The sequence below is a fragment of the Pygocentrus nattereri genome, chromosome 9 (genome assembly GCF_015220715.1).
Source record: "Pygocentrus nattereri isolate fPygNat1 chromosome 9, fPygNat1.pri, whole genome shotgun sequence".
Classification (NCBI taxonomy): Eukaryota; Metazoa; Chordata; class Actinopteri; order Characiformes; family Serrasalmidae; genus Pygocentrus; species Pygocentrus nattereri.
In genome coordinates this window covers 5,800,573-5,872,661 of record NC_051219.1, presented here as the reverse complement: position 1 = coordinate 5,872,661, position 72,089 = coordinate 5,800,573, and the positions used below count along the sequence as shown (strand labels likewise).

General features: G+C 41.7%; 2 protein-coding genes across 3 annotated transcripts; both read left to right on the top strand.

The window, feature by feature from the left end:
* Positions 1-1,926: 1,926 nt before the first annotated feature.
* On the top strand, positions 1,927-21,766 carry scp2b (sterol carrier protein 2b). The gene is made up of 5 exons (XM_017718719.2): positions 1,927-2,063; positions 8,845-8,944; positions 11,271-11,400; positions 12,518-12,597; positions 20,955-21,766. The coding sequence occupies exons 1-5, from the start codon at positions 2,041-2,043 to the stop codon at positions 21,048-21,050; spliced, it is 429 nt and encodes a 142-aa protein (XP_017574208.1). The 5' UTR covers positions 1,927-2,040; the 3' UTR covers positions 21,051-21,766.
* A 17,687-nt stretch (positions 21,767-39,453) lies between these two features.
* Positions 39,454-68,397, top strand: podn (podocan). Of its 2 annotated transcripts, none has more exons than XM_017718726.2 (10): positions 39,454-39,586; positions 46,857-47,297; positions 48,476-48,569; positions 50,817-50,881; positions 57,479-57,588; positions 57,848-58,004; positions 59,100-59,215; positions 60,566-61,223; positions 62,176-62,324; positions 67,788-68,397. In XM_017718726.2, the coding sequence occupies exons 2-10, from the start codon at positions 46,977-46,979 to the stop codon at positions 67,936-67,938; spliced, it is 1,821 nt and encodes a 606-aa protein (XP_017574215.1). In that variant the 5' UTR covers positions 39,454-39,586; positions 46,857-46,976; the 3' UTR covers positions 67,939-68,397. The 2 variants fall into 2 exon arrangements, with proteins under 2 accessions (XP_017574215.1, XP_017574216.1); XM_017718727.2 differs by lacking the exon at positions 67,788-68,397 and adding an exon at positions 62,015-62,082 and having other exon boundaries at positions 62,176-62,265.
* Positions 68,398-72,089: the final 3,692 nt, after the last annotated feature.

The window sequence follows — 72,089 nt, the reverse complement described above, 5'->3', positions numbered from 1 at the left end:
TATCATTATTGTTACTAGTTTATTTATTTTATTTTTATTTAATCTCCTTTTCTAATGTTATTGATATTTGTACATATTGTAATTTACAATTTATATTTAGTATTACTTACACTCTGATTTTGACCACTCCTGTTCTGGTAGATATTCTGTTTATCTCTGTAAAGCTGATCCCCAGGTGCAGCTTTAGTGGAAGTAGGTGTTCTAAGGGGGTGGGTGGGTTAAGGTTTAAGGGTAAAGGGTTGATGCCGAAATTCACTTTTTGTTGTTTTTCTTGAAAAGTGCAATATGTCTGTGATTCTACAAAAGGCAATAAGAAGATTTGGGGGGGGGGGGGGGGGGGGGGGCAGATCCAGGGTTTTTGGTGTGAAACTCTGTTTTAGATCAAAGATTCATTTACACCCATCTGCCGTCGACTACACGGGCTGACACGTCACTTCATGCAGTAAAGGGTTTGTGTCGTTCCCGCTCTCTGCAGCGTCTCCGGGGTTTCTCCGACGCTAGGGGGCGCTCCCGAGCGAGTCCAAAATGAATGGGTTGATATGGAGCGTCTGAGCAAAATAGTCGTTTATAAACGCTTAAACATTTTTAATGTGAAATAATTCAGCCGTTTCCTGAACAGAGAGCAGCATAAAACATTTAACCCCGCTTTTATGTTTTTAAGCGCTTTTAAACTCGAGCTTAAAACGGCGCCTTATAAATGTCCATGACGTCGGTGAGCGCGAACAGCCAATGAGCTGCTCCGCTCGCCCGTCAATCATCCCGCTCTGGCGGTAAGTCCCGCCCCCTGCTGCCCGAAACCCGTTTACTGTAGAATAAAGGAAACAAACCCGTGAGATTTCTTTGTTTTTTCAGTGAAACGCTTTCTTCTACTGTCTCAGATGAAAGGAAAGTTCTGGGCGAGAGATTAAAACTATTTTAACTGTTCGTTTTTAGCCGTTGAGCTCCGTTCACTCCCATTCACCGAGGACTCGCTCGCGGGCGCCCTCTGCTGTTCAGCAGGCCTGATTCTGATATAACGAGGGAAATAGGAAGTGGCCAGACTCAGTACCCGGCTCTGGATCTGCTATCGACTACAAATAAAAGTCACTCATCATGCAGAGAAGGGGCTGAGTGAGGCTACAGTTGTGTTTCGACATGTTTTAACCACCAAACTTCCAGTCTGACGGTTATAATACATTAATAAACTAACGAATGAGTACATTTGAATATCTCGATCACGGAAAACCCACATATAGACGGCTTCTAATTACATCTGATTATCTGAGGTAAAACGCTCATCCTTTAAAATATCTAAATATGGTTTAGGCACGTTTAGCGTTTGTTGCTCAGCTCAGGCCGGAATCCTTGTTTAATGAACTGGTGAACTTGGCTTGTGCAGTTCGGCGTGCAGCCGACAGATGGCAGCACTGCACTGTCTTTAATTCTCTCAGCGCCGCGACAAAATCTCGGAAAATATGAATTAATAAACAAAGGAGATGATTTTATTTAACTTCGGGAACGTTGTTTATTGGGTGCTGAGGAATGTTTTACATTCATTTTCCATCTTTGTAGCTGAAAAACTGACATCAGCCAATCCCAAATTCCCAATAGTGACACCATTATCTGTTTGACTGGAGCCCCAAATTCACACCGGTCAGCTTCAGAAACGGACTGGGCCGCTCAGTTAACCTCACATTTCATAACTGAGTCAAATGACCACGTTTGGTTGATTCTCTAAGTGCAAATGAGTCCACAGGGTCTGAAATATGACACCTTTAAAATGGAAAATCTGTTTATTTGATTAAAAAAAAAAGAGCAAATATGAACATGCCATAAGTGTGTTCTCTGCAGAGGGCATATTTACATGGGAAATCCGACTAATCAGCAATAAAAAAATGATGACTTATTTAAATGGATTCAGGCTCCGGACTCTTATTCTATGTGTCGATCCGTGATCGGTTAGCCAGGTCTGGGCCCCTCGGCGTGAAGGTGGTGTTGGATCATCGGGAAGTGCCGTCGGTTCCTCGTCGTTCCGCAGCGGGTTGACGGTAAACGGTGAAGATGCTTCTTCCAGAGCGGAGCAGGTGAGGCTGCAGCGCTGACAGGGGGCCTGAAGAAGAGCCTCGTCTGACGGCCGCCCCGTTTAAACCCCCCCTCCGCTGTTGAGTGTGACCCGGGGGCAGCGCTCGATTCACGCAGATCCAAAACACCGATCTACAAATCATGCGCGCGCCTCCTCCCTGCGTGTAGATGACGTGTAGATCAGCGTTTCTCCCAGACCGGGCGGTTTACACAGCGGGCAGGAGGGCGGTAGTCTGGTGGCGAGGATCGCCTGACAGGCTGTGGATTCACCTTCTGATGTTCTGTAGGACAGAGAGCTTCTAGTCCAAGCCTCCTCAGTTCTGTAGGACACATGCAGCTCTTTAGGACTAGGCCTGAGTTTTTAAAAAAAGGTGGTTCTTCAACGGTTCTTTAGTGAAGGCGGTGGTTCTATATAGAACCATGCGTTCTGTATGGAGCCGTTTTATGCTTAAATGGTTCTTTGCATGGTGGTACGGTTCTTCAGATTGGTTGAAGAATGTGTTGTATATGGTTCTGTATAGAAACATGAAGGAGGGCTCTTTAGTAAAAGAAATGGTTCTATAATGAATCATGAACACGTAAAGGGTTCTTTGCATCATAAAATGGTTCTTCAGATTGGCGCAGAGGGTGCTGTGGATAGATCTGTGTAGAACCCTTTTAAAAGGGTTTTATATAGCAATAAAAATGGTTCTTTTAAGAAGGCAGTGGTTCTATATGTCCTATATCTTAGGAAATGCTATGGTTCTATATATCCTATATTCTAGGAAAGGCAATGGTTCTATTTATCCTATATCCTAGGAAACGCTATGGTTCTATGTATCCTATATTCTAGGAAATGCATTGGTACAATATATCCTATATTCTAGGAAATGCTATGGTTCTATGTATCCTATATCCCTGGAAGGGCGGTGGTTCTGTATGTCCTATATTCTAGGAAGTGCTATGGTTCTATATATCCTATATTCTAGGAAAGGCAATGGTTCGATATATTCTAGATAATGCAACATATCTATAGATCCTATTTTCTAGGAAATTATATGGTTCTATATATTCTATGTCCTAGGAAACACTGTCTCTTAATGTCCTTTAATCTAGGAAAGGCAATGCTTCTATATATCCTAGGAAATGCTATGGTTCTATATATCCTATGTACTAGGAAAGGCAGTGGTTCTATATATCCTATATTCTAGGAAAGGCAATGCTTCTATATATCATATAATCCTAGGAGAAGCAACAGTTCCATAATATATTTCCAAAAGAACCCTTGAAGGACCATCTTCCCCAAGTTTTTAGGCATTTCATAGAAGAGGAAGGCTCATTATTCTAAGCTCTGTTTCAGTACTAAGGATGATGGTGGACAATTGCTTGAAAATGGTTTTGGGTTCTGTAGGGTTCTGTGCCGTTTCTACTCAGGTCAGCGTTTTTGAAGTTCTGTTGTCAGATCTTTTTTTAGGGATCGAGTCCTTTTGGGGGAAAAGCAGGCGAGTTGGAGCAGGATAACACCAAGCTGTACACCGCAGGGGGAACCGCAGGCCTGTAGATGGAATGTGTCCCAGTTGCTGCCTGCTTGGACCTGCACTGTATTACTGTTTTAACCTCCTGAAGGACTTTGAAGGAATAAACTTGGGCAGTAATGTAAATTTAGACTAACAGTTATTGTCTGTAGAATTATATGATTATATAATTTGGCCCACAAAAATATTGTCTATTACAGTGTTCCAGATTCAGTCGTGAACATTATCCTTTAGCTTGACTTTTCTGTAATGAAAATGTAATTACCATCTAATATTTCTTAGAGTATTGAGCACAGACAGCATCCAACACTGATGACATCCAGTGACTCTCTTCTTTTGTTTGATCAGACACCAAAACCCTGAAAACTGGCCACTCGAGAACCTTCTGGACAAGCTCGTCCATGTTCCTCTCATGTAACAGGGTTTCTTTGTTCTCCAGCGTTCATCCTGTGAAAATTGCTCTAATCTTTCCAAGAACATTCAAAGTATGTATATAAGTAGTTAATCGGTTGATGTTCTGTTTGTACACACTTGAAAATAATGGTTCTCCAAGGGCTCTTTAGTGAAGAACACTCTAAGAACCTTTTGCATGATTAAAAGTTTCTTCACATCGAAGGAGAAAGTGCTGTAGATGGTTCTGTATTGAACCTTTTTGAAAAAGGTCCTGTCTAGCACAATACAGGGTTCTTCTGTTGCTATACAAAACTCTTTTCAAAAAGGTTCTGTAATCCCATGCATGCCCTTTAACCACCACCTTTTTGTTTTTGAAGCACCATAAAGGGTCCTGCTATTGTTACAATGTAAAGCTTGTAACAGTAGAAGAACCTTTCTAGTGCTGTATAAAACCATTTTCAACATGTTCTCCATCAATCTGAAGAACTCTTTCATGATGCAAGGAAGTCTTTAATAATGTAAAAGGTTCTTTGGTGTTCATGGTTCTACATAGAACTATATTCTTCACTGAAGAACCATCATTATTAAGTGTGCAGGGCAGCAGTTTTTCTGTTTCTACTTTGGAACCAACCACAGATTAGAATGATTGTACTAGAGGAACCGTTCAATAATTAAGAAGCAACTGATTTAAGTTGTTGTCATATTCAGGATCATGAGTTATTGATCAAGAATGTTTGCAAAACAGTTGTTAGAGCAGGAAAATCCATAAAATGAGGAACTATATCAGCAGGACTGGGAAAAAATGAAACTACTTAGCTGGAAATCAAGCCTGTTCAATCGTAGGAGGTGCCTGATACATTCCTATTGGACAAAATCAGCGTCAATTCAATTAGTTGATCCAACAAGTTTTCCAAACTGGAAAGATATTTAAAACCACTCGAGTTCTTTACAGATTCCGTGATCTCTCTCTCGCTCTTAGGATGGTCAGTTCTTGGTGAATCTACTCTTAAGAGGGTGTTCACAAAACATCAGTTCCTGTAGACTCGGGCAGGCCTGTTCAAGATTAGCTCCAGGGACAAATTACTTCATGGAACCAGTTCATGCTTAAATGGTTCTTTGCATTCTTCAGATTGGTGGATTCTTCAGAAACTGGTGTGTGGTTCTGCATAGAACCAAAAAGGGTTCCCCTGTAGTTACAAGCTTGACATCATAAGAGTGAACGAAGACTTTGCTGACATGTTATCCATCAATGTGAAGAACGATTTCACCATGCTAAGAATAATTTATCTGTATAGAACCATAGCCTTTCCTGAAGAACCATCTCCACCAAGTTTACAAGCATTTCATGATAAGGGAGGTTCATTATTCAACGTCAGTGATAAGGATGATTTTGGTGTCGGTGGATAATTACTTGTTCTCAGGTTCTGCATTAGGGTTCTTTGCCAGTTTTATTCAGCTTAGAGTTTTTGAAGTGCTGTTGTCAGATCTTTCTTTGTAGCCAGTGATCAGGACCTTCTGGAGTCAAAGCAGGTGAGCTGGGGCAGGAAAACCCCAAAAATCAAGCCTGTTCAATAGGAGGTGGCAGTTATGTTCCTATTGGACAAAACCAGCCTCAACCAAATACATTGCTTAAATACTTTAACTAACAAGCTGACGAGAAAGATGCCTGAAATCAGTGGGGGGCTTTTATAAATGGCTCTTAAGAGCAAAGGAAGGTGTTCACATCAGTTCCTACAGACTCGGGCAGGCCCGTTCAAGGTTAGCTCCAGGGACAAATTACTGTGGGTTTGGTTGGGAGGAATTTAGCCCATGTTCCTCAGATGCTGGACGCTTTCCAGTAATGCAGATTTTTTACTTTATCCTCAAGTAATCAGGCTCTGCACTGAGCAGAGTAGGTGGGATTCAGGAGTGAAGGAGGAAAACTGTGGGGCACATTTTGGAGATGGTACATATAGTGAACACTTACATGTTAACACTTGTAAGTCGGCTCATTGTCTATTTTATCAGCTCTACTTACTGTATAGCTGCACTTTGTAGTTCTACAGTTACAGACTGTAGTCCATCTGTTTCTCTGCATACCATGCAGGAGCAGATGAGCCACCATCTAATAGAGTGGACAGTGAGTGGACAAAGTGTTTAAAAACTCCAGCAGCACTGCTGTGTCTGATCCACTCAGACCAGCGCAACACACGCTAACACACCACCGCCATGTCAGTGTTACTGCAGTGCTGAGAATGATCCACACCACCAAATAGTACCTGGTCTGTGAGGGTCCATGGGGGTCCTGACCACTGAAGAACAGGGTAACAGAGTATCAGAGAAACAGATGGACTACAGTCTGAAACTGTAGAACTACAAAGTGCAGCTATACAGTAAGTGGAGCTGATAAAATAGACAATGGACAATGAGTGTGGAAACAAGGAGGTGGTCAGGATGTTGTGCCTGATCTGTGAATGCTTAATTGTTTAAAAAGCTGCTTATGGTGATGCAGGTTTGTTGTGACAAATGACCAATCTAATTATATCATGTTGACACGCCACACGTGAACTAATTTGATCTGTTTGGACATCATAGATCTTAATGAGGTCTTTGTCATGGAAATTCATATCGAGATAATAGTAAAAATACAGTATGTAGTGCAGAGCATTTTAGAGATTGTTAATGGCGATTGGATACTTTGTTAATGACAGCACAGATTTTGTGTTCTGAGATGTGTTTTTGTGTGGTTTTGCTCCACCTATGAGGGCAGCCGTTGGCTTCCGAGCCGCTGAATAGTTTGTTTAATGGCTCCCTACTGAAACTTCTGATTGAATTAGGGCTCCCTTCATGTAAATGAGGTGACGGCGCTTGATTTCACGCACCGAAGTCGATTAATTGGCATGCAGTCAAATCTCTGCTTCTTTCCACGTCACATGGAAGGTTTGCCGATTTACATGCAGAGTAGTATATACTCCTACGTCCTTAAAGGTGGTGAATCTGCTCTCTTTGATAAATAATGGTCACTGTGATTGAGTCTTGTTTTGAACTGTTGTAAAAACTCCAGTCACCTCGCTTGAGCTGACAGAGATGATAGAGAGCAGCGGCTATTTTTGCCTGAAGAGTTCAGCATGAGAGAATAACACATTGCGATGCTAGACGGCTGTGAATCAGTCTGTGACTCATCCGCTCACCAGTTTACTTCCAGTTGTCTGGCACAGCGTGCCCAGCTGTTTGTTTACGTGCCTGGCTTATTCGCAGACTAAATTTATTCTGTCTGAGGTGCTTCTGAAGTATAAGCGCAACCAGGTCAGCAGAACGAGAAAGTGTTTTGAAAGCCGATTTGAATCGGCTGATTAAACCGTGGAGTTCTCTCTGAACTTTGACAGAAACGAGAGAAACACCGAACAACAGAGATGTGTGGGATGGGAGAACGCTCCATGGTCTGGTCTGTAGAAAATTATTCCTGGCTTACTGTTATGCATAGAGCTCCTGTTCTGAGTGGAGAACATTTACGGAGAGCTATAAAGAGAGAAAACAGGACCAAGATCTGTGCAAGGAAATTAGTATAAACTTAAAGTATTTAGACAACTTGGTGTTTATTTAAGTTAGCTCATCTGGTGGACATTGGTGAACTATTCCGTTAAGATGAATCGACTCATAAAAGCACTGAAGTATCAGTGGATTGTATGGCCAGAAGGTAATGTCACAGTATAAGGGAAATTCATAATGGTTTCCGAATATATCGCAGTATATACGCCCTGTGGCCAAAGGTTTGTGGACGCAGATATTTCTGCCCTGCTAGATCTGCCCTTGTCAACTGTAAGTGCTGCTGTTGTGGCATGGAGTCATTTAGGAGCAACAACATCTCACCCATGAAGCTATAGACCTCGCAAAGTCACAGAGCGATGCTGCCAAGTGCTGAACCACGTATCACATACGTCACCTATTCACTGTTGTGATGTATACATAATAGTGCCCTTGGTTTTCAAATGGGATGTTCAACCAGCTCATATAAGTGTCCGCATACTTTTGGCCATATCGTATATAGGCCCTATTTCCAAAAGAAAGCATTTTAGATGCCTTAGTAAACCTGTTTTTGTAGATTAACAGTGGTGTGTTGTTCTTTAATGCTCCTCTACTTTTTAATAAGGATCGTTTTTAACAGCTAAACAGTATTTGAAATATTTTATTGTCAAAAAAAAAAAACAATACACAGTTAAACTTACGTCAATATAACTTTCTGACTCCCAAAAATGTGCTATATGTTGAAGTTGAAGCTTTGTACTCTGCAGCGTTTTGTCCAAATGTTTAATGTTTATGAATAATGTCTTTGGAGGGAGGCAGTATATGAAAATGGATTAGTTGAGGTCAAGCTGTGTCTTGTTGGGAGCTACCGAGGACGTTAGATCGCTCATCAGCCAATTTGGCCACTTAAGCTTTATAGTTGTGTACAGTAAACAAAAAAAAACTCACATTATTTCTACAGCAATTCATTTTCAACTTAAATGTGTTGATCATGACAGACCTCATTATTCTTATTGACTGAACCATCTGCTGCAGTCAGAGTCTGTAGAAGCATCCTAATGTACCCAGGTTACTAATTGCCACTGAAAGTGTTTTCCCATCCATTAAAGCCATGTTTTTCTAATATAAAGCTCTTGCTGGGTTGCCAAGACCACCTTGAGCAGGTACAGGATGACATGAAGATGCTTTTTGACCTCTTCTGATTGATTTAATAGTTTCAGGGAAAATGGAAGAGCCCTTCGTTTTGGACACTGTAGCTTCGCTCTAATTGTAGAAAGGTTTTTAATTAAAGATGTTGTTGACACGACGTCAAAGTCTGATGTTTTGTAGCTTGAGTCTTTTTTTTTGTTTTGTTTGTGTGTTTCTGTTCCAGTTCCCAGAGGATCCAGGCGGTGTTCACTAGCGCCCCCGCAGGCCTGGAGGGCTTTAAGGCTCATGCTGTGTTCCAGGAGATTGCTAAGAAGCTGCAGGAGGTATGTGCACCACAGATCTCGGGAGTCTGTCGAGGGTTTGGTGGACTTCACGCTGGCTTTTGTGCACTGGAGTGCTTGTTTCCAGGTCAAGTAGCCTATATCAGGGGCATTATCTGTGTTTCCGAACTGACCTATAGGGTCAAAGATAAGGCGGAGCTCCATGGAGGGTTGTAGTGGTGGAGTGGGTAGTGTCTGCAGTCCTTCATGCACTGAAGTCATGACGCAGCTTGTCGGAAAAATAAATATTAAAAAGTAATTATATTCCTTTATATATATATTATTGTAATTATGCACATAATATATGTGTAAATCATAACATATACCATCAACATTTTCCAGTTAAAATATGACAATGTTCTCCATTATCTGTCCATTCTTTTATTCCAGCGTCTTTTCAGCAGCCTCACTTTCAGCTCCTCAAAGAACCTGCAGACACACCTCCACAGCTCAGTCTTAGAAGCTGGTTGATGAATCACTTTCTGAAGTGATCAAACCCATTCAGTGGTGTCGAGGCCTGGACTCTGGCGCGGCCAGTCCAGTGTTCAGCTTCTTTGTTTGGGGGCGTCTCCTTTTCTTAGCGAGGTTCTTCTTGATCAGCTACACGTCCTTTCGGACCCACAGCGCTGAGTGGTCTTCTCACAGTGGAAGGATGGACAGAAACACCTGTGGATGTTTTCAGATCTGGAACTGCTTGATCTTCTCCTCTCTCTCAGAGATCAAAGCTTTCAGTGCTGTTTCTCTGATGGGGGCAGTTTTGGGGTCGACCAGCTCTTCCAGGTGGTTGTTAGGAGCCCCATTTTCTAGCATTTAATCATTTTTATCTGCAGTTTTAAAAGCATTTATAGTGCTTTGACCATCTCGTTCATTAGGCAGGTGGATTGTTTTGTATCTACGCTTCTCAGAAACATATGAAAAGTGAATAAGTTGAATTTCATGGCCATTTTGTCTGGGAATTAGGCAAATGAATGGTCGTCTCTTATATTTGTGCAGTGTTGTACCTACTGTATAAGCTACAGTGTTCTATCTGACCTGGAAAGCACCCTAAACGTCCTCTGAGTGTCAATGTCCTCCTCTTATTTCTCAGCTTCAGTGTCTGCTTTATGACCCAGTCCCTCACCCTCAGCTGAGCTTCTGTCCAGAGACCAGAGGCACGTCCAGAACTCATTCATTCGGACACTGCTGACAGCTCTACGTGCCGCAGTGTCCTGCCTTTTCACCAAACCAGCCTGGTTTCACTGCAGTCCAGAGCTGATCAGCAGACGTAGCTGTTTAGGAGATGATGCGTGTTTATTTGTTTGAACTCAGTGGTGAGGTTTTCATCTTCTGCCCCTCTGGTTCTGCTCTGTTTTGCCAGATAGTTTGCTAGTCTGGAGTGCAACGTGTCACTGTATGGAAAATCTCCCGCAGGTCCTGGAATATTTAGCAGATGCATAAAGGCAGTGAGGCTCACAGATCTGCTTCTTGTTAAGACTCTTGTGTAGTCCTGGAACATCTCAGCGTCTCAGAGTTCCACGCTGGTGCCTAGGTCTGATGTAACCGAGCCATCCGCGCTCAGACCGCAAATCCAGGCGCGGCATAACTTTGAGTTTCCAAGTTTGAGATGGTGCTCTTTTTAGCTGAACTGTGATATTTATTTATATTTATTTATATTATTATATTATAGTTATTTATATATTCTGCTTTTGCGTGCGAGTCTGATTGGTCTCCACTGGCCTTGTTATGTGTCCATATTTCAGCTTTTTAAGTTTTTTGAGTGTGTTTGGGATGGGGGGGATGGGGGGGGGTTAATGTGTTTTGCTTTATGTACTTTTAAAACCCATAAAACTTACACCGATCAGGCGTAACATCATGACCACCTCCTTGTTTCTACACTCACTGTCCAGTTTATCAGCTCCACTTACTGTATAGCTGCACTCTGTAGTTCTACAGTTACAGACTGTAGTCCATCTGTTTCTCTGATACTCTGTTACCCTGTTCTTCAGTGGTCAGGACCCCCATGGACCCTCACAGAGCAGGTACTATTTGGGTGGTGGATCATTCTCAGCACTGCAGTGACACTGACGTGGTGCTGGTGTGTTAGAGTGTGTTGTGCTGGCACGAGTGGATCAGACAGCAGAGCTGGCTATAACTGCAACTCACCCTACTTTCAAGAACTTGACTGTACAGTTTTTTATTTATTTATTTATTTATTTTAGATGTAATAGTTTTGAATCTTTGTCGTTTCCTTCGAGCTCAGGAATGAATAAAGATAATGTGTTACAAAGACTCCAGTTCCCAGAATGCACTGCCTGTCCCAGCTGTGTGATCTGTGTACGTGTCTGTGCAGGAAGGGGATCAGTTCGTGAAGAAGATCGGAGGCGTGTTTGCCTTTAAGGTGAAGGACGGGCCGGGTGGAAGTGAGGCCATGTGGATCGTAGACGTGAAGGAGGGAAAGGGCTGCGTTCACAACGACACGTGTGAGTAGCTTGGTTGATGTAAACTTGGCTCAATTTACATAAATACATTTTTCTATTTCCGTTATATTTTCATTTTACCGATTTTAAAACAGAGAGACTTTTACATAAACAAATGAATATGTATAAATAAACATCTGAGATGTCATTTCATAATGTTTTCCCCCTTTTTTCCGGCCATCTTAAGTGAAATAAAGCTTTTATTTCGTTTATTTTAAAGTTACAATATTAGTAACTATAATATCTAAAATGGACAATATAATAACAGGCATCTGTACATTAATCAGTGCTGTAATTTGAATTATTTACCATTTACTAAGTGACAAAGACAAATAAAACACAGTACATGTGATATTTATTAATATATAAATACATGAATATATATAAATGAACACTTTTGTCATTTAAGCACTGCCCCGTCATCAGGAGATCTCATGTTCAGTCCCTGGTGATGCTACAGCCTGTGTCTCTCTCTCTCTCTCTCTCTCTCTCTCTCTCTCTCTCTCTCTCTCTCCCCTGTGTGTGTCTCTCTCTCTCTCTCTCTCTCTCTCTCTCTCTCTCTCTCTCTCTCTCCCCTGTGTGTGTCTCTCTCTCTCTCTCTCTCTCTCTCTCTCTCTCTCTCTCTCTCTCTCCCCTGTGTGTGTCTCTCTCTCTCTCTCTCTCTCTCTCTCTCTCTCTCTCTCTATCTCTCTCTCTCTCTCTCTCTCTCTCTCTCTCTCTCTCTCTCTCTCTCTCTCTCTCTCTCTCTCTCTCTCTCTCTCTCTCTCTCTCTCTCTCTCTCTCTCTCTCTCTCTCCCCTGTGTGTGTGTGTCTCTCTCTCTCTCTCTCTCTCTCTCTCTCTCTCTCTCCCCTGTGTGTGTCTCTGTGTCTCTCTCTCTCTCTCTCTCTCTCTCTCACACTGTCTCTCTCTTTCCCCTGTCTCTCTCTCTCTCTCCCCTGTGTCTCTCTCTCTCTCTCTCTCTCTCTCTCTCTCTCTCACACTGTCTGTCTCTCTGTCTCTCTCTCTCTCTCTCTCTCTCTCTCTCTCCCTCTCCCTCCCTCCCCTGTGTGTCTCTCTCACTCTCTCCTGTGTCTCTCTCTCTCTCTCTCTCTCCTGTGTCTCTCTCTCTCTCTCTCTCAGCTAAGACAGCGGACTGTACCATCTCTATGACGGACTCTGACCTGCTGGCCCTGATGACGGGGAAGATGAACCCTCAGACGGTGAGTTATTGAGTCCCAACACAGTCTGCTCTGCTGCTCAGGCCTTCATTGAAGCAGCACAAGGAGGTGGATGTTTGTCTGTAAGAGAAGAGAACATGGATGAATGTAAAAGACTAGAAACAAAAACAAAAAAAAAATGGAAAGTGTTTTATGCATCCCCACTTTTTTACAGCTCTACATATTAAAGCTTTATTTATGTTTTATTTCAGTATTATGACTCCATAATTCCATTTTTCTCTAAGCAAATCTGGTAACCTGGTACGAGGTACTACTTATCACCCGCATCGAGGTCCTAAGCGAGCCCATACCAAAACTGACCCACAATTGACAGTCTAGAGCCACGCTATAGACTAATGTTACAGGAGAGAACCAGAGAGAGTGTAAGAGAGAAAATGTGTTTTTAAAAAAGGCCAAATCTGCCATATAATTCACTCCTTAGAAGGCAAACCCAACCAAAGCCTAACACTGTATTCAAAACTGTTTACTCGGCCTTCTCTCGGGTCAAGTGTCAGACACTAAGTGTTTAATAGGTATCAGCATCAATTCTAAAAATTTTGATTCTGAAAATTTGAAGGGGGACATTAACGCTCTTCCCACAGTAAAGATTCCATCCATATCATCCACGGCTTTCCTGTTCGCTCATTCACTTGGCTCACACAGGCTTCCATTACATAAGCAGAGGTTTTCTCACTTAGGATGCTGTGTGTTTTCATAAAATGGCAACGGAAGCCAGTTGAGGGCTTTGTGAGCAGTTCTGGTAGTTATGCAGATCAGCAGGAGGTTCTTTCTGGATTGACTTTAGCTTCATGGCTAGCTGACATGCAAGCGATGCTGCACAACAGTGTAAACTATTGGTGCGAGCCCATCCAGGCTGTCAACACCTCCTGAAAGACCGACACTCTGGCCTGTACCTGAGTTTCAAGAGGTTGGCAAAAGCCACACTAACCAGACGCAACTACAGAGCGTTCAGATAGTTGTGGCTGCCTCGTGTCACTATATCTGCACTGCTTGCGTGAACATGCATCAGTAGTCGTGCAAATTCCCAATTTAGTCGTATCCAGTTCCACCCAGTTGCCAGGACTCCTCCCGTCACACAGTACCACCGGCGCTAGAAGGGTGAAGGCCAGCACAGGCTTCATCTGAGACCTGTGAAGCTCCACCAGACTGGATCACACTGCCACTGACGCAATGTCATTTGAGCCAACTGTTGATCGGTCAGATTTGGCCACTTTTTAAAGTTTTTCAAAACCTCACAAAGTTATCTGAGAAAGCCCATTTAAACTTCGTTTTAATTTATAGACTGTGGTCAGACTTGGAGGGGGAGGCTGTTGTGCCTGGCAGCACGCAGTGCACATTGTAATTGTATTGTATGACTAAAGGCCTGGTCACACTGTTTGAGTCCAGTTTTTACAGACAGAAACAGATGTCAGATTTTCAAAACAAGCACATACACACCGATCAGCCGTGACATCATGACCACCTCCTTGTTTCTACGCTCACTGTCCACTTTCTCAGCTCCACTTACTGTATAGCTGCACTTTGTAGTTCTACAGTTACAGACTGTAGTCCATCTGTTTCTCTGAGACTTTGTTACCCTGTGGTCAGAATGTTATGGCTGATCGGTGTGCATGTGTTTTCAGGGCAGTGTGGACGCAAAAAATCTGATGAAAAGCTCGTGAGGGTCATTTTAGGCCGGTTCATCACATTAATGACAGATTTGAATCCCTGACCTAAACGAGTGTGAACCATCGAGTCAGAGAGATCAGATCTGATCTGAGCAAAAAACTCGGATTTGAGCGATTAGGCCTGTAATGTGAACGGAGCTAAAGTGGCTCAGGTTGGATTTGAAAAGATCAGATTTGTGTGTCCACACAGCCTTGAAACCGTCAGCCTCATAATGTGAGTGTAGCACTTTTTAGGTAATCTTAATCTGTTCACACCCTAAAAAACATAAACTATTAGCTTTCCTTGTTAAGAAACACTCGTTTTTAACTCGAGGAGCAACAAGCAGAAGCAGAGCCTCGAACCCCTGCACTGACTTACAAATACAAGGTGAATTAAATAATATAGCAATAAATTCAGTGACTTATACATACGGCTTAGTAATACACAGTTATAAAAAGCTACTTTTATTATTTTCAAGGTAAATCTGGAGAAACATCTTGAGAAAACTACTGTGAAAATTTCCCAGATGAGTTTGCTATGGATATACAAGAAGATTACCAAGAGCCCAATCGACTTGAACCTTTTTAACTACAAAAAAAATCTGTTTCTTTACATCCTGTGTTAGTTTGTGCTCCGCTTTCCCTTAAATGTATAGAACTCATGCTTTTCTCAGCAGTTTGCCAGGTTTTAACAGGCCTATGTTTGTCTTCCTTCACCGTTTTCTACTGAAGAAAGTTTGTTTTAGTGCAGCGTTGTCTATTGAGTACAAAATCATACCTCTGTCTGTCTGTTACAAGAAACAGGCAAGCTACAGGCCCTGTCCTCCAATGAGAGGCCAAGGTTGAGTGTGAGGACTGTGGAAAGTGGAATGCCACTTTCCTCCTTCACTTTGTCCCAGGCTCTTTGCATACACTCAGTGCTATGCTTTCATTGTGCTGGCCCACTGGATCAGTCTCTGCTGCTGACCCACTTTCAGACGGAGAGATTATCCTGTCACTTTAACCCTTTGAGCCAGGATGTTGATCTCAAATGTGGAGCAGGGAGAGAATTTCTATTCATTCAGAATTCAATGCAACCTTTCACCAGTGAAGAAAATGGGGGCGGGGGGGCGAGGGGCAGGGTCCACTGTGACACCAACTTAGCCTGTGGTCAGCCTCTCTTCACCCACTGTCTGGCAGTGCCAGCCTTTTCCCATTTGTTTTAGACAGTCGACAGTTGATGAATTGGTAGCATTGAGACCAGAGTGCTGTGTGCTGGAAATAAGCGCTCTGGTTGTACCTAGGTGATCACCTCACCAAACGGACCATAGTTTCTGCCCAGTAGCACCTGTTGTACCTAGATCATCACCTCATCAAATAGACTGGAGTTAGATCTAAGAGCTCTGGGTGCACCAAATGAATGGGAAGTACAACTGAGATCTGTAGTTGTACTTAAGTGATCACCTCACTAAATAGGTCAGAGTCTAAGCCAAAAGCACTTGTTGTACCCAGATCATCTCTTCACCAAATAGATTGGAGATAGGCCTGAGAGCTCTGGTTGTACCTACGTGATCAACTCAACAAATGAACTGGGCTGGAGCTGATGACTCTTGTTTTACTTTGATGATTACATTACTACAACAGTCTGGAGTTAGAGGACTCACTGTGCCTAGGTGATCACCTCTCTAATTGATTTGGATTCAGAGCTTTGGTTGTTGTGATAACCACAAAATTGCTGAGATTTAGAGCTTAGTACTTTCCTACCTAGATGGTCGCCTAACCAAATGGCTGGAGGTTATAGCTGAGAGATCTTGCTGTACCTAAGTGACCACCTCACCAAACAAGAGTTAGAGCACTTAATGTACCTAGGTGGTCATCTCGTCAGATAGATAGTTGTCACACTTGTACTTGGGAGATTACCTCACCAATGGATTGGTGCTAAAGCTGAGGGCTCTGGTTGTACCTAGGTGATCTCTTGACCAAATGAATGAGAGTTAGAGCTCAGTGCTCTGATTGGACCTGAGTGATCACAGTGCTGTGAGTTCAGAGCTGAGAGCTCTGGTTGGACCTGTGTGCTCACAGCACTGAGGGTTCAGAGCCAAGAGCTCTGGTTGGACCTGTGTGCTCACAGCACTGAGGGTTCAGAGCCAAGAGCTCTGGTTGGACCTGTGTGCTCACAGCGCTGTGAGTTCAGAGCTGAGAGCTCTGGTTGGACCTGTGTGCTCACAGCGCTGTGAGTTCAGAGCTGAGAGCTCTGGTTGGACCTGTGTGCTCACAGTGCTGTGAGTTCAGAGCTGAGAGCCCTGGTTGGACCTGTGTGCTCACAGCGCTGTGAGTTCAGAGCATTTATCTCTGACTGAACTTGCTGACATCCCTGATCTCCTTCTCACACTGACAGACAGCCAGACTGCCCCGGAGCCCAGCTGCTCTGCAGAGGTGACGGTGTCTGCTCCCTGTGTGAAAGCTCCTGCTTCCACTTATTAGAATTATTTCTTTGGTGAGGAGGAGAGTTCGTCATTGAGATGAGGTGAAGCTGTTAATGTATAGAATGGGTTCTTTCAGAAACGGCAGCTTGTGGTAGTTTTTTACAGCGCAAGAGCGACTCTAATCGTGCCGCTGGCTCTAGTCTGTGCCTGGTTTACTTTGATCTGCTTACTCTGAATTGTGGAGACACAAAAAAAGACACACAGTCCAGTTAAAGGCACTTTGTAAGACGTCTCTCTCTTTACTGCTGTGGGCAACGACAGCTCTGGTCACAGGCAAGTCGGCCCAGCGAGTACGGCAGGTTTAGTCTCCTGGGAAAGCCGAGAGAGAGAGAGGGAAAAAAAGAGGAGAAGAAACAAGAGGCGTTAGTTCAGCTGGAATGGAAGCCACTCACCCGACTGATCCTCTGTTGGCCCTTTTTTGTGACCGGCTCGGCTGAGGTGAGCCAGCACAGGTAAATCATTGGCCAGACAAGTGGTATTTGGGGCTCCGCCACAGCTGGTGGCCAGTGCTGGATTTTGACAGCTGTTTTCAGTACCTAGGAGAGTGGCCTTTGAACTTGATGGCTCAGAAAAACAGGACTGGCGCAAGCGCCGGAGCCTCCGTTGTCCTGTCTTCACTGCACCTTCTTCACCATGACCTCACAAAACACAGCGGTCAGTTCATTAGTAAAACACTCCAGGGCAAGCTTTTCTCTTTATATTTGCTTCACAGTACCGGCGCATCCTAGAGTACGTATTATTCAGGCACACTCAATGCGCAGAAAGGCTTGTATGCATATGGCGATAAATAAGCGTAGCATGGCGTGAGCTACTCCGGGCTCTAGGACACTGGAGGCAGAATTCTGAGCTGCAGCAGCCGGTACTTTTCATTTCTCACACAAAATAAACAACAAACAAAACCAACCAACACTCCCCACTTTTCAGTGGCATCTACTGAGACTTCAGTCCTTTCTCACAGGAGCTTTTCAGCTCTTTGTCCTCTTGTTGCTGCGGCTCATCCCTCCCTTGCTCTTTTCCCTCTCAGCTCATTTTTAAGGCGCTCACGCTGCCCTTCAGATGACAGTCAGTGAGCACCAGAGCCAGAGATCGCCGTGCTGCCTTCCCGTTACTGCCCCCAGCTGCTCAGCCACCTGGGTCAAACGTAGCGGCCTCACTGTGTAACAGGGGGTGGGGCCCGGGCGGCAGAGCTCCTTCTTCTAGTGCCTCTAGTGGTCGCCACCAGCGTCCTCGTCCTCCACTCTCGTGCCTTGCGTCCGTACAGGGAGCTCGGGCTTTGCGCTCTGCCCTGTCCACACTCGCGGCTCTCTCCCCAGCGTCCCCACCAAGGTTCGTCGCTGCTGAGTGTTCAGGCCCCACCTTTCTGCCAGATCTCTTGGCAGTCATCGTCAGGCCCCGGGGGGACGGGCGCATGCCACAATAAGCTTTAAGAAAATTCTCCCTACTGCAAATGTTTAGTAAATCTGGCACTGTGTTCTCTAATGCTGCTGTTTGCAACATGTTGTTGCCACAAACCTCGTTATGAATGACCTGCCACTGAACTGACAGAGGAGAACAGAGATGGCAGTTACTGCTGTGCAGGAGCGAAGCAGTCCGAATATGTCATCACTAACATCCTCGGAAAAGACGACGTATGAAACCTCACCAGCTGCAGCGAAACAGCCGCCACACATGAGCATCGCACCCCTGACAAAAAGACAGCGTTTTGTTTATGCTTTTATTTTAGCATGGCTAGCCTGTCAGCTCACTGAGGCCAACCGGACCGTGCCTGAGTGCGTGCCAATCGGATAATCTTCCCCTCGGTGTCCAACCTTCCCTTCTTCCGCAAGCGGCCGCTCGGTAGGTGTGATGCCCATCTGAGTGGAGAGTCAAAGTGGACAATCGCAGGTTCAGAAAAAGCCACTGGAACTGGGCCGTACACTAGAATCTGTGTTGAATCCAAAATACTTCTAGCAAACCTCAGCAGGCTGTCCCCTCCAGTGGACGGAGATGGACACATGCGGTGTATGGAGTCCCAGGATGGGCATCGAGAAGCACTCCTCTTAAGTGGCTCTGCAGAAAACAGCCCCTGAGCTCAGGGTGATAGAAAGAGAGGAATAATCACAGACCGGGATGGAGCTACTCTGGTGGTTTGGAACCTGTCTGAAACTTTGAAGATGCTGTAAGTCGTCTCATTAAAAGAGAAGGTACTCCGAGAACTTTGAAGGCAGGTACAGAGTTTCTGGTGACAGGTTCTGCATTCACCACCTGCCTGTTTCATGTATTTAGGTTTAATGGGCTGCTCAGGCTGCTAATGATGGTTCGCTGGGAGGAATACTAATGTGCTCAAATTGGGCCTTTTGGAGGTCTGATTCTCAGTGTCGGAGAGGGACAATTTGGACAGGTGTTAGATACATATAAAAAAATTAGGTTTGACTGCTTGTCTAAACACAGCCAGGGTGGCTTAGATCAAAAGCTCCTGCAGGAATCGTGTGCAGTCTACGCTGGTGTCAGAACCTCAGTGTGTGAAAATATGAATTACAAATTCTGCTCTTCAGAAAGAAGTTTGATCCCTGAGCCTTAAACTTTTTCTGAAAATAAAAACATTCTGTTTACTGTAACTTCATGCCTAGTTTAGAATTACCAATGGTCAAACAAATCTCTGCTGTTTTAGTTTAGGCTTAGACTTGCCCAGAAGTATTCGCTCATCTGGCTTCACAGGCTTATGAACTTGAGTGACATCCCATTCTTAATCCATAGGGTTTAGTATGATGTCAGCCCACCCTTTGCAGCTATAGCAGCTTCAACAATTCTGGGAAGGAGTGTGTTTATGGGAATTTCTAACCGTTCTTCCAGAAGGGCATTTGTGAGGTCAGACACTGATGTTGGATGAGAAGGCCTGGATCTCAGTCTCCATTCTAATTCATCCCAAAGGTGTTCTGTTGAGTTGGCACTAACAGTTGACTGTGGAATACTTGGTAGTGAGGAAATTTCATGACTGCACAGGTGGTGTCCGATCACGGTACCACGCTGGAATTCACTGAGCTCCTGAGAGCGACCCATTCTTTCACTAATGTCTGTAGAAGCAGTCTGCAGGCCTAGGGGCTCGGCTTTATACACCTGTGATTGGAACAGCTGAATTTAATGATTTGGATGGGTGAGGGAATACCTTTGGCAGTATAGTGTATCTAAGACTTCATAATTAACCAGTTGAACCATGTGAACGCCTTAAAATGTGGACATACTTTGACAGAGTGGAACCTTCATGACCTTTTAGAACTTCAGTGAAGGTCTACTGCTCATCATGCTTGCATTGTCGTAATACTCTTATCTCAGTGTTAAGTTCTGGCGTATGTTCTTAAAATCCCCAACAGAAAATGAACAGAAAATTATCCACTGAGGATTGTGACCCTGAGCCAACACACCTGGTCCAGGTAATGAAGACCTTCAGGAGCTTCTGAGTATCAGAGCCAGGTGTGTGGCTCTGCAGGGCTGCAACGATTAGTCGACGTAATCAACAACGTCAACAAATTGCCTCCACTGACTCACACGACTGCGTTCTGTACTAATGAAGAACATATTGAAAGATGGCACGATGGACAGTGTGTGAGGAAGGCAAGTCAAAAGAGCGAGACCCAAATTTTGAGCATTTCAGCGAAAATTAACCAGTAAAACACTATTAATACGTGCTGCAAACAGATTTCCTGGTTGGTCCACCAGGCTTGAAACTGTTGCCTAATCAGAAGTCAGAAAGCTGTCCAGGATAAACAGATATACCATTATGAATTATGTTTTTGGGGAGCAGAGTGATCGTTTATCCACGTGGAAACAGGAATGTCTGAATACCTTTGTCGCTGCTCCGCAGCTCAATCGCTGTATGAATGAAAGGCCACCTCGTTCTTCAGCCACTAATGTTAGTTTCCCCGTCGGAGAACAAGGTCTCGTGGTCTGTGCTTGCTAAGAGAATGCCCTTTCAGTTATGTTAGCTAACACACAGGAACATACATTTAATTAAGCTGGAAGCAGAGAAGGCAAATTAGTCGACTACTAACACAAAAGTGCAGCCCTACCTGACAGCCCTGCAGCACATATGGGACCCCTTGATTATTACACAGTGTATTTTTCACAGGATAATCTGGCAAGATAATGGTTTAAATGCAGGATATATATTTTCTTCTTTTTACAAAGAATCTGCCACAGAATTGGATATTCTGGACTTAGTCTTAGCCACTTTCCCTTCCTTTCTCCCCAGGCTTTCTTCCAGGGTAAGCTGAAGATCACCGGGAACATGGGCATGGCCATGAAGCTCCAGAACTTGCAGTTGAAGCCGGGCAAAGCCAAGCTGTGAGGGTCAAAACCACCACTGCCTCGCTTCACTGGGAGGCCGGCCTGGAGAGTAGAGTCCATTAGTGTGACTGAGCCAGAGGCAGAGAAACTCACTACGTAGATTTATACAAGTAAGAGGACAGAGACCACCCTTCGTTTATTTAACTGCCGGTCAGAAACTTCGTTTTAGAGCATCAGGGAGAAAACAGAAAACATCAGTTTTGCAGCAAATTACACAGAAGAACTAATTAAACAACTAAATATAGCAACAAAGTAAATAACTCAATAAAATATCGATTTTTTTTTTTTTTTTTAGTATTTTGTCTCTTCACTCTGGACCTTTATTAGAGCTTAAAGAGGCTTGTTTCGTTTTCAGTTTCTCAAAAGAATCATCAGCCACACCTTGAGATTTGATTGTATTTTTCTTTTCTTTAAATCACTGACAGCTTCTTTACCATTTATCTGATGGGGACATGTTTGGTGGTCTACGAGGTCCAGGTGGTTGTTAAGAGTCCCACTTTGTCTGTAGCTTTCAATCATTTTTGAACTCCAGTTTTGGAATCTCTCGTTTTATTTGCTTCGACTTTCTCCTTCATGCATACGGATCACCTGTTGGATAGTGTAGTGGGTAACACCTTTGCCTTTTATGCTGGAGACTGGGATTCAGTCCCCACCTGGGTAGGCACCCTACACTATACCAATAAGAGACCATGGGCAAGACTCCTAACACTGCCTTCGCCTACTTGTTTGAAAAATGATCAAATTGTAAGGTGCTCTGGATAAGAGAGTCTGCCAAATGCCATAAATGTAAATCTTCTCTATGATTAAAGGCCGTTTTGACTGGAAATTAAATAAATGAAGGGTGGTCTCAGTTCTGTATCTCTCTGCTCTTTGGTCCAGGACCTGTTTTCTTGAACACTTTTAGAAGAGAAGTGCTGACCTCAGATAAGTGGTCTTCCCTCTGATGAATAGCGAGGAAGCTTTTAGCTCAGCGCTCCTGCTTTGAAACGTGTTTTGAACTCAGAGCCTGATCTTCTTCTAACAGGTTAATGAGGACAGTGTAGGAGTACATTTGAAGGCCTTTTCTGGAGCTCACTGTAACTGATAGTAGTAATAATATAATAATGATCGAATCCTTCTGTAGTACCATGATCACCTGCAACCTGTTTGAACTGGACTGTGTGTTTAATGCTTTGTGTGTGTTTTGGGGTCTTTTGCGTTGTTGTGAATGGGTGCGGCGAGTATAAGTGCCTGTACTGTATGTACAGTCGTATGCAAATGTTTGGACACTCCTGGTCAAATGATTTGCTTTATTGAAGGGACAGTAAGTTACCACATCCTCTGCAGGACACACTGACTGTTTTAATGCACTATCACTGTTTATTTGATGAAGGAGAAAAGCATAAAGTTAAATTATGGCATATTTTATGTTTTATTCTTTTTCCACTTTGCTAAATTTGACAAATTATGCACTAAAATTGGTAGAAAAAGTCCTATTTAAGTGTGTCTTTACTTTCAATGACCAATTCAATAAAACATAAGTGGACTAGGGTGCCAAGACTTTTGCGTAAGACTGTATGTGACTTTACAAAAGAAATTCAGTGTCTGGTTACAAGATTGAGGCTCCTCCACATACGTGCTGTACTATATGTACACAAAGACAGGGACGCAGTGAGTTGACCCTATTGTAATATCAGGGTTCTGCGGTCATTTCTGTAGCAAGTAAACATTTGGGACCTGTAAGCTGTTTCCCTGAGTGCATGTGTACACATTTCTACCCAAGCCTAAAAAGATTTTTTTTACTAAATAAAATTTCCTCTTTCACATTAACAAATATTCGTCAACAGAGTTTGTGTTTGTTGTTCATCCATAAGCTGAAATGTTTAATGGGACTGTTTACCTGCATAGGCTCCTTTGAATTTGCCATCTTAGCTCAAGTGTGTTCAGCTAAAACTTGCAAACATCCAGTCAAATCATATTTCTAACAGAAGCGAGTAGCAATGACGGTTACCTTTACATGCTTAACCACTTTAAATCCCAGGCTTATTTCATACTTTTCTTTTTATACTGTTTATTATTCAGTAACTACAGGGACTTCAATGCAAACTGGTTGAGCTATTTGTAAGTTACAGAAGTGTAAAACTTTGTGGCCATGCAGAGAACAAATAAAATACAATAAGATATCATATATATTTTGCTAAATGTTTTATTTTTTGTAAACTTTTATAATAATTTTAAAAAATGTATGGCCACTGGATATTGTATGTGAAGAAATTTGAAGAAACAAAAAAGAAATATCTAAGGTATTTAACCACCGAAGAAAAAAAAAGTTGAATAAATTGACAAAAAATAAAGATAAGACTAACAATATAGAAAGATGGGTATATAGATAGAGAGAATTTAATAAAAATAATAAAATACATAATGACTAATCTTAACAAGCATTTCACACACTTGTGCTGTCAGGGAGTGGACAAACACTGGACCTTGCATGTTTAGCATGTTATAAAGTGTGACTATAGCTTGCTAGGCTGTGTTCTAGCTAATGCGATAGCTTTAATAATGTGGCACCTTGCCATGGCAAATACAGTTAACCCCTTAAAATCCCAGGCTTATTACATACTGAGCCTTCTTATTCAGTAACTATTTAGACTGTATTGCAAACTGGCTGAGTTAATTTTAGCTTATAATATGTGCAATAAAACTTTGGACCCATCAGTGAATCATGGCCATTTAAGGGTTGAGATTTGGCCTCCATAATTTGGTCTTATTTAAAACATTACAGTCAAGTGGACCTGGTTAGTGTCGAGACCAAGACATGTTCACCCTTTGCTCTGGTCTGGACATGTGTGGTTTACAACTAATAAGTGCTGATTTCTTCTAATTGTATCCTAATCTGTCTTGCAAAAGGTCATAAAATGAAAAGGTATTCTGCGAAAGGTAAAAGAAAAGAAATGAAAAGATTTCTAACCAACCCTGACACTTTTTTTTTTAAATCCCGTCCTCTCAAGGCCATTGTTGAGACACTTTTCTCATTAATTTGGCTCAAGAACCGGTTTTTGCCGGCCCTTATCAGCTAGCCTCGATATTTGAGGGTCAGCTTGTTTTCGCCTTTTGCTCTGTAAGCAGTGTTTCATAGCCCTCCAGAACTCCAGGTGCTTTCTAAACCCCCTTATACAGTGCATGGCCTGTTGCTGGGTCAAGGGTTCATCTGTGGGGCAGTCATGGGGCAGGAGGTGAGGGAACTGGCCCTGTGACCGGAAGGTCGCCGGTTTGATCCCCAGAGCCAACAGTACGTGACTGAGGTGTCCTTGAACAAGACACCTAACCCCTAACTGCTCCCCAGGCGCCGTGGATAGGGCTGCCCACTGCTCCGGGCAAGTGTGCTCACTAGGGTGTATGGGGTGTTTCACTTCATGGACGGGTTAAACGCAGAGGTGAAATTTCCCTCTTGTGGGACTAATAAGGGTCTCTTAATCTTAAAACAGACAGATTTGTACATCCACTGTGAAAATGGAAATAAAGACATTTAATGTTTTATCTTACCAACTGCATTGTTCTGATGTCAACATATACCCATTCTGAGAGTGACCTGAAAGTGACCCCTAGTGTGTGTGGTGTTTCACTTCACAGATGGGTTTAATGCGGAGGTCAAATTTCCCTGTTGTGGGACTAATACGGGTCACTTAATCTTATCTGTCCAATTCATATAGATAATGCTGGGCCTTCTATTGAGGGGGTTTATCTGCTTCAGTCATACGACTATAACCTATTCCAGTTACTCCTGGTCATAATAAACATTCATTATATTAAATTAAAAGATAACATTTTTTTTATTTCTCACAAACGTTGAAGAAATTGACCTTTGTCCATCTCGAAAAGGTGCTCTGATGGCGCCAGTGGGCAGCACATATTAACCAATATTATCACATTTCTTCCATTCCCACCTATAATGGGAAGAAAACGCTCAACTCAGAGACCCTCCCTGATACCACATCTCACTTGCAAATAGAAGGTGGTACAAAGGAACATCTAGTATGATGAGTATGAACTTTAAAACGTTTTTGATTTCACAAACAGCAACTGAAAGGCAAGATTGTAGAAAAACTAATGGACTTCATTTCCTTACTTTCACATACACCACTCCAGGCCAGCAGGTGGTGCTCACTCACCAACATTTGGCATTTCACCTGTAGAACCTGTCAAGCTGAAAAGGCCAGACAGACTGTGAAGCTTTGTCCTTGCTAGTTCAGAAGAGTGACGTTCTCTCACGCTTCGATAGCGTGTCCACTATGGTTTCATTCAGTCCTTCCAATCTTATTCAAACGCCTTCAGGTCACTTTTATCCATCCATTTCTTTTTCTCCAGCTATTCATCTGGAGTTCCATCAGTGGCCTCGCCAATATTTAGCGAGAGGACTGGATTTCAAAGCTATAGGAAGAAGTGTCTTCTTTTTTTCCCCACTCATTTCTTTCTCAGTCTGAGAGTCAAGGTTTCTCAAACCCCCTTGATACCCAAAGACCGATCCATAGGTCTGTGATGAAATCTGCTGAAATCTAAGTAGTAAGGGCTACTTTTCTGGCCTGAAATCAAAATGCAGACATAAGCCGGAAGTCTCAGCACTGCCTTTATCAAGAAAGCAATTAAAAGGGAAAAACTAGACCTGATTCACGTCCAGAACCATGGCCTTCGCATATTCTTTCATAACATCTATCTGATAGTTAGACAGCTAATGTGAAAAGCTTAAAGCTATTCTCTATTAAGGGGATATTCTGATGTTCTCGTCCATTGACTACAATAAGCAGCATGTAGTGTGCAAATATGTCATCCAAAGAACCCCCCCACCAAATATTAATCACTGATGTAGAGGCTAATAAATACAATCGTGATATTCCCAGCAGTAGAATTAACTAACTTCTCCATTAGCCAACTAGCAGACAAGAACTCAAACAGCCATCAAATATCCACCCCAAACAGATATTTGTCTTTCGGATGTTCCACCCACCTTCAACATACATCACCCAAAGGTCTTTTTCTTGTCATTAAAATGGAAAATCTCACTCTTGGAACTAATTCTGGCACCAATGTAGGAGGCAAGAAGGCATGTTTGCAGGTGCAGCGATGGTTGTATTTTTTGCTGTGCACAAAGTGCCCCTTTAAAAGTTGTTATGGAAATGAAGCAATGACTCAAATACAAGTAGAAGTACCTGCCAAACAGGAACTTGAGTAAAAACTTACATTTTATGAACATAATTGAAAAGAAATTGAAAGGCAGAATGGTAGAAAAATAATAACGTTCAGCTTCTTTGCTTGTTCTAATGTTAAATAGGTAACGTTTTGTTACTGTAATGAAACAGTGACTCAAGTACAAATAAACATAGATGCCAAACAGCAACTTGAGTAAAAACGTAGGTCCTCTAGCATTAGTTAGTATTAGTCTTCATAGAACGGTGTAGTACTGTGGGCCATGTGGTGGTGCTGCTAGGAGGCCAGTGGGCATCAGTTTTGTTCCTTTTTAAACCACGAATGTTACAGACATGTACTTGTTACACTACAGAGACTTAACCAAACATAATTTTAAATGCTATGTCATGTTTTGTTGTTATATTTTCAGTGCTAGGTAACAAAAGCATTGATCACCTTTGAATTGTGTGGAAAAAGGTATAGTTAAAGGGTTTTTTCCAAAGGACAGATCTTTAGGCTGGGCTGTCCTCATGTCAAGCGGCCACTATGTCTCATAGAAAACAGAAAATCGAGCATAAATGAGAATGCAAAGGACACATCAGTGAGTAGAAACTCCATTCCTGTTCTCCTTTTAAACTGACATTGCATTTTGTTCAGTTTTAATCATGTTCCAAAGTGTAGTGCTAGGCATCTTGCTCATGGGTGTTTTTGTGGACCATAGAATCTGACCCTAGTCTGCCATGCGGTCAGCAGTGGTGTTATCCAGTCTAATACACCAATCCCTGTACAATAAATCAATCAATAAGTCATTTAAGGCTGAATATACTCCATGTGATTAAGCAAACCTTTAAAAAAGTGACACTCCAGACACTTTATGTACAAATATCAAAAGTCAGCCAGCCCCTCTTGAACATGTCAATATCTGTATTGCACTGCATGAGAGCTTAGTGCTGACCATCACACTGCATGTCAAGGTTCAGTTCCCCGCTTGGGCAACAGCACCATGCTACATTAAAAAGGGTCCCTGAGCAAAAAGCCTTGCACTACATTCACCTGCTTCAGTAACATGGTCAAAACCAAGCAGCACTCTGGATAGAAGTGTGTGCCGAGTGCTGTAAATGTGAAAAGCGAACAGTTGACTTTGATTAATCGTAATTCTTAGGACAACAAACATTCTTTTGTTAGCTCACACACACATTTTCTAAGCCGATTCTCCCTCAGGGTTGCGGGGAGTGCTGGAGCCTATCCCAGTGGTCATTGGGCGGAAGGCAGGATACACTCTGGACAGGTCGCCAGTCCATTGCAGGGTAGACAGGCACATTCACTCACACCTGGGGGCAATTTAGCATGTCCACTTGGCCTGACTGCATGTCTTTGGACTGTGGGAGGAAACCAGAGAACCCAGAGGAAACCCACGCAGACACGGGGAGAACATGCAAACTCCCTGCCTGGCCGGGGAATTGAACCCAGGCCCTTCTTGCTGTGAGGTAACAGCGCTACCCACCGCGTCACTGTGCCGCACAACACAACACACAGGTCAGAAAAACTAATTATTTACAGAAGCTGAGCGAACAAGTAAAAGCTACTGACATTTGAAGAGGTTTTGTTTTGTTGTGGAATACTTTACATCGTCACTTAGGAGACCCAATGTAGTGAATATGTATCTAAACCTGTAGAACTGAGCCAGAGCACCATTCTTGAGCTCTCAGTAGCTGCCAAACAAGATCAGCCATCTCATTAGCACATCCAGCGTCTATCAGCATGGGCGCTGAAGGTTGTTCTTCTCTTTTTAGAAATGTAAACCTCTAAAGTGAGAGGGGTGAGCAACAGTTAAGCTCCTGGGAGCTGGGCCAACCCGACAGAAACAACAATTCCACATGAAGAGGAACGAATGACCAAAATGGGACTGAGAAGAAAGATTTATTTTGAGTTCAAGCAAAAAGGTTTTAACATTTGATACTCAGGAAAGTACAAAACCATTAAAATTTTGCTTGGGTAAATGGAACTAGTTACTAGCAAGCTGTTATTCCGAGGTTGGGGTAGTAGCTCTGGGATCATGTGGTGCTGAATTCAGCAGCCAAAACCCACTGACCTGCTTCCAGACTGCCACGCTTTGTTTTTCCCCTCAAAAAAAAAAGTCTGTTAACAAGCTCTGACCCACATTACAGTGCTGACTGTTCTCTCTCTCTCTCTCTCTCTTGTCTCTGATTTCAGCCACTGCTGTTGTTTATCCTGTTAACTTCTTTGTGGGATTCATTTATTGACATTTCATATTGGAGGCCTTGGTTTGTATCTGAGGGTCAGACACTTTGTTTGTCCATTTCCCACCGCGCAGAACACTTTTGTTATGAAAGGCGACTCAAAACTAGTTTTGAGTTTCTGAGAACAGTGAATGAAAGAGTAAACAGGCGTTGGAGTGAGTAGCACAAGCCCAGCTGTTTGGATGTTTTGAAGTCCCAGGAAACACAGTGTAAATTATTAAAAATATTTGTATGAAGTGTTATAATAAACATCCAGCCACGTTTGAATGAACTAAACAAAATAAATAAATAAAATGAAGACGGCCTTATAATAAAACAATAAAAACTGCTAATCAGATCAGTCTAAGAGCTCTGTGGGCATGGGCCTAGTATTCTGATTAGTACACTCGATTGCCTTCTTTCTGTCCAGCACTTCTAGAGTGCTGAGCCCCTAAAGTAGAGCTAAACACATCAGCTTAAGCGAGAAATTTGTGAAATGGGATGTAAAACACAGATGGGCCATTCCTGACCCTCTAAAATGTTATCCGGTTTATATATGGTGACCTCTCAAGGCTTTTATTCACCCTATTGTTAGAGGTGTACGCAGGGAAAGCTGAAGTGACCAGCTGAACAAACAAATGGACAGACTTTATAGGTTAGCTTTTGCTTGGTTGTTAGCTTTTTGTAGTTTCTCTGTCTCCTTGGGTGGGAGGCATAGTTTTGTTAACTCCTTAACATCCCAGGCTAATTATTCAGTAACTACAGGGACTGCAATGTAAACTGGCTGAGCTATTCTAGAAGAGTGTAATAAAACTTTGGGTCTGCTGGTGAGCCCTGGCCATTTAAGGGGTTAAAGCTGTGTGGGCAGGACAACCGACATCAGCCTCCTGATTGGTGAGGGTGATGCTTTTACTACATGGACAAAAGTATTGATGCACCTCTTAATCATTGAATTCAGGTGTTCCATTCAGTTCCACTAAAATGAAAGCACCTAGCCATGCAGCTTGCCTTTACGCTCATTTGTGAAAGAATGGGTTGTTCTAAAGAACCTACTGGGTTCTAGCGTGGTGCTGTAATAGGATGCCACTGTTACAACATGTTACTTTGTATATTGTAATATTTCTTCCCTCCTAGATATTCCACAATAAACTGTGTGTGGTACTGTTGAAATTAGGAACCACAACAACTCCGACGTGCCCCGAAATGTCCGACCACGAAAAATCACAGAGCATGCCTCTGAGTGCTGAGGAGCATAGAGCTCCACCAAAGTCATCAACACTCTGCTGATCAATAACTGCACAGTTCCAAACCTCCTCCATCATTAACATCAGCACAAAAACTGAGCTCCAGGAGCTTCATGGCATGGGTTTCCATGGCCGAGCAACTGCATGCAAGCCTTAGATCACCAAGCATAATGCCAAGCGTTTGATGAAGTGGGGTAAAGCGCCTCCACTAGACTCTGGAGTGATGAATCTCGCTTCCGTCTGACGGACGAGTCTGGATTTGGAGAACATTACCTGCCTGACTGCACTGTGCCAGCTGTAAAGTTTGGTGAAGGAGGGATGATGATATGGGGCTATTTTTCAGGGGTTGGTGCAGAACCCTTAGTTCCAGTGAAGGGAAATCTTAATGCTTCAACACCAAGACATTTTGAATACTTATCTGCTTCCAATTTTGTGAGAAGAAGCTGTTCATGTCCAGCATGGCTGAGCCCCAGTGCACAAAGAAGCTCCATAAAGTCATGGCGGGGTGAGTTTGGTGTGGAAGAGCTTGACTGGCCCACACAGAGTCCTGACCTCAATCCCATCAAACACCTTTGGTATGAACTAGAACAGAGATTGTGAGACAGACCCTCTCGTCCAACATCAGTGTCTGACCTCACAAATGGTCTTCTTGATGAATGGGCAGAAATTCCCACAGACACTCTCCTACATCTTTTAGAAAGCTTCCCAGGAGAGGGGAAGCTGTTAGAGCTGCAAAGTAGACCAACTCCATATGAATCCCTATGGATTTAGAGTGGGATGTCATAAAACCTTTTTGATGTAAGGTGTCCCAATACTTTTATATGCCCCAATACTTTTGTCCATATAGTGTATGTAAGTGCTACACATAATTAGGACCGCCTAGTTTCCACAGAAACAGATGTCAGTGCATTAGACATTAGGTGGTCACTGGAAAGTTATTTTAGATTAACCTAATTAATTCAGATAAGATAATTAAGATAAACCTAAGATTAAGGTTTCTAGGACCTTTAAAACCTGAACAACGCATTGTTCCATCTATATATACTGATAATCATGAATACTCACTGGTCTCCTAATGGAGCCCTAGGTGAATGTTTGATGGAAGGGAGTAAAAAGTTTCGATGTTTTGGTATTTGGAAACGATGATCACATAGAAGTGTGTGTAACAGCTCTCTGTGTATGTAATACAGATTTATGAATTGTCTGTCAAGCATACTAACAACCTTTTGGATGACAAACAGAGGCCCCGTTACACCTGGTATTTAAAGAAGGATTTGGCAAAAATATCACATTTCCAGATGTCCTACTTAACCCAGATGCTGTCAATCAACCAAGATATGTTTAGTGTCCAAATGTTGTTTCCAGTGTATGAAATACCCCCTGGTTTCCGAGGGTGGGTGGGGAGGTGGGGTGTCCCATATTGGCTACTGGCACCACAATGTTTGGTGTTTGTTCTTCTTTTGGAAATCCTCTTTTCTGGTTTGCTAGTGTGCAACACATCTACACTTGGTTTGAGAAATGAGTAGCGATTCACTCTTTTCACCAGTTCTTTGGGAAACTGGGCAGTTTTTCAGATTTACAAATATGTTTTGGCACCAGTGGTGGACAGTAACTGAGTAACTGAGTAAATGTAATTGGTTTCTGTACTTTAGTATTTTTTGGTGTATCTGTACTGAAGTTTCTCCATTCTGGGCGTCTTTTTCCTTTCACTCCACTACATTTCAGAGTCTAATATCTGACTTTTTCCTTCACTACATTTTGAGAAATCTGTCATTCCTTTTGGTTTCTGTGTGTAGAAAAACGTAACATGTCAAAACAAAAGAAAACTAATTAATGACGTTCTATTAAAAGACTGGTTTACCAAGAGAGACGCTGGAGGACTTTCACCTGAAATGAGTTCATGAAGCCAGTCTGGTTATAAAAATGATAACAGGACATCAGAGCCAGAATTACTCTTTTAGTACTTTTACTTTATACTTAAGTACATTTGAAGGTAAATACTTTAGTACTTTTACTCAAGTGGAGGTCTAAAAGGAGGAACTTCTACTTTTACTGGAGGAATATTTTGGGTGTCTCTACTTTAACTCAGGTATGTGGTTTGTATACTTCATCCACCACTGTGTGGCACAGTGTGCGGTATCTGAATACCAGAACCAAAAACCAACATAAGCATCGAAGACGGACGACCTATGGTCTTTACCTGTATGCCAGCAAGGTGGAGCTACAAGTACAGGGTTTTAATGTAGTGGCCAGTAATTGTGCACAGCCACTTTGTGCCTAATACTGACCAAAACGGCACTAGAGAGTGGCTATTAAAATGTACAGATGTGCTCTGATGTTAGAAGAAGGGCTGTAGGACTTAGATCTTGAGTAGCATCCATGAGCACCTCTCAAGCAAGGTAGAACATCAAACAGATGATGAAAACCTGGCTTCCTCTGAAATGTCGGATGCATTAGAGCAGTGATGACTTACACACAGCTCTACTTTCACTTAGAGAGATTGTGGAAATGTGTCGGAGTTCGGCCCGGTGTCATCAGCCCTCAGGAAACTTTGAAGCCGTGAAATTACAAAGGACGTTTTTCTTGAGAATCTCCAATAATGTGGATAGAAACCACGGGAAGGTCAGATCTTCCATCACAAGCATCTGCATTCAAAGAAATGCAAATAATGAATTCAAGGATAAAGAATTAAAAATGTTTCCTGCGTTCTGCTTCTAAACTTCTACCCATTTCCTAGAAGGTCAATGTTCATTATCTGCAATATCAAGCCGCTGAGCTGTTTATGTTAGAATAATAGCGCATTTTATTTACGTAGAGGGAAAAAGCAAGAGAGGCCCAAGTGTTGAAAGAAACGGGAGGACAAGTGCGTTCTTAAGAAGAACAGAATGCTAATGGAAAGACCCCTTAAGCTGCTTTGTAAATGCTTACCTTGCCTTCATCACACATTTAACCCTTTTTCACACTAGCCATAAAATGTTTTGGCCTTCATTTGAACAGTGCATTTTTAATGTTGACAGCGTATCGCTGCTGTCAGAAGAAAACCTTCTATGTCCATTTTTGATGTTTTTCAGTTTTTTGGCATAATTGAATAATACCTGTTACCCTTTACATTGTCTGTGAATTCAATGATGAATGGATTAAATTAAATAGCCCAAAATGACTACGAAAAAATTCTGGTTCCATTGACTTACATTAAAAGTAAAGGTGGTTTTTTCCTTCTCCTGTAAAGTTAGTATTTTGGAGATATGACAAATATGTATAATTTAAACCAAAAGCAAACTGGTTTTTCCATCATAGGTAAACAAGTAAGTCCACATTTATAAAAATCTTTTTATTCTGTTTAAATGCTGTTTGTTGACTGTGTTGGTTGATTGTCTTTGATATAAATGAATCTGAAGTTTAATCTCAGCACAGCCTCTGTGGAGAAGTGTGGCTAGTTTTTCACAGCACAGGGTTCTCACACCTCCCCTTTCCCGGCATTGCTGACTCAACACAGCGCCACAACATTTCACGTAAAGTGGCAACAGTATGTACTTCATCTAAAAACAGAGTTACAGGGACAAATTTGTTTATATTAATTAAAAATATCTAAATTTATTTCGATTTCCCTGCCAAAATGGCCACTCGAGGGCCTGCAGAAAGAATCTACACAGCTCTTTTATGTTTTCTAACCCAAAACTTATGTCACGTCTCTTCTTGGCTCCGCTGAAACCACTAGTCCTCATTCCGTTGCGGACTCCAACTTCCACAAGACTCTGGGAGGTCACATGATTCCGGACTCTTTGCAACCCACCTGTCCAAGTTCATCTCCTTACTGATTATGTTCACCTGAATTCCTTGTCATGTTCATTCAGAGTTAGTATGAAGCCCAGGCTTGCTGTTCATTACTGAGCCTTTTGTTTGTCCCGATTTTCCTGGTTTGTGGCTTTGCTTTGATTTGTCGTTTACGTCGTCAGTCTGAACCTTTTGGCCTCATTTGTGTTCAGATCTTTTCGCCTGCCTTCCTGACCTCGTCTGTGTCTCGCCTGTATATACCCATTAGCCCGTCTGACCTTGGCCTGTTTCTGGATTCCATCTCTGGTTTGTCCCTTTATTAATCATTTTAACCAACATCCAACTCTGCTTGTGTCTAACCCATCCGGACCCCTCACAGTCTAAAACTCCCTCTAACTCTCGTCTTAAGACCTAAAAACCCAAAACATAACCCTGACCCAATCTTGGTCCTAAACCCCAACCAGAAGAATAGGCTAGTTCTATAAATCTACTGCTTTAATGAAAGATCATAAATGTTAAGAAGGTAACAGAGACGTCAAACGTTTTTTGTCTGAATGGTTTTTGATTTTTAAAAAAATTCGAGAATATAACGGACCTATTTTGCCGCCTTGGCAGATCATTTTCAAGAAAAGTTGTGAAGTAAAAGTAAAAGTATCTGCCATCGCTATGGAATATTCTCACTTCATATTCATAAATATGCCCAAAAAAGGTTGAACGGCTTTCCTAAAACAGTCCAGTCGTCAGAAACATCGGCTTTATTGCTCATATTTAAAATCCTTTCACTTGTCAGGGGATAATTTGACTTCAATACTTAGGGCTAAATGACGCAGCTCCATTTGGACGACAAAATGGAAACCCCTCAATCCGGTTCTCTCAGAGCTGAAAGCTTCTAATGGTTTTACAGAAATATCCGGAAGCATAATCACGTCATTTAACGGTGGATGGGAATGTTCACTTGATTACAGTGTGATGTTCCCACTGCTCTGCTCTTACAGTGCCTTTCTATTGTGCTAATGACATGTCATTAGATGTGTGATTACTTGCTCTTGTAGCTACATTTCAGCTCTGCGTGTATGTAGATGTTGTGGCTCTGTGTAGGGATTAAATCCCTCCAGGATGCTGGAGACACGAAGCTTTTGTCGTTGGAATGGTGAGGTTCATTTTTTGGTGGGGTTTGATGGACAGAAGCACTTACACAAGAGCATGGAAAGCCCAGCTCAGTAAAACATCCGTTTGAAGCCGATTTCAAACATCACCCACTACAAATGCTTCAGTGAAGTCTTATTAATTGGTGTGAGACTAAGTGAGTGACTGGTTTATTTTAGCTCTCGGGTGATGAACGTGCTCAAAAACAGATCAGATGAGTCATTTCTTCACAAGGAATTCAAGCCCCTTTGCCTCAGCAGATCCCAAACATACTGTGGTTCCACAAATATTACGTAAATCAACTCAAAGCGCTGCCGTTCACCACGGCCTAAAGTACAGGAGTCTACAGATGTGCCAGGTTAGGCCTGATCAGTCCAAGGGCTTCTGGGAATTGGAGTTCCCTGAATGCTGCTAGCAAGCTGGGCCCTTACATTGTGTTACATCATGTCGTAATATATCATACTGCATATAAACAAGGCTGGCATGATAGATCAGGGTACTATAAAGTGTCATTTCTTTAATGTTTACATTCTACTATGAAGCCAGCCTGAATGGATCAGGCAAAACTCACAGTTGTTGTTTTGAGTCTGAAATAGTGATAGTGTAATTTTATGATCTTAAACCCTGTAATGAACAAATAATAATATAGAAGCATTAACATTAACATTAACAAAATATTATGAATATTCATACACTGTTTGTTACCGCTGTATAGATGATAATGTATTGAATCGAGACGCTGCCTTATCAGGTTGAGCTGAATAATGAGAACCAATTCTTCACCACCCAAATAACAGCTGGTCAACAGTGGTCGCAAACTGACCCATGAGGGTAGAGAGGAGCAGATTAACTGTGTAGAAACAGTGGAGTTATAAAATAAGTAGAGCTTAAAGTCAATAAAGTGGCCAGTGAGTGGAAGCACAAGGGAGGTGTTTCTAATAAAGTGACCAGTGAGTAGAAGCACAAGGTAGGTGTTTCTAATAAAGTGGCCAGTGAGTGGAAGCACAAGGCAGGTGTTTCTAATAAAGTGACCAGTGAGTGGAAGCACAAGGTAGGTGTTTCTAATAAAGTGGCCAGTGAGTGGAAGCACAAGGGAGGTGTTTCTAATAAAGTGACCAGTGAGTAGAAGCACAAGGTAAGTGTTTCTAATAAAGTGGCCAGTGAGTGGAAGCACAAGGCAGGTGTTTCTAATAAAGTGACCAGTGAGTGGAAGCACAAGGTAGGTGTTTCTAATAAAGTGGCCAGTGAGTGGAAGCACAAGGCAGGTGTTTCTAATAAAGTGACCAGTGAGTGGAAGCACAAGGTAGGTGTTTCTAATAAAGTGACCAGTGAGTAGAAGCACAAGGTAAGTGTTTCTAATAAAGTGGCCAGTGAGTGGAAGCACAAGGGAGGTGTTTCTAATAAAGTGGCCAGTGAGTGGAAGCACAAGGTGGGTGTTTCTAATAAAGTGGCCAGTGAGTGGAAGCACAAGGGAGGTGTTTCTAATAAAGTGGCCAGTGAGTGAAAGTACAAGGGAGGTGTTTCTAATAAAGTGGCCAGTGAGTGGAAGCACAAGGTAGATGTTTCCAACAAAGTGGCCAGTGAATGGAAGCACAAGGTAGATGTTTCCAACAAAGTGGCCAGTGAATGGAAGCACAAGGGAGGTGTTTCTACAGGCACAGACTAATTTCCTGCAGGCCCCTCGATGCCCCCATCACCCTGCTGTTAGTCGTCTGCAGTGTAACTTTTGACTCTATGACGTATTTAACAAAATCAGATGTGCAAATAAACCTGACAGCCAGGCTGTGATGACTAAGGACTCATATGAGGCATTAGATCATGGCTTCTCCTCTTTCCCTCCTTTTTCCCTCCTTTTCTTGGCGGATGGTCTCATCTCCTCACCCACTCAGCTCTCAATTCACAACGAAAAATCTGCATTTCACACGTTCTTTATCCTTCACGTTCTCTTAATGTGCAAATCACTCAGCCGGCAAATTTGTTTTTTCTTTTTTCTCATCATTCATGTCTGTAAATAATTTGCGGAGTCACACAACTCCAGTGGGCTGATATTAGTATAAAGTATAAAAAAGGCATTGAATCTGTTTTCTTTGTTATTCTCATCTTTTGGTGTGTTTATGAAAAGCTCGTCTTTGGCTGGATTATAAAGCCCTTTCTGAAAGAGTATTTACTCACTTTCAGGATTCTGTTTTCATTCTTCGGCGAGACGTTCCTCTTTCAGAACGAGCACTTTCATCGTGGGTTTCCATCGTGGATGATTGGACAGCAAATACTGACGCAGCTCTGTGAAGAACAACAGGCTGTTATTTACAGGGTTCGACTTTCTCTTTGAAACGAGCAGAGAACTGATCTTGAAAGCGCACAGTCTAAACTTTGAACCCACTTGTGTTTGTAAGTAGAAGATGTTTTATGATGATTTGAAGTTGTTGAAAACTTATTATTGTGGGTCCAGTCAAAGAAACACATTCAGCAGCACTTCGTTTGCAGACTATTTAAAGTAAAAACTTCACAAAACATGCATAAGCACTGAATAAGCTACTTACACAGCACTATTCCAGGTGATTACAGTCATCACAAAGTGATCTAAGATATTTTATGAAGTAAACAGCACTTTACTGATGTAAGGACAAGACTACCTATGTCATAACACATGCATAAGCGCTCAATAATACCTTTATAAAGCAATATTTGAACACTGACATGCAGTTTATATCGGTGATCACAAGATGCCGCAAGATGTTTATCAACTAAATGACATTGCACTGACATAATAACACAAACTGTGGTTGTGTTTTGAATAACTGCTCTGTTTATAACATTGTTATAAAGCAAGTAATAAAGCTTATATGGTTTATTAAATGTCATTTATCATTTCCATATTTCTAAACTTGATTTATGGTTCTATATAGAGCCATCAACACTCTATGAACCCTTTGCATGATTAAGCTTCAGTGAAAGGAATAAAACTAAAAATAGAATTGATGTTTTTATTATTTATTATTATTATTGTTATTTATTTATTTCTTTTTTACAAAGGCCTTAACATGCTCAATATTCCAAATTTGGTTATCTATGAGTTGTAAATAGTGCATAAATCTTGAATATTTCATCTTCATTTTAAATGTTGTGACTTTCTTCGTTTTAAGTTTTAAAATTCTTTAAAAAGTTTTACAATTTGAAAAATTCTCCTGTTCATTGTTTATTTCTAGGTTTAATTCCAGGATTTTCAATGAGGTCTCAGACTGTTGTAGCCCACTGTATATGGTTGTCTTAGCTACACTTAAAAAATGGTTCTTCAAGCGTTCTTTAGTAAAAGAAATTGTTCTCTTCAGAACCATGAGTTTCATATACAACCACTTCATGCTTCAATGGATTCTTTGCCTGGTGATTTTTCTCTATTGTTATGATGGCAAGATTGGAATGATAGAAGAACCCTTTTTGGTGCTACATAGAACCAATTTAAAAAAAGGTTCTATATAGAAACATATACGGCACATTGGCCATCCACCTGAAGAACGTTTCTTCAGGGTTCTTTGGGTGTTTATTATTTTATGTAGAACCATCTTCTTTACTAAAGAACCCTTGAAGAACCATCTTTTTAAAAATGTGAAAAGAACCATTTAAGCATGGAATGGTTCTATGTAGAACTCATGGCTCTAAATAGAACCACTCTCAAAAAAAAAAAAACTTTGACGAATCTTTTTAAGACTGTAAGCTTCCACATTAAAAGTCCCAATTAGTTGGGAATGATGCCTTATAACAGTGTTATAAATGTAAGCCTTTCTTCACTTTAGTTTGAAACCTCTTACGTCAATGTAATTCCACTTACTTCTTAAAACATCCGGTTGTCTTGCATTTGCTAGTATAAACGTTCAAGAAGTGTTCAAGGATTGGTTTATAAATATGTTATTCAATGCTTATGCATGTGTTATTAAAGTCTGTATATAGGTAGCCTTCAAATAACATGAACTTTTTTTTCATGAATCCCTGTAAATGACTACAACCATGTAGTGGTTGGATAGTGTAGTGGGTAACACCTCTGGCTTCTATGCTGTAAACTGGAGTTCAATCCCCCACCAGGGCAAGCACCCTTCACTACACTAATAAGAGTCCTTGGGCAAGACTCCTAACACCACCGTGGCCTACCTGTGTAAAAATGATCCGATTGTAAGTCGCTCTGGATAAGAGCGTCTGCCAAATGCCATAAATAAAATGAAATGACTACATCATTCTGCAACTGTACAGCAAACCAGTGATAATAGCTTTGGGCTGGTAGCTGGCTCCGTCTCTCCCTCTGAGCTCTTAGTGACCGTTTTTGAGAGCTTTTACATTTTGCTGCCATCAAAATAGCAACACAGCAAGCTAGATCTGACAAGAGCTGCAGGTTGAAAACCTACTGATGCGTTTCTTCAGATGGCATACTGTGAGTAATTGGTGGAAATATATTCTGGGTGTTGTTTCGTCTCTTGCCCTTGGTGCTTTGTAGTGCAGCTAGGCTTGGCCTTTGGAAACTCCTTCTGCTTGGCTTTTACTTCATTCACACTTTGTAAGGTTTCAGAGATTTCACCATCTCAAAGGCTGCTGCTGAGGCTCATGAAAAAGCATGCACTGGACTCAAAAGAGAGTCAGATTGATTTGAGCCAGTTTGAGACCTTTCCCAATTATTTTCCAGAAAGCTAAATGCTAAGCTGTCATTTCCAAGGCAATAGTGGAAAGTCTGTTGAAGGAACATTCACTTTTGGCTTTGGCTGGACTGTTCTGTTCTCTCTCTCTCTCTCTCTCTCTCTCTCTCTCTCTCTCTCTCACTCTGCTCTATCCCTCTCACTCCCACTCGCAGCCTGCACATCTGGAAGGTACCAGAAGGGACCTGGACTCTCCAGCTGTGGCTGCTGCTCTCACTATGGCCCAGGACTGAGTGGTCCGAGGCACTTGGACTTTCGCAGACTTTTCAATACGTTGCTGGACGGCTGCAGGTCAGGCATTATTACTGGAGATACCCCTATAGGTTTCTCCCTCTTCGCTCTCTCCCTCTCTTTCCCTCCTTTCCTCTCTCCCTCTGTGCATTACTCCCTCGCGTCCACTCCACTTTTCCAGATGCATGCACATGTGGACTTTCTCCAGCTGCTCAGATGGTTTTTGTGCTGTTGTTACTGCTTCACTGTAAATAACAGGCGTATAGTAGCTGTATTCCAGTATCTTGTATTTGCTGTGCTGAGGTATTTCAGATGCTATGGTCTGTTCTGTAGTGGGTCAAACCTGACAAAAGCCTCCTGTTAATGGCCCCAAAGTTTAAAAGGATACCGTTCATGCACAGTTTGGTATCAAGTTAGTAAGTTGGAGTAAAAATTGGCTTAATACACAAAAATAACTACTGATTTATATTATTAATAGTTGACAAACCCCAATTTTAAAACGAAAAAAGATGGAACAGTGTATGACGTGCTACTGTAAACAAGAAAGCAGTGACTTGTAGAACCACTTTAACCTGCATTAAAGTGAAAACAATGTATGATGTTTTATTTTCAGCACAAATTTGATGCCTCCATGACAGAATCATGTTTACTACTGTGTTACATCACATTCTCTTTTATCCACACTTAATAATCGGATTGACACCAATTGATTCAGTTAACAAAGTGATTTTTGAAATCTGTAACCTTCAATAGAGGCCCTTCATTCTTATATGTTGTACCTCTTACCGCAGGCCAGCTTAGATATTTCTTGGTGTTGTCATGTTGTCATGTTTCAGATTGTTTATGAGTTTAATGGTGTTTGCAGGCCAGCTTAGATAAGATGTTTATTGAAATTGTTTCCCACATAAAGTTCAAAGACAGCATCCCTTATCCCTCTAGTATTAGTATATGGGTGACCCCATATACTATCTAGAAGGCTGCAAAATGTTGATATCTTCTAGCATTATCGGTGCCTTCACACATATACAAGTTGCCCACTAATACTAGAGGGATAAGGGATGCTGTCTTTGAACTTTATGTGGGAAACAATTTCAATAAACATCTTATCTAAGCTGGCCTGCAAACACCATTATACTCATAAACAATCTGAAATCCTGGCACATCAGATCACAAAACTGTTTCAACTGTTTGTTAGTCCATTTCAGATGAGCTTGAGCCCAGAGAAGTTGGCAGCATTTCTGGACATTATTAACATTTGCTTTCTATTGTGCACAGTGCAGCCATAACTTGCATTTACGGATGCAGCGAAGGAAAGTGTTTATCGATAATGGTTTTTCAAAATATTCCCAACCCCATGTGATGATTTCCATCACAGAACGACACCAGTTTTTTAAAGCAGTGCCGTCTAAAGTGGTCAAAGGTCATGGATAGTTAGTTGTGATTTTCGGCCTTGCTCTAAAAACAGTGATTTCTGGATCCCCTAAATCTTTTAATGATATTATTCACCACAGGGCATGAAATACCTAACAATCTTCATTTGTTGAGTGATTAATCTGTTTCCTGATGAACTTTTAGCCAAGAGTTAAAAGAGGCACAACTCATCCATTCTATTAAAGGACTAGACCTTTCCTGGATCCTCCATCACCTGTACAAGATGTTTTTTTGAATATTTTTTATTTCACAACATTTTTGGAGCCATCACTTTCAGGTCGCTCTCAGAATGGGTATATGTTGACATCAGAACAATGCAGTTGGTAAGATAAAACATTAAATGTCTTTATTTCCATTTTCACAGTGGATGTACAAATCTGTCTGTTTTAAGATTAAGAGACCCTTATTAGTCCCACAAGAGGGAAATTTCACCTCTGTGTTTAACCCGTCCATGAAGTGAAACACCCCATACACCCTAGTGAGCACACTTGCCCGGAGCGGTGGGCAGCCCAATCCCACAGCACCTGGGGAGCAGTTGGGGGTTAGGTGTCTTGCTCGAGGACACCTCAGTCATGTGCTGTCGGCTCTGGGGATCAAACTGGTGACCTTCCAGTCAGGAGGCTGGTTCCCTAACCTCCAGCCCACAACTGTTTTACTTGCTTTTCACATACTTTTCTAACTTTTTTGGAATTAAAGTTTAAAGTTGGTCTTTCAGTTGGCGTGCGAACTGTGTATGCACTGTGCCTACAAAATGAAACTTTCATTAGTAGCAAGAGTATTCCTCACTTTGAGGGGCTGTCCTTGGTTGACTGTATTTACATTACCTTCTCTCTGCTTGACATGCCTATTAACATCTGCAGTTCCCGTGTAGCTCTACGACTGCACTCACTTTTGCTGTTTTGTAGACTGAACAGACACAAATTAATTGCACCACTTGCCAAGGATGTCATAGTTCACCTTTTTTGAATTTTTGAGTTTTTGAATGTCCTCTTCTGAATCCACTTGGTCAGTAATGTTTTGCTTATTTGAAAACTCTCCGCTGTACATCCTCCTATAAAATTACAAAACTTTTGAAAAATCATTTGTAATCACTGTGGAGGGAAAGATAATAAATAAATTGACTGAAGCAGTAATTTGGCCCACAATTGACTTATCTATGTAGGTTTGGAGGAGCTACAAGGCTGATATATCCATGTAGGCCCACACCCGTCATTGGTTAACCAAAGGTACCATGGTAACAGTCCTGAATGATGGTAAAAACTCACTAAGATTCCCATATGAACTATTCTGCACCAATCACACATTTATTGCACTCAGCATAGATGAGATTGTTCGACAAACGTGGCTGTTGAGCTGCACTGGTTGAACGCACTCATTGCTGCATGCAGATATCAGGCCTACAAAAAGCTGTTTATGGTACAGTGTACATTTTGGCACATCTTCAGACCACTGGGTCAGGTTAAGGAAGGCAGCAGCAGACACCACGGCACGGGACGGTAAACTTTGTGTGAAATTCACAAGGCAATTACTCTTTAATGACCAAATTAAAGATGAATCATGAAACTTAGTGTACTATATGTTTAAAAATGTTATTTAATTTGATAAATGTTAATCTTGCAATCATTCATTGAGTGATTGTTATTAAACTATTTGCTGATGCATTTTTAGCCAAGAGTTGAGCCTCAACTCATCCTTGCTCATATAAGACTAGACCTTTTGAACATTTATTTTTGCACAACCTTTTTGTTACCAAACCATGGAACCATTTTTCAGAATGGGTATGTATTTACATCAGAACAATGTAGTTGTTAAGATAAAACATTAAATGTCTTTTCTGCATTTTTTTCCATTTTCACAGTCGATTTACAAATCTGTCTGTTTTATTTGCTTTTCATACACTTTTATAACATTTTGGGAATTAAAGTTTAAAGTTGATCTTTCAGTTGTCATATGAACTGTGTATGCAGTGTGCCCACAAAATAACTTTCATTAGTAGCAAGAACATAATTCCCTTTGAGAGGCTGTCCTTGATCGGCTCTGCAAAAGTCCGAAAAAAAACTGTACTTACATTACCTTCTCTCTGCTTGGCATGCCTATGAACAACTGCCGTTCCTGTGTAGCTCTAAGACTCCATTCAGTTTTGCTGTTTTGTAGCCTGAACAGATGTTAATTAATTGCACCTCTTGCCAAGGACGTGGCAGTTGACCTGAGTTTTTGAATGTCCTCTTCTGAATACAATTGGTCAGTAATGTTTTGCTTATTGGAAAACTCTCTGTTGTGTATCCTCCTATAAAATTACAAAACTTTTGAAAAATCAGTTGGACACTGTGAAGGGAAAGATAAATTAAAAATAAATTGAATCAAGCAATAATTCGCTCGACAATTGACTCATCTATGCGAAAGGCCACTTCTTTAGGTTTACAGGAGCTACAAGGCTGATATATCCATGTAGGCCCACACCCATGGTTGGTTAACCAAAGTTACCATGGTAACAGTCCTGAATGATGGTAAAAACTCACTTACTAAGATTCCCATATGAACTATTCTGCACCAATCACACATTTATTGCACCCAGCATAGATGAGATTGTTCAACAAACGTGGCTGTTGAGCTGCACTGGTTGAACGCACTCATTGCTGCATGCAGATATCAGGCCTACAAAAAGCTGTTTATGGTACAGTGTACATTTTGGCACATCTTCAGACCACTGGGTCAGGTTAAGGAAGGCAGTAGACACCACGACGTGTTGTGAAATTCACAAGGCAATTACTCAGATTACTCGATTAATTACTCTTTAATGACCAAATTAATGATCAATCAAGAAACTTTTAGTGAACTTTTAGTGAGATTTTATTTGATAAATATTAAGCTTTCACTCACTCTATTACGTCACCTGCTCTTGTAGCTGCTCTAGAGTTAATAACCACCTTTTTATCAGTAATATTAGTAGAATCTCGGTAAGTATATCTGCTAATGCTTCTGAACATGAGAGATGTTCCTGGAATCATTAACAGATATCTACAGAGCTAATGATCATGAGTAGATAAAGAATGGAAACACTTTCTTCTGGTCAATCGTAGACGGACCCTATGGGAGTCTGTTGTTGCCAAATATGTCTGTGTGGCACGCATACACACCACTGGGCCCCGGTGAAGACCACAAGAGCTGTCAGAAAGGCGGGGCATAAACCCCAAGCGAAGACGACAGGGAGAGGAAATCTGGAAGGTAGTGAGGGATGGTGTGCAAGTTCCGAACTCCATCGCCCAGGCCCCGCCTCCCCCTCCTCAACCAGTTCTCTTTCCCTCTTAGCTCATGTGCTCACACTGCCCTTAATCAGGGGCAGCTGATGCTGATCTGGCTGGCAGCTGAAGTCCTCCTCCCGCCGGCTCCCGTGGCTGTCATCAGGACCTTGGGAGGGGTGCATGCCACAGTCTGACCACAGTTGGGATAAGAAAAGGAAAGGAAAAGGAAAACTAGAAAAAAGAAAACTGTATGCAGCATGACTTTTTCAACCATTTGTTTTCCTCTAAACTGTTAAGACTTGCTGCTAAAACATGCACCGGGTCTCACAACATGGCATTTCACACTATTAAGCTTCATAAAGTTCAGATATGTATCAGCAGAAAAAAGGCTGCCGATTTTAGGCAGCGTGTGCGCTTTCCATCAACTCCTACACAGGATTTTCCCTTGTGTTCTTAATTTTCTCCTGTTCAGATGCCAGCGTTTCTCTCGCTATTGTACACACAGACTGAATGGAAGCTGGACAGTGTTTGTGCGATAGCGCTGCTTGTCGTTGTTGGCGTTCGTTCCAGAATGTTTCCCACATCCAGCTGAATTTGACCTTCACGCTCATCTCCTTATCTGGACATTGGAGGGCCGGCTGGCTGGCGCAGGAATGCCATGGAATGCCATGGAATGCCAATGTTTGTCTGAAGAGGTTTTCTTTTGTCTAGAGGTCATTATGGAAAGAAAACTCATAAATGACCGCAGAAAAACATCCCCGCTGCAAACGGAAAGAAAGTGCTGGAAACACACCTCCCATCTGGAACTGGAAACAGTTACTGTAACACGCACACATATTCTCTTAATGCCAGACTCTAAGCTCCTTTAAAGCTCTGCAGGCTTATTCATACTTCGTTGGTAAGGTTATGACAGGACAGCCAGTGCTTTGGGGCTTCAGGTCATAACATGTGTTTACTTCTTTTAGCAGGTGTGACCAAGTAAAAGTGATTTATACTAAAATTATGAGCCACATCTGAGATCATGTGTACCTAAGCGTGCAATGACTAAAGCAGATACTGATGGAACTGTAGAACTCAGAGGAGACTGAGGGATGGCTCTTCGTTTAAAGGGGAGTTTCCGATAGCTCTGAGTACTTTGATCATGCAGTGTATACTAGCTTAGATGACTTTACAGTGGCGGTGATGGGAACCAGGGGTCACAATGACTACAACACACATATAGACATTTAATTTACTATTCCAAACCACCAGTGAACCTACACATGTCTTCTGAGCTTTTATATGGAATGATAATGATGGTCAAACTGGGGGCTATTTGGCCTTGAAACTCCCTGCATGGACCTATCCACCATGAATGGTTGAAACCTTTGCAAAACCTGATGTAATAACATTCTGTGAGGGAGCTTTTAGAGGTGGACGTCTGCTTCCTATCACCACCACTGTGAAAAATTTGGATTGTAAGTCTCTCTAGAACAGAGCATTTCACCCCAAACCCGTTGAATGACTCTGTTTACATCAGAAATTTGAAGCGTTTCATTGGTCTAAAAGCTCCCCCATGGAAAGTTGTTACATTAAATAATTCTGAATATGCTGCCCGGTGTCTGAAGGTCAATTTAAGATAAGATTTTGACTGAAAGCAATTTTTTAAAAGTCCATTCATGTGTAGGTTCACTAGTGGTTATGGATAGTGAATAAAAGCCCTATATTTGTGTTGTAGACATGCCAACCCCTGGTTCCTATCACCACCACTGTAAAGAGAATTGCATATCAAACCACTTTTAATTATGTTTTGCATTTCAGGCACTGAATCATGCAAAAAAAATGCAAATGGGAAATGGGTGGAATTTCCCTTTAAGCTGTGGCAGTGAGAACGTCTGGTCCTGGGGATTTAAGGGGTTACACAGTTTTTAATGAAAATCCCAAATAAACTGCTCTATAATTCCTTCTCACTCACACTTCCTGTATTTTTAATCATAAAATATGTTCCCACTTAAAAAACTAATATCTCCAATTAAGGAAAGATTTAGTGCCTTTCAGAAAAATCTGCTTCATTGTGCTGAGATTGTTAAGTGAATATGTTGTATTCGTGGCCTTTGAACACCTGGGCTTCATGCTGCCCGACCTGTGAAAATGAAGAGGCTATTTTCTAAAACTCTGCATTCTCACAGGGTTAAGACCCCATAGCAGAAAGCATTAATGGGCTTTATTATAGCATTGAGTCACTTTTTCTTAGACTGGAGATTTGGTTATTGTTCTTTTTCTTTTTTACTACATTTTCCCTGAACTGCGAGCATGTCTAGAAGCATAGACTAAAGCCTGCTGGCCACTTCATTAGAAACACCTACCTTGTGCTTCCACTCAATGGCCACTTTATTAGAAACACCTACCTTATCCGTTGTGTCACTAGCCACATTTAATAAAGGTAGGTTTTGCTGCAATTTGATAACTAGGTTAGAGCCATCTTCGATTGTTAAGGTGTTGCTAGGCCATTGCTATCGATATCTAGGTTCTTGCTAAGGTGTTGCTGAGCTATTGCTATGGAATCCCAGAAGGCTGTTAAAATGTTGCTAGGATATTGATATGGAATCCCAGGTCTTTACTAATGTAAGTTGTTTAAGTCAACCTAAAAAAATGTTTTGTCTTTCTGTCTCCAGCAGGTGTGACACACCAAGTTTCTCCCCAGACCACCTCCCCTTTTGCCCACCAACACATCCAGACAGAGATCTGAGAGGAGTGTGTGGTTCAGGCCCAGAAGAGTTAGAGAGTCGGTGTGAGCAATGAGGCGGCGCTGCCTGCTGCTGTGTGTAGCTCTGCTGGGCTGGACTCTGGTCCTTGGGCAGCGAGGAGCAGAGCCTGACCGCCGGCCGCTGGCACAGCACCAACAGGAGAAGGAAGGAGAATGGAGGGATGAAGAACTGCAGGGAGAAACAGAGGAGAAGCTGGACAAAGGGGTGAGCGTGAGCTCACAGTCAAAGCCAGAGGGGGTGTGTCCAGAGAAATGCAGCTGCACAGCAGAGGGAGTGGTGGACTGTGCCGGAGTTGACCTGACCGGATTTCCACCAAATCTGCCGGATACCACACGCCAGCTCTCACTGCAGGTGTGTTTGTGATAGAATTTGCGTGACCGTTGATGTTTTGTCATCTACTAAACAACTTATTAAAAAAGTAGTCCTCTAGGTGCTATTTGGATTTAAAAAGTCTGTTTATTTTTATTTATTGTTTTGTTATTTCTAAAAAGTTCTTGACTAGTCATCTTGTATGGATCACTGGTGGTGACATTTCTTCTTAAAAATAACAATGGCCAAAACTTACTGAGGCATAGAGATGGCACCTTAATGCATGACATAAGAATGAGGTAATAAAGTACTGGTCACGACTTTGAGTACGAAGAGTAGTCAAATGTTGGATTTATTATGTTCCCACAACTTGCTAAATTGTGGCCATGCCTTCAATATTTAATTCCCATGCTTTACTATGTTGTGACCATGCTGTAATTATCTCACGCCCATGTCTTACTTGACAGTGTCTCAATTTCTCATACCCACGTCTTACTAAGTAGTGGCCACACATAATGGAATGTCTTACTTAATTAATTCCCCCTATTTACCAAATTGTGAACCTTATTAAGTTACGGCCTTGCCCTAATTATCTCATACCCTCGCCTTCCTAAGTAGTGGCTATACCTTCATTATCTCATACCCATGCCTTACAAAGTAGAGGCCACAAATAATGTAGTCTTAATTATTTTACACAACTTACCAATTTGTGTTCATGCCTTAAATATCTCATTCCCGCACCTTACTATATTATGGTCTTGCCCTAATTATCTCATACCCACACCTTACTAAGTAAGAGCTATGTCTTAATTATCTGGTTCCCACACTCTACTAAGTCACCTTACTGCCCACCTTACTAAATTATTCACATGCCGTAATACATACGACTACCCCTTAATTGTCTCATTCCCATAAGTAATTGCTGCAACTTAATTATCTCAACTAAGGTGTGGCAATGCGTTAGGATTATGATTTTTTTTTTGTTAGCTAATTTTTAAAAAACATAATATGCAAAATCTAGGTTTTTATGTTCATGGCTTGCTTCATAAAAGCTCACAAATATGAGAACTTTTTTAAGACGTTGTTGAAACATGACAATTACTGGTAACTGATAAGAATCTAAGCTTTAAACTATAATCACATCCAACAACTAGTTTCAGGACATGTGATCACAGGCCCCTGGAAAAAATCTCTTGGTTTCTTTTCTTTTTCTACTTTAGAATAACCAGATCACTGAGGTGATGGTGGAGGACCTCTCACGGCTCCTTCAGCTGGAGACTCTCAACCTTCAGAACAACCGGCTCACCACACAAGGTGAAAGAGACAGACCTACGGGCTGAGATGAAGAGAGATTCAGTATGTGTATCTTAGAAAGATGTTTATGTGGGAGAGGTCTGTACAGCATGTCCTGCTTGTAGGTGGTCTCCCTCTGTTGGTGGTCTTGGCTGATGCTGGCTAAATAAATCTAGTAGAGCATGATAACTCTTTTCCAGCTAAATATACTAAAGACAATGATTCTCAGTAGGTCGATAAAATTCTGTCCCAACCTGACTAGCCGATAAAACTTTGTCAGAATTTGACAAAAAAATTCTGTCTGAACCCGACTGTAGCCCCACAAAAGTCTGTTCCAACCTAACTATAGTTGATGAAATTCTGTCTGAACCTGATTGTAGCTCAACAAAATTCTGTCTGAACTCGCCTATAGCCAATAAAATTCTGTCTGAACCCAATTGTAGCCAACAAAACTCTGTCTGAACTCGACTGTAACCAATAAAATTCTGTCTGAAATGACTGTAGCCCAACAAAATTCTGTCTGAATCTGACTTTAGCCCCTTCAAAACTTATTTTGAACCTGACTGTAGCTGTCAAAATTCTTTTCTGACTTGACTGGAGTCCAAAATGATTCTGTCTGAGCCTCATCATAGCCCAAAAGAGTCGGTAATAACCCAAAGATAGCTTGGCAAATCCTGTAATAAACTAAACTGTGGCTTAAGAAAAAGAACTTAACAGTAGCCTAAAAAATGATCTGATACCCACACCTTACTAAGTAGTAGCTACAACTTAATTATTTAGTTCCGCACTAAGTTGTGGCCCCACCTTAATTATCTCATTGTCATGCCTTACTAAGTCATATACATGCCATACTAAGGCATGTCTACTCAAAAAATCTCATCCCTCCACTTTACAAAATAGTTGCCATGCCTTAATTATCTTGTTCCCATGGCTTACTGAGTCATGGCCATGGCCATAACTTAATTATCTCATACCTACTTCTTACTAAGTAATGGCCGCAACTTAATTATCTTGTTTTTTCAACACATTGGGATTATCAATTTTTACTTGTGCCTTGTTTTTAAAAACATTTGTTAAATGGTCAAGTGCATGCTGAAAGCTTCTGACACCCTCATATTTAAAACAAATGTTTTACTGTTGTCTTTAAACCCAACTGTGGCCTTAAAAAAGACGTCTGAATTTGAATGAAATTTAACAAAATTGTATGTAAAATTCACCAAAGTCCGACAAAAATTCTGTCTAGATTTTACAGTACCCCAAAGGTGGCCTGACAGAATTCTATCTAAATCCAAATGAAGCCTGAGAAAAAATTTGACTGCCCCCCTAAAATATTCTGTCTAAACACAACAGTGACTAATAAATATTCTACCTGAACCCAGAAAATGTCTATGTGAACATAACTGTAGTCCAAAAAAATCTGTCTGAACCCAAAAAAGCCTTCTGAAGCTCACTGTTGGAAAATTAAATTCTGTATGATCCTGGGAAAATTCTGTCTTAATACACCTACTGAATTAAACAAATCAGGCCTAACCTGACTGTGGCCCCATAAAATCCTATCTGATCCAGACTGTAGCTTAATAAAATTTGAATATGACTGTAGACCAATAAAATTCTGTTGTGAAGTTTAATGTAACTGGTCAAAATTCTGAAACCAAAATTCTGTGGTTGGTGTAGTGGTTAACACCTCTGCCTTCTATGCTGTAGACTGGGGTTCAATCCCCCACCTGGGTAAGCACCCTACACTATACCAGTAAGAGTCCTTGGGCAAGACTCATAACACCACCTTCGCCTACTTGTGTAAAATGATCAAACTGTAAGTCGCTCTGGATAAGAGCGTCAGCCAAATGCCATAAATGTACTTGTATTGGACTACTACCAACCTGTGACATCATTAGATCATCAATAAATACAAAATTAACAATAGCCTTGTTTTCATCTAACTAAACTTAAGCATAACTCCAGCGGATTTATCTATGTAGCAATGTCTTTGAACAACATTTCGAAAACCCATAGCTGAATAAACTTTTGTGTTCTCACATGTTCCCTGAAACGAAGCAGAACTTTCTCTGCTGTCACACCTGAATTGATTGAGAAGTTCCTACAGAGTTCCAGGTATTCGTTAGAGCAGGAACAATATAAAGCGCTTGCAGTCACCACTGCTAATATTTGTGATGACTGGATTTGTGATTTTTCCTAACTGTTCAATGTGTGAGAGAAATAATATGACTGTGTGCATCTGTATGTTTCTGTGTGTCTGAATGCTGGCAGGCCTTGAAGACGAGGGATTTGAAGTTCTAGAGCAGCTGGGTTACTTATACTTGGCAAATAACAAGGTGAGTCATCCCTGGATCATAAACAGGCGGATTCTCCAACATTTAGAAGTTCCTCTCTGCTTTTTCATCACTGCCGCCAAATTTGGATGTACATCAGAAGTGAATATGGAAAAAGCTGGAAGCTCTTTATGCGTCATGATTTTCTCATTTTAAAGCTTTGAACTTTAAAGGCTGAGTGTGATAAGCATGAGTTCAAAACCTATTTATAATAACTGTACATGGGACTGGATCGTTGACGTACATACTTATGAAGTACGTAATGAAAAGCTTTAGTTTTTACTCTCTAGCCTGTGGTCTGAAGTCAAGTCCTGCACTGCTAGTCTGTTGTTTTGTTACGCCCACCCGATTAAGGCTGCACTGCTACTTTGAGCCACTTTCTGAAAAACATCTGACCTTATCTTGTAGTAAATCTGCAGCTGGTGCACATTTTTGAGGAAAGCTCTATTGTGAAAAGAAGGTGGGGACCCAGATGGTTGTAGCCACTTTGGGATTCTGCCTCTTTCATGGGTGCCAACAGTATAATGTTATTACACTGATTTATCAGCAGTATCATAATCAAAATATAATTAAGTTTTCAAACTTGAACCATGAAACTTTGCATAATCATAGAGCTTACATAGACATAGTGACCTGTGCTTTTGGAACTGATCGCATGTAGAGGTTTTATAGAGCATTTCTTCAAACCTGATATTGTCCCATTAGAAATCTTTGTCCCCAGATTGACATTGTATACAGATACACATGCATACTAGCACACATATATGCACACATATTAGCAAAAACCTGCAATATTAGCATTACGATCTGCAATAGCATAGCAAAGGCCTAGTAGGCCTTAGCAACCACCTGGGATACCATAACAACAAACTAACAAGACTTTAGCAAACGAAGCGGATTCCACTGCACTAGCAACCACCTGGGAAAATTTTGCCCTGGCCTAACGATACCTTAGCAACCACCTGGAATTAGATTGCAAAAGCCTAGCAACACCTTAGCAACCACCTGGGTTATTTTTGCAATGGTGTTGCTAAGGGCCTAGCAATACCTTAGCAACCATGTAAAATTATATTGCAATATCCTAGCAGTACCTTAACAGCCACCTGGGACACCAATCAGCAAACTTGCAAAATCTTGGCAACCACCTGGGATTCCATAGGGATGCCAAGGATCTTGTCAGGCCAACTTTAAGTTCTTTCCATTCTAGTAAAAACACATTTGCCAATGTGAGCAGTCTAGTCCCAGGGGGTTCTGACATACATTCCACACTCTAGTAGGCATAGAAATGGCGTGTAGTTGTCTAATGGTTCTCTGTCAGCATGTTTTATCTCACTGAATAGTTTAATGGATTTCCTGAAGATCAGTTTCCATCACATTTTAGTCCTGAAGCTCAGCTCTGCCGTTCATATAAACCAAAGCTCCAGTTACAGTGCACTCCAGCCAGAGTTAACCCCTGGTTGTGGCACAGCAAGTGTGCTTCCAAGACCTACAGTTTATGTTTGAAGGATCTGACCTGCGCTGAGCTGCTAATACGGTGTCTCTTTCCCGACCCAAATTCAGCAACAAAAGACCAGAGCTCTCGAAGCGCCGAGCATGTTTGGATGAGGAACACGGCAGGTCACGGACTCAAAATATGACTCAGTTATGAGCCTGTACAAGGACATGATGGATGCCTTCCAGAGCGCATCAAATCTCTGAGCGCGTTCCCACGTTTGCTTTAAAAGTGACTGATGGGAAATGGAGCTTGGTGTTTTTGTTGGGCATGAGACAGCATTTTTTCCTTCCATCTCACAATCGCCAGCAGGGCTGTTGTGTACCGCAGCCAAAATCGCTCCAGTTCCCCTCAGAGCGTTAAACACATCCAAGCTCTTGGGTAAGGGGCAGGATGGCAGCAGGCCTTAAAGTAATAGCTCAGCAGAAAATCCAATTTATGCAGTTTTTCTTCGTTGATTACACTGTAGTAGATCAGCCAGGACATGTTTGGTGCCTGAAAGCTGCTTTTGTTTTGTATTTTTTGTTCAAATTTGGTCCAGAGTGACGAGGCTAACGTAGCAAACAAATCATGGAAGCTAATGAACTTCAGTAAAACATCAGTAACCGCAGTAAATAAACAGGTAATGCAGTAGAACCTCAGTAACTACAGTAAAACATCAGTATCCGCAGTAAATATACATTTAATGCAGTAGAACCTCAGTAACTGCAGTAGAACCTGAGTAACTGCAGTAAATAAACAGTTAATGCAGTAGAACTCAGCAACTGCAGCAGAACCTCAGTAACTGCAGTAAAACATCAGTAACCGCAGTAAATAAACAGTTAATGCAGTAGAACCTCAGTAACTGCAGTAGAACCTCAGTAACTACAGTAAAACATCAGTATCCGCAGTAAATATACATTTAATGCAGTAGAACCTCAGTAACTGCAGTAGAACCTGAGTAACTGCAGTAAATAAACAGTTAATGCAGTAGAACTCAGCAACTGCAGCAGAACCTCAGTAACTGCAGTAAAACATCAGTAACCGCAGTAAATAAACAGTTAATGCAGTAGAACCTCAGTGACTGCAGTAGAACCTCAGTAACTACAGTAAAACATCAGTATCCGCAGTAAATATACATTTAATGCAGTAGAACCTCAGTAACTGCAGTAAAACATCAGTAACCGCAGTAAATAAACAGTTAATGCAGTAGAACCACAGTAACTGCAGTAAATAAACAGGTATTGCAGTAGAACCTCAGTAACTGCAGTAAATAAACAGGTAATGCAATAGAACCTCAGTAACTGCAGTAAATAAACAGGTAATACAGTAGAACCTCAGTAACCGCAGTAAATAAACGGGTAATGCAGTAGAACCTCAGTAACTGCAGTAAATAAATGGGTAATACAGTAGAACCTCAGTCACTGCAGTAAATAAACAGGTAATGCAGTAGAACCTCAGTCACTGCAGTAAATAAACAGGTAATGCAGTAGAACCTCAGTCACTGCAGTAAATAAACAGGTAATGCAGTAGAACCTCAGTAACTGCAGTAAATAAACGGGTAATGCAGTAGAACCTCAGTCACTGCAGTAAATAAACAGGTAATGCAGTAGAACCTCAGTAACTGCAGTAAATAAACAGGTAATGCAGTAGAACCTCAGTCACTGCAGTAAATAAACAGGTAATACATTAGAACCTCAGTAACTGCAGTAAATAAACGGGTAATGCAGTAGAACCTCAGTCACTGCAGTAAATAAACGGGTAATACAGTAGAACCTCAGTCACTGCAGTAAATAAACAGGTAATGCAGTAGAACCTCAGTAACTGCAGTAAATAAACGGGTAATACAGTAGAACCTCAGTAACTGCAGTAAATAAACAGGTAATGCAGTAGAACCTCAGTAACTGCAGTAAATAAACAGGTAATGCAGTAGAACCTCAGTCACTGCAGTAAATAAGCAGATAATGCAGTAGAACCTCAGTCACTGCAGTAAATAAACAGGTAATGCAGTAGAACCTCAGTCACTGCAGTAAATAAACAGATAATACAGTAGAACCTCAGTCACTGCAGTAAATAAACAGGTAATGCAGTAGAACCTCTCCAAATAGCACTGTGCTAAATGCATGCAGAAATCATTACATGCTTGCCTCGAGGGCCGAGTTATTTATAAAAGACTTGTTTATGTGGTTCCTGACATCGTATGACAGACCGCTCCCTATAGACACGGATCAAAGTACGGAGTGGTGCCTGTGGTGTGCTAGCTGGTCCCTTCCCGGGGTCCTCAATGGTTTTTTAGGGTAAACATGCTACCTCACGCTCCCGTGTTACCCCAGTCATTGACTCAGCATGACGTTCATGGTCGATACCTCTGGTATTTTTACACACTTACGTAGTCTGACGTCGTATGGTCAGTAAATAAAATCTGAAATTGTGTTCAAAACGTTACCAAAGTTGGCGTTCGTGCTAACGAATGCTAACATCGTCCTCAGTGACAGCGTCTGTCCTCCTTTGCTGTTTTGAACATGATCTTCTCAGCTTGCCGTCACCATTTCTCCTCGTAGCCTCTCAGGTTAGCTCCGTTTTTCTGCTAACTTGCTAGCTAGCAAGCTAAGAGCTAGCAGCATCTAAAAAGCAGGGCAGACATTGGAATTTATTCAGAAAACAAATGTTTTCCAAACTTTCATGACTCAAAATTTGGTCCCGAATGCAAAGTTAGCTTAGCTAGCTGATTAGCTCGCTGAGGCTAGCCTAGCTGGGGCAAAGTGCTTTCCTTTTGAAAATCTCCTCATTAAAAATTACCTTTGGTGACTTTTGGTGACCCTGTGATGTAGCCAAGATCGTTTAAACCCTTTCCCATGTTTCTGTAATACATTCCTGTCATTTATCATGAAGGGAACGCTGCTGTCGGGACTAAACCTCGTATCTCCATTTTTGTTGTTTTTCAGTTTTGGGCTTAGTTGGAAAATACCTGTTGTTCTTTACATTGTTTGGGAATTTCATGATGAATGGAGCCAAACTAAAGGCCCAAAATTACTTGGAAAAAATTCTGGTTCCATTGACTTCCATTAAAAGTAAACTGTGTTTTTCCCTTCTCCTGTAAAGTTACCATTGTGGAGATACAGGTTTTGTTCTGACAGCAGCAATATAAAAGATCAACATAGATCCCTGAATTTGGGAAGCTGGAAGTACAGGACTCCTTCCAATATTAGAATAAGTTGGAACGTAAGGCTGAAGGAACATAAAGCTGTTTCCTACAGATTTCAGGGAGAAAATAAAGGGCTGAGGAACATAAAACCCTGGAAACACAGGGATGACCCTTTGTTGTAAGAGCTTCCTTCACTTAGCTCTGCTGGCCTCACAGCTCCAGTGCATCCCTGCTAAAAAATACATCATCATAGACCAGCTTGGCTGGTCACCACCAAAACCAGCACACGTTGAGTTGAGTGTTTAACCAGCGTCAACCAGCTTAGAGTCCATGTCTGTACACATACATGTTTTGGATGACAGACTGCATTTGGGACGAGAGAAAAATTATGTAAATTCGATATTTTGTTGAATTAATATTTTAATATGTGCACACACACTCATTCATTATGGTGGGGTCTGGTGTAACATGCCAGCTCTGCCAGCTTTCTCCCTCTTAATCGCCCCGCTGCCTGTGCCAGGCTTCTGGCTCTGACGCCTGTTTCCTCTGCTGCGAGGCAGATTTACGGCTGGCCGACTTTAAAAGGGTAGCTGCGAGGGGAAAAAGATCCCGCAGGATCTTTGGGGGATTTGCAGAGTGCTGGCTAAAGCCTCACGGACACCCGCTGAGGGGGGTAATCCCACACGCAGACAGGTGGGACAGGGCAGCAGGAGGAGGCTCTAAAGAAGACAGGGCTGCTAGAGCACACCACCTCACAGCTGCTGGAAACATCCAAGATTGGGAAATCAAAGCACGTTTAGAGGAGGAAAGTGAGTGACTGAAGTTGTTACAGTGAGGGGATTAGTCAGTGTCACTAAGCAGGAAGGGGCTTAAAGGTGGGGGGGAAAGTAGCCCAGAGGTTTGGCAGAAGAAAAGCAGAATAACTCAACTAAAGGCGTAAATCAGGGGTGTCAACCTCAGCCAGTGAAAAGGGCCATATTAAAAAGTCTCATCAAATCTGTGGCCAGAGAAAAAGATGTTTTTATTTCATCTTATATTTTATAGTGGATCTTGAAATATTTTATGCTCACTTGATATATCAAAAATGTAAACGTCCCCAGGAGCTCAGCCTTTTAAACCCACCTAATTGCTTTAATTAGACCCCTGGAATCCTTTCTTTGCTTCATGTTCATTAAGACGTGGGCTCAGTTTCCGAGCTGCTGAGCTGATTTGAATTGTTTATGTTGGTTGAACTGCAGCTTTTTGCTGATACGACTGGTGTAGAATTTTGTACAACTGTGTAGAATTGGGGTGTAACCACTGTCCCATAGACTGTTGTTGGGGTAAGAGAGTCGGAGCATGTTACGTTGCAGTGCATGCTGGGGACTGTAGTGCAGTGCATTGTGAAACAAGCCAATAGTAATATATAATTATCATGCTATTGTGGGCCGCATAGGTTTGTGTGGCGGGTCTGATCTGGCCCGTGGGCCTTGTGTTTGACACATGGGGCCTATAATATATATATCTCATATATATATATATGAGAATGCATTGATTTTAGTGATATCACAACATTTCATTCAAAGTGGGATGTTTTACTGTTTAGGTTAACAAATGGACTGAACAGTGACCGTCACATTATTTTGAAATGTTTTTCTCAATCATGAAAAAATAAACCACATTATATATATATATATGTATGTATATATATATATATATATATATATATATATATATATATATATATATATATATATAGTGTATATAGAGGGTAGCCAATCAGAACAAACATGCTCATTAACATATATTAGTGAAACGTTAAACACACAGCAAAAAAAAGACTAATTAGAATTACATAATTACATACTGAATTACATATCCATCCTGTATCCACATTTTATGCCACTTTACTTAGATAAAAGAGTTCTATATAGGTATATAGTAGTTGTGTCTAATGTTTTAATTATAACCCAATCTAATATTTTATCATATTGCTCCTTTACAGCTCACTGCAGCTCCCAAACACCTCCCCCCTGCACTGGTCAGCGCCGACTTTGCTGCTAACCAACTCACCAAAATCTACCCTTACACCTTTGGACAGAAACCAGCGCTGAAGTATGTTAATACTTATATACTTTCCAAACATATACAGCTACATTTCTTATAATGAACAGAATAGCTGTAAAGGTTTAATATGTGGCTAAATGTGAACAAAATGAGCACCTCAGAATAGAATGTGAATCATTATACGCTGAGTATGCGCTGAAGACAAGCTTACAGTGATACAATTATACCTCAAGAGCAGGCCTCCATAAGAGAGCAGGGTCTGGTAGAGCTGGACAGGCCTAATTTGTTGCCTGTGCTTGTGTCTCAGGTCAGTGTATCTCCATAACAACAAGCTGACGGAAGCAGGTTTACCTGAGGGAATGTTCAACGGTTCAGACAACCTAGAGGTGCTCATCATGTCCAGCAACTTCCTGCGCTACGTCCCCAAGGGCCTGCCCTCCGCCCTCTACCGCCTGCACCTGAAGGTAATCTCTCTGAGCTGGGCTCATGACTAGGGCTAGCCTCATGTCATTAGGCTGTAGCTGGGTGAATAATTTTGCATACACTCAAAATGTGGTCAGTCAGGAAAGAAGTGTTTGGTGCTAATTTAGCTTATGTGTTGTGAAAGCCTGTAGTTGACCAATTAGCATCGTACAGAGTGCATGCCTAAATGACGTGCTTGCCTCAAACAGTGCTTTTAAGTAAGAGCAATTATATAGACGTGAAATTGTGAGATTAAAAAAGTATCAATTAACTTTATAGAGGCTACATTAGCATAGCTAGCTTCAGTGGATTAGACAGCAAACAAATCTTGGTTGACCGACTCTGAGTAAGAGGAAAACTTTAAGTTCGATTTTTTGCTCAGCTGTTTTAAGGTAGTGTCTCATTTGAGATCCATGTATTGAAGATTCCCTAACCTCCAGCCCATGACTGCCCACCACTTTTGACTTCCAAAGCTGAAGTCGCTTGACATTCACCAGCTTCTGGTTCAAATTGTCATGTTCCACCTTAAATGGTGCCTTACCTGAGGTGCACCATTTAAATTACCATTTATGAGGAAAATTCGCACAAGAAGCTTTGTGACTTTTTAGTGGTGACAGCTTCTTCTTGTTGAAAAAGTATCTGGAAACCAGCCAGAGTGCTAATAAATGCTATTCGTCTTCAAATTATTGATTCATTATCTTAAATCTTTCTCTTTGCCGTTTCGTTAGCTAAGCGAGATTTCTCTGTTGTCTGCGTTGCTATGTTGACCAGCAGTCTGTGCTGATCTTCAGGGTTAAAGGGTGAATTAGCAGTTCTACATTAACTCCAGCTTTTAAGACCATTTACTGTTAAACTGTTGAACGATCAGCAGAGCTTTATTTTACTGTAGAGGAGGATTATTTTATTGTTACCTACAGATCTGATTCTGCTGTGGAGCCACAACAGGGCAGTAAAAGAGCCACATGCATCTCGGGAGCTGTGTATTACTGACCCCTTAGCCCTGGTCTTAGTCTTTAAACCAGCTCTTTAGAGACTGTTGTTCCTCCAAGCTAAAGACTGCTCATCAGTGTTTTTTTCTGATGACTGTGTTCATTTAGAATAACAAGCTGGAGAAGATTCCTGCTGGTGCGTTTGAGAACCTGTCCCAGCTGAGAGAACTTTACCTGCAGAACAACCTCCTCAGCAACGACGGCATGGATAATAACACTTTCAGGTCAGATAAAATGATTCATCCAGTACATCAAAAGAGCATCACCATGCCTTTTTCCCCCCTCTTTCTCTGACAATACAGAATCTGACTGATCCACTTAAGCTTCACCATCAACCAATTTAACTCTGACCTCTTTCTCCCTCTCTGTCTGTTTTCTGTATTCTCACCACATCTCCATAACTCCCATTCTCGTTCTGTACGCCTCTTTTTTCCTCTTGCTTTTGGATTTTCTCTTTCAATTCAATCTCACTTTCATTCACTGCTGCTTTATTTGGCATGACTGGATCACAATATTGTCAAAGCAAAGAAAACACAATACAGGGGTTTAAACGAGAGCTGAATATTTTTCACTCTTTCATCTTTTTCTTTTTTGTATTCTCATGCTTTCTCCAACTGTTATGCTTCCTGTCTTTTTTCCCTTTGTGCTTATTGATCTCAAATGGCCTTCTCCTCCTTCCCAGTTTAGTTTAAGTATGGTAGTGTTATATATTCTGAATTGAAGTCAATTCAATTCAAGCTGCTTTACTGGGAAATACTAGTACATGTGTTGCTACATCTGTTGGTACAAACTTGAAATGTGGAGTTGAACTTTATCTATAAAAATGTAGTGTCAAACAGATAAGAAACACTGCAAAGGCAAAAGAATGGAATAAAGAAAAAACAACTAAGAAAAAATGAACATAATGTGTATATACCAGTGGTTCTCAAACTGGCACTCAGGGACCCCAGATGGTCCAGAACTTTGCTGCAACTCGCAACATATAGAGATGGAGCAAATGTGTGGATATGTTGCAAGTTAAGTTGAGAAACACCTCCTTGTTTCTGTCCATTTTATCAGCTCAACTTACTGTATAGGTTCACTTTGTAGTTCTACAATTACAGACTGTAGTCCATAATCACTGTCTCTGCTGGACTGAGAATAGTCCACCAACCGATGGACTACAATTACAGACTGTAGTCACTGTCACTGCTGGACTGAGAATAGTCCACCAACCGATGGACTACAATTACAAACTGTAGTCCAATACATTTCCCAGTTTCCTGAAACTGTACTAGAGGGATGGAACACCGTTTTTCCAAAAGATATTCCCTCAGTTGCTGTTTTGCTAGTGGTGGTGGAGAATGTGGGCTAACACATCGCAGCACAATAGGCATTCAACTGGGTCCTCCTTGGGTATCTTTTTCTACGTCTCTGTGGACCAGTACAGATGGTTTTAGCACACATCTCTCAAACGTGGAAAATCTTGCAAAAGTGTTTATCAAATGGTGGAAAAAAATTGAATTTAGAGGTTTCATTTGATTGTGATAATAAAGGATGGCCTAAAAAACTAAAAGGATTCTGTTGCCTTTCAGTCATTTGACAAGCCTGGAGTACCTGGACCTCTCTAATAATAACCTTACTGAGGTTCCTAGCGGTCTGCCCCGGAGTCTTGTGCTGCTCCATCTGGAAAAGAATTCCATCTCCCGGATACCTGCTGATGCTCTGACGCCCATCCGCAACCTGGAGTACCTTCTGCTCCACAACAACCGGCTACGTGCCCGTGCCATCGACCGGGAAGCCTTCCGTGGACTGAAGCGCCTGCACACACTGCACATGTACAACAACCTGCTGGAGAGGGTCCCCCGTGGCCTGCCCCGCCGAGCCAAGACCCTCATGCTTCTGCACAATATTATCAGTGAGATTGGCCGGGACGACCTGATCAACCTGCATACGCTGACTGAGCTTAATCTCAGCTACAACCGCCTGACCAGCGCCAAGCTGCACCGTGAAGCCTTCCGCAAACTGCGAGTCTTGGAAGCCTTGGACTTGTCGGGGAACCAGTTGCAGGCTCTGCCAAAGGGGCTGCCCAAGAGCCTACAAGTGCTCAAAGTGAAGGGCAACCAGATTGAGGAGCTGCCAGATGGAGCACTAACAGGCATGGGCAAGCTGAGAGAGCTTTACCTGTCCAACAACCAGCTCAGGACCAACTCCTTTTACCAGGGAGCATGGCAAGAATTGAGCTCACTCACGGTAAGAAGGAGATAGAAGAGTGTAAAGGTATTGATTGACCTATATATATCAATTCAGCCAAGGTGTGTTTGATCTTTAGTTTTGTGTTGTTGCTATGAGGCTAATGTAGCTAAAAGCAGTGGAAGCTTATGCCCAACAGTTAGTATGTTGCAAACACGCTTGCCTCATCTGTTTCACACAGTATGGCAGAAGTCTTCAAATCTTGTTCAAATCAATGTTGATTTAACATTGATTCTTCACTCAGCTTCAAGTCATTCCGCAAACTGATTAACCCCTTATACGGCCAGTACCCTCCACTCATGCGTAGCTCGGGGTGCTTGCAATGTAGTCCATGTCGTTACCGAATAATAAGATATAGAATGTAACACACCTGGGATTTTACATTGTTGAAGCTCACTGGTCAATAATACATTACTACAAGTGAATGAATGAACAAACATCTAGTTTTTAGTGTTTCTAATTAAACTGCCATGTGAAACGTTGAGTAGAGATTAAGTAAATAGCTGCCACTTTTTTGCATTAAAACGTGTCCCAAATGGCCTTTGATCACGATGTGAACTGATTTCTCTCTTCACTGAAGAGTTTGGTTTAATCATATTGTCAAAAACTCCATTTACATTTAAATGCAATATGGCCACAGTGTGGCCTCTGCTGATCCCGTTAGTGGAATTCACAGCTCCCCACTCAGCACTAAATCGTGCCTGAAATCCAGCCATGTGCTGGCGTGTACATGAGGTGTAAATGGAGTGTTAGAGTGGATAATTTGGGTCGTGATTTATCTCTCTCTGCAGTCACAGATAATACAGCCGAGCTTGATGGCATCACATGCATGCATAATGCATGAAGTAAGGCACTTCAAGTGAGTTGGAAAAACGTTTTCCAATTTGTCCGAATGAGCATATGTTCACAAAATAGTAAGTAATCTGTCTTTGTGTGTGTGTGTGTGTATCAGACACTAGATCTCTCCACTAACCTGCTGTCTCACGTCCCTGCTGACCTCCCGGAGTCACTGGAGTTTATCCACCTGCAGCACAACAGAATCAACAGCATCCCAGCGACAGCCTTCCTCTCGACACCCAACATTAAAGGCATCTTCCTCAGGTCAGAGGCACGGTCACTAATGCACAGACCCAAGCTAAACTTACTTTCTAACCCAACGTTAAAGGCAAGGGCACAGCTTTGGGAACAGTTGAGGGGTTGAACAGGACTTTCCATGGGGTCTGAGGGCCTATGGCCATGGGAAAGCAAAGTCATTAAACTGCTTCCAGAAAGGTGCACTAATATAGTAATGATCTCAGCATACAATGAAAGAAGAATGAAACCTGAATATGCAGTTTTAATCAGGGTTTGAACTGCGGTGGGGGAGGAATCTGTGGTAGTGATTTTCCTTTCTTGTTCTCTGGCTGCTGAGTCCTGGACAAAGCTTCGCTATGGACACAACTTTGAATTGTCTACGCTTCTTCTGTTCACCCCTCTGATACAGTATTATATACAGGATCAAATATTAAGTACTATTATTATTATTGCTGTTGAAATACCTTGTATATCTACATTTTACATTGTCCATTTGATCAGCGCCACTTACTATATAGGTGCACTTTGTAGTTCTACAGTTACAGACTGTCAAAGTAAATTAGGGGTGTAAAATCTCCTGTCTGAGTGGATCAGACGCAGCAGGGCTGCTGAACTTATTAAACACTGTGTCCACTCACTGTCCACTCTATTAGACACTCCTACCTTGTCAGCCTGCCTTGTAGATGTAAAGTCAGAGACGACAGCTCATCTGCTGCTGCACAGTTTGTGTTGGTCATCCTCTAGTCCTTCATCAGGGGTCACAGGACGCTGCCCACAGGACGCTGTTGGCTGGATATTTTTGGTTGGTGGACTATTCTCAGTCCAGCAGAGACACTGAGGTGTTTAAAAACTCCAGCAGCACTGCTGTGTCTGATCCACTCAGACCAGCACAACACACCCTAACACATCACCACCACATCAGTGTCACTGCAGTGCTGAGAATGATCCACCACCCAAACAGTACCTGCTCTTTGAGGGTCCTTGGGGGTCCTGACCACTGAAGAACAGGGTAACAGAGTATCAGAGAAACAGATGGACTACAGTCTGTAACTGTAGAACTACAGAGTGCAGCTATACAGTAAGTGGAGCTGATAAAATGGACAGTGAGCGTAGAAACAAGGAGGTGGTCAGGATGTTATGACTGATCTGTGTATGGGAAGCTCTGTGTGTGTTTTGATGAATATCTTTTGTATGGTATCTCCTTCACTGAGGTCATCATCATCCTCTGGGCATTAATGCATCATTTAGCTGATAGCTCACTCATCCTTACATAATACCATTGTTTTCCGTCCTGATATCTCTCTCCCTCTGTCTCTCCCTCTGTCTCTCCCTCTGTCTCTCTCCCACTCACACACAGAGGTACACACCCTAATGTAGCGTTATGTAACCTCAGCAGTTGGAGATATCTGATGCTGTGTTTTGCGGTCTGGCTGTAATGATTTGTTTGACTCTCGTTTATGACGCGGCGCTCTGCTCAGCTGCCTTGCTGTTTATTCAATTCCACTGTTTTTGTTTCCACATAATGGAACATCTGTTGATGTAGCCCCTCTCTCTCTCTCTCTGAGCACAGGGTAGCAATGGGATCATAATGCGATGGTTTGACCAAAAAAAAAATCTAATTTACAACATTTTTCAGCCTGTTTTAAATGTGGTCGATCAGCCGAGGCAGGTTTGGCGTCTGAGGTTTGATTCTTTTGTTCACATGACTAACGTTGCTAACACATAATAAAAGCTTAGTACAGTTGGGTTTGCACAGACCACATGAATAAAACATCAGATTTGCCTCAAAGCGTGTTTAGATGTTCAGTAATCTGATCTGCTTACGTGGCTTCTGACACTGTACGACGTCCTGCTAACTATAAATTCGGACTATAGTACGACTCAGAGCTACAAACTGTAGCGGTAGCTATCTCAAAGTTTGAACTTCTGACCTTGATTTTGTCCATTGGTATAGATGATGTCCAATGCAGAGTCTTAAGAATTTCTCTATTAATGCTTAAAATTTACAGGCTCAAAGTTTGATTTCTTGATTTATTGTTCTCTAATATTTTTATCTATATTCAATATTATGTCCTGATTATAAATTCTTATTCTGTTCTTATTGCTCTTGTGTTTTTTCTTGCTATCCAGTGTCGACCAGACCAGGATGGGTTCCCATTTTGAGAGGTTCCTCTCAAAGTTCCTTCTTGCTCTTAGACTGTCTTGCTCATGGGTGCTTGGACCCAAGTTGCTTTGTGGCAATGCCTGTTGAAAAAAGCGTTAAATCAGTAAACCTTGACTATTATGCCGTAACTCAGGGTTTCTCAACCACTCGGCTGTGGACACCCTCTGGTGGCCCTCTTGCCAATACTCTGCATGAGCAAGCACTCTGTAGTGATGTTACTTGGTCTTAAAAATCAGTGAAACAAAACTTACTTAATAAAAAAAAATAAATATAAAATGTTGTCAAATGGTAAACAACATTACGACTTAATTCTACTATAGTGCACAAAGCAGCCTCGTCTGTTGTTTGGCCCCTTGTGTCTAGAACCTAAAAACACTGCCCTGAAGTGTCAATCATCCACTCAAAAGTCAAAAATGTAACTTAATTTGTCACTTTTCCACCTGATTTCAGGTATTAAACAAGCTCATTTTTGCCTAATTTGTTGATATTTGATGTTTGGTGACACACTTGGCTTGATGGGACACTTAAAGCTTAAAATTGCCCCCCATTTTTTGTTTTTTTTTGTGGGCCTTCATGCTTCTTAGTGATGAATAAGTGAGCCTTAAAGTGGAAAAGGCTGAGAAAGCCTGATCTAACTCATGCCAGGATGTCACCCTGAATTTAACTGACATAAATTGAAACAATGTGATTTCCAGGGTCCTTATGAAACGCAGACTTCAGGATACAGTTAGTATTATATTAGTTTTTCCCAGTGCATAAAACAACCCACCGTCTGTCCATGTTGGCGAAGATCTGCAGTTCAGAATCATGGACAGATGCTTTGGGAAGTTAGCAGGATTCACTTGAAGCAATTTTTTTTATTTACGTTTGATTTGGGGCAGTCGTGGGCTGGAGGTTAGGCAACTGGCCCTGCGACTGGAAGGTCACCGGTTTGATCCCCAGAGCTGACAGCACATGACTGAGGTGTTCTTGAGCAAGACACCTAACCCCCAGCTGCTCCCTGGGTGCCGTGGATAGGGCTGCCCACCGCTCAGGGCAAGTGTGCTCACTGCCCCGTAGTGTTCACTAGTGTGTAGGGGTGTTTCATGTCATGGATGGGTTAAATGCGGAGGTGAAATTTCCCTGTTGTGGGACTAATAAGGGTCACTTAATGTTAATCAGAAAGTTCCACGCTCTGGGAAGCAGGTCACTGTGAAAGTATCTGTTAGCTTTCATGGGTAACCATAGAGCTCTAGACCCATTATTATTTTCCTACAACACATTACATGGCATCAGGGATCAGGGGTTTGATTTAAAGTGATGCCACAGCCATGGATGGCAAGGAGTCCAGGACAACGGAATTGCCCTATCTTTTGTTGTGTAGGTCGGCTTGTCCTCTTTCTCCCCGCAACCATACATGTCAGTTTAGTCCTTAATAAATATGGAGGTAGGTGACAGAAACCCTGTGGAAAATGATAAAAACCATGAACCAACCTGCCCCCTGAGTTCCCCAGCACTGTGCCCTGAGCTCTTCGGGTCCTTTTTAAATGGAATCCAAGTTTTTTCTGTTTACTACTGAAATATTTATTTCATTATCTGACTTTTTAAATAAAAAAAAGGTTTTAAATTTTTGATTTTTGTTAATATTTGTGACGCCGGGGAGGGAGGAGGCTACGCATACGCTGAGATAAGCGACTTTTATTATGGGCAAATCCAGGGTCATAGTCACAACGGTCTAGGGTCAAACAGCCAACACGGAGAGAAGGAGGGACAGACATGACAAAATGAAAACAGGATCAACAAACAACGGAGGCCAGAAGAAACAAACACCGAACAATATCAAACACCTCAAACAACAAAGACCAGCAACCAGACAGGGGAAAACACAGGGCTTAAATACATGAGGGTAAATGAGGGACAGGTGGAAAACAGGTACAGACAATCAGGGGTGGAGTAACCAATACAAGGGGCTGGACTTAAAACCAAAACAAAAACAGGAACACATGGACAGGACTGGGAGGGGCCAAACGTGACAATATATTAAACAGAAGCTCAACAGGATAAGCAATAAAGAATGTTTTTATAGCCTGATTTGCTCGAAAATATATACGTTTTAGGCTAAAACCTTCTCAAAACTATCATAAAACAGTGTCTCAGACACCAGGCAGCATATTCCTAACCATTTGATGTAATAACTCTCTGTAAGAGAGCCTTTAGAGGTCTGGATGTCTGGTTCCTATCACCACCACTGTGAACACTTCTGCCTGCAAGTTTCTCTAGAGCAGAGCGTTTCACACCAAACCGCTCGGAATGACTTTATGTATGTTTTAACCATTTAATCCCCTTTTAACTGAAAGTTAAACATTAACATTAAGAAAATTCAAGTTTTAAGGCCAACTTGCGGCAGGCGATGTATTAGTAATTGTCCAAGCGAATGTGCTCAAAAAAAAAAGGTAGTAAACTGTCAGTGGGGTGTTGCCCTCAAGGGTACATCTCAGGTCCTTTAGTCAAGGAACACATTTGTGCTAAAATCCATTAAAAGGATATTTTCTAAATTGCACTGATTCCACACAGTCTGTCTCATTATGAAAGGCCACGGAAAGGTACAAACACATGCTTTGCACCTGGGAGAACATCCGTAAGGTACATAATTGGACCCTACAACCACGGGTGTACCTTTGAGGGTACTTAAGCATTGTTTGTACCCTGACACAAAAGTTTACCTGCACAGAACTTCTATTTCTAACAGTGTAGAGTGTCCATGTAGTATCTGCCGCATCACAGCAGAAATATCCGATGACGTGAGGACAGAGGCGTACAGAGTGCTCCCATCTCAGCTTGGCTCAGAGAAGCACTCAGCCACTCCACTTTAATTCAGTGTAAGGGCTAATGAACTGAGTTGACCTGTACTGTTTGTGGAGGCGTCCGTCAGGGGAATGTCAGGCTCCTGCGCGTTTCTGCCACTCAGCGAATTAATCTGGCTTCCTTTTGCTTGAGTAGTTGTTTGTTTTGAGGTTATTAGACTTGATTATGTGGTAAAATTTCAAAATGTAACATATAAAATGATGACCATAACATTCTGACCACCTCCTCGTTTCTACACTCACTGTCCACTTTATCAGCTCCACTTACTGTATAGCTGCACTTTGTAGTTCTACAGTTTCAGACTGTAGTCCATCTGTTTCTCTGATACTTTGTTACCCTGTTCTTCAGTGGTCAGGACTCTCAGCACTGCAGTAACCCTGACTTGGTGGTGGTGTGTTGGTGTGTGTTGTGCTGGTCTGAGTGAAAAAAGTGTGTGACCACACATCACGTTAGTAAATCTGTGCCATATCTCTGTCCCTCAGGTTTAACCGCCTCTCGGCTCTCTCCGTGGCAGAGGATTCCTTCACTCACCTCTCTAAGCTGCAGGTGTTGGACATCGGCCACGGCAACATCAGCCCCAGACATATGGATGAGGATGGAGATTATGTAGAAAGAGAGGAAGAGCAGGAGTAGCAAGAAGAGGAAGGACAGCAGGACAGCCTCAAGAGAAGTGGACCACGCATCAATCCGTGAAAACATGACAACCCAATGAATAGTGACAGGTCCTGAACTAAAAAGCTGTTTAGACGTGTTATGGAGATCTTATTTAAGCCTTAGAAGTCGCAGTCATCACCAGATATAACAACTCCATGCTCTCGATTTATATAAAACTGAGAAATTCTAAAGATTCGAAACTTTCAAACTTGTGTTTGTGAGTAGAAGAGAAGATGTTTGATTGGGATCTAAAGAGTAAAGTTTTGTGGAAAGTCTTATTTTGCAGAAAGAAAAAAAAAGATACACATTTTTACAATTTTTAGTCATTTCCTGACATTGAACCCCATTTTAAAAAGTAAGTAATGTGTAAATATACTGCAACCTGCAAAAGTCAGAGGACACTCTTTATCGTTTTTTTTTTTTTTTTTTGTTGAGACAGCGAGCAATTACATTTTTCTTTCATTGTTTATGGTCAAGAAAAAAACCTAGAAAAAATATTTAAAAGAAAATTACTCAGAAGCATCAACAACTAAACACACAGTCAGGTCCATAAATATTTGGGCTTCTACAAAGTCTGTCTACCACAGTACATTGAAGTTTAAATTAAATAAATAATCAGGTCCATCTGCACTGTGACATGCTGTCCATGCCAATGCTGTAACACTACCTCCACCATGCTGGACAACTGAGGTTGTGTGCTTTGGATCATGAGCAGTTGATTCTCTTCTTTGTCCTCTCCTTTTCAGATCATTCTAATACAAGTTGGTCTTATTTGTCAAAGTCTAAGCTGGTTTTCCTGTTTTTGAGGCTTATCAGTGGTAATTTACTCACAAAGCCTTTTTAGCTCAGACATCTTATTAGTCCTGGGCAGCCAATTGTCCTATTTCTTAAATTTGGGGGGCTGTCGATAAAGATTATTATAATTCCTACACCATTCATCATAACTGGATGAAAATACTATCAAATTAAACCTGAAAATGTGCACTATGTTATTTGAACTTCAGTATGCTGTATTAGACGACAACAGCTTTGTCTACTTGACAATATTTATGGACTTGACAGTATATTTTTCAGCATTTAGTGTGCTTTATTACAGCTCCCAGTCTTTTAAGGAAACTTCTTTAGCTTTTCACTAAAATCTCCAAGGTTCAGTCTTGGAAGTTGGAAGTTTTCTGCTTCTCACAAACTGAGTAATCCCAAACACCAATCCAGTTTTGGAAACTGGCGAAAAATTAATAACTTACCACGTACTACCAGGCCATTTTTGCCTGGAGATTCAGTGAATGAAGAGTGGCCCCTGACTTTTACACAGTACTGTAGAAAAGTACTCTGGACAAAATGACAGTAATAACTCTAAACTTCTAAGGGTTACAATAATGACAGTAACATGAGTCTAAATGGCTTTGGCAAAGTACTATTCCTCAGGCAGACTTCATTTTTTTGAGCCATGCAATTAGGAACTCCATTAGTAACCACCTTCTTTACCACTTTACCACGTACAGAAACCACTTTAAGTCTTTGTGCAGCGCTACCCACTCCGCTCCCTCTTTAAAACCTCTGAGAATCTGACATTCGCTCCAAAAGCACAAGGAAAATATTCCAGATATGTTAAAGGAAGTACTCATGATAGACTGCTGTTATTTGATCTCTTTTTCTTCTCTTTCAGATGGATTTCTTTTGGACGTTTGCCTTTTTTTTCTAATTGAAAGCAGAAGTGTGGAACAAGTTTGATCCACAGGTCTCTGGTGCAGGATACCAGTGTGTGTTATTGTTTGTCCTTTTTCGCTCTGTTTCTTTCATTTCTTGTATTTTGTGTTCAGTCATTCCCACTAATCAGGTTTTAGATTTGCTGTTTGCTGTCAACACAAGACGTCCTAGCTCAATTTTGCAGGCGTTAAGGTCCATGCTAAGAGGAATCAGCACCTACTCAGCATTGACACTCTCCCACAGACTTCAGTGGCCCTCGCTTTCGAAGTACAAGGCAGTAAAGCTGCAAGAGTGAGAGGTTTAGAGTCAGTGCATTTGGCCTGATGAGGGATCGTTCCAGGAAAGAGCTCCCTTTGGCAGACGCTCTTGAAATGAAGGCTTAGAGGGCTTTAAATAAGGCAGATGACTGAAATCTGCAGCAGGTCTCCAGATTCTGTTGGTCTTCACAAGCTTGAAAGAGAAATTAGTGAGTTTGGCATGGAGAAGACAAAAAGGAGACGAACCTGCCACTGATAAAGAGTTATTTTTACCTTTTTTGAAAGTGAAGACTTACTCTTCCCTTTTTTCGCAAATCCAGACAATAAACCTGCCAAGCTCTGCTGATCCACCTCCTCCTCACACATGGACTGGCTTCAGGCTTAATGAAGAGATTCTTGAAACCAGTCAGATTTTCCCCTCAAACTTCTCCAACATTCAGCCGCATCAGTTTGCGTTCCATTCTTATGAGATATGCATTGTTATCATGGCTAATAGATGAATCAAAGGCTACTTAGGGTAAGGTTGAAACCGAAATAATGCTGAGATTTAAACGCACTCCTGGATTGGGAGGTGCTGGAGCCTATCCCTGTGGTCATTGGGCAGAAGGCAGGATACACCCTGGACAGGTCACCAGTCTATCACAGAGCAGAAACACAGACATATACGTTCACATCTAGGGGCAATTTAGCATGTCCAATTGACCTAACTGTATGTCTTTGGACTGGGAACCCACACAGACCCAAGGGGAACATCTTGCTGTGAAGCAACACTGCTACACATTCCACCACCATGCCACCCAAGAACATCCCCAAATATAAATTCTGTACCAAATCCTACAACTGTACTAGGGGGCAGTCATGAGCTGGAGCTTAGGGTACTAGCCTTGTTACTAGAAGATCACTGGTTCGCCCCCTGAGCTGAAAAGCAAGGCACCTAACTCCCAACTGCTGCCAGGTGCTGTGGATAGTGCTGCCCACTGCTCTGGGCAAGTGTGCTCACTGCTCTCTAGCATGTATGTAGTGTTTCACTAGACTGCAGAGGTGAAATTTCCCCATTGTGGGACTAATAAGGGTCACTTAGTCTTAATCTAAGCCAGGAACCACAAAGGAATCTTTAAGGCAAGTCCCTGAAATCATCAACAGTTTATCTTATCTTTGGAGAAAACAAGCTCTTATGTAACCTTCTCAAATATTCAAACAGCCAAGTCTTTTTTGTCTGAATGAATCAGTCATTTTGGTGAAGGTACATATTGTTGTCATGGACCTGGTGGTAGAATCATGTAGTTTAATAACTAATGCTATTTAGATTAAGGCTGAACCTGGAACCATACCGACCTGGAGGGTTTCCAGTGCATTCCGTAGAACAAACACTTTTGAGTCCCTAACAAACCTTTCCATAAGGGATCTTCAAATAACCATGTTTGACATGAGATTTGTAAGCATGTAAAGCCTTTTTGAAGTTTAAAGAACCTCCATGTAATGTAAAGATTCTGTCCCAGTTAAAGGTTTTTCCTACCACTGTGCTACCAAGACAAGAACCACTGCATTCACTGAAATCTACCAACAGATTTTATACTTTGAGAAATTGGCAAATTTGACTTCATGAAAAGTCTTGAAACCTTCTATCTTTTTTCTGTGAACTTCTCAAATGTTCAAACATCTGCATCTTGCCTTGTCTGAATGAGTCGCAGTTATTTTAGTGGCCGTTTGTGCTGCCCTGGAGCTGAAGATAGAAATGTAGTGAACACTTTACTGTAGGGAAATGTTCATAAGGCTACATGACAAGCTGGCAAATAGAACCTTTACGGCAAATGACACTTATGCAAATAAGCGTTTTTAAATATTGATGTATGTTCATTGTCATGAAGAGCTTATGTAGGTGTCAGGTGCCATTAACATCACTTCCCTACAGTAAAAAAGTTACTGAAATACTATATTTAGGAGTGAATGTCAAATCCCATTGAATAGGGATATGACCCAGCACTCAAAGCAGCCAAAGGCAATGTGACATGTACATGAAATTCATTCAAATAACATGTCAGTGCTCCTAAGCAAGCCTGCAGCTGTTCCTACAATGCTTCCTATCATACAGCCACCTCACGTTTCATTCAAGCTGAGCAAAACACTGCCATCTTCATTTCCTTGCTGGCCAACATGTTATCGGTT

Excerpts from the sequence above, each read along its gene's own strand:
- scp2b (XM_017718719.2), top strand. The coding sequence starts at position 2,041 with ATGCTTCTTCCAGAGCGGAGCAG. Across the intron at positions 2,064-8,844 it reads CTTCTTCCAGAGCGGAGCAG|TTCCCAGAGGATCCAGGCGG; the intron begins GTGAGGCTGCAG and ends TTTCTGTTCCAG. Across the intron at positions 8,945-11,270 it reads TTGCTAAGAAGCTGCAGGAG|GAAGGGGATCAGTTCGTGAA; the intron begins GTATGTGCACCA and ends GTGTCTGTGCAG.
- podn (XM_017718726.2), top strand. The coding sequence starts at position 46,977 with ATGAGGCGGCGCTGCCTGCTGCTGTGTGTAGCTCTGCTGGGCTGGACT. Across the intron at positions 47,298-48,475 it reads CACGCCAGCTCTCACTGCAG|AATAACCAGATCACTGAGGT; the intron begins GTGTGTTTGTGA and ends TTTCTACTTTAG. Across the intron at positions 57,589-57,847 it reads GGACAGAAACCAGCGCTGAA|GTCAGTGTATCTCCATAACA; the intron begins GTATGTTAATAC and ends CTTGTGTCTCAG.